Here is a 60948-nt window from a genome sequence, read left to right as displayed (position 1 = left end):
TAAACTCGATCTCCGCGGGGCTTACAACTTGATCCGTGTCAAGGCCGGAGATGAGTGGAAGACCGCTTTCCGTACCCGATTCGGACACTTTGAGTATTTGGTGATGCCCTTCGGTTTGTGTAATGCCCCCGCTACCTTCCAATACTTTATCAATGATGTGCTCCGGGACTTTCTGGACTTATTCGCTGTCGTTTACTTAGATGATATTTTAATTTTTTCTTCCTCCCTTGAAGCCCATCGCAAGCACGTCAAAAGCGTGTTGGGTCGGCTCCGCCAACACGGACTATATGCAAAAGCAGACAAGTGTTTGTTTGAACAGGAAAGTATACCATTCTTGGGGCTGATCATTTCTAGTAAGGGTATAAAAATGGACCCCCAGAAGATCGCTGCGATTTTGGACTGGCCAACTCCTGTAGACAGGAAAGGAATCCAACGTTTTATTGGATTCGCCAACTTCTATCGCAAATTTATTAAGGGGTTCTCGGCTATTGTCACACCCATCACACAACTAACCAGACAAGGAACCCGTTTTCATTGGACTTCTGAAGCTCAAGAAGCATTCGAGACTCTCAAGGGACTTTTCACCTCCGCTCCTATTTTAAGACATCCAGATTCCTCCCTGCCATTTGTTTTAGAAGTGGATGCATCCGAAATCGCCGTAGGAGCTATATTATCCCAAAGACAAGGAACCAAGGCCCTGCTCCATCCTGTGGCTTTCTTTTCGCGTAAACTATCAGCAGCCGAGAAAAATTACGATGTTGGAGACCGGAAGCTATTGGCAATTAAATCTGCATTAGAGGAATGGCGCTACTTTTTGGAAGGAGCTCCTCATCCAATTTTAATATTTACCAATCACAAAAACCTGGAGTACTTAAGATCTGCAAAAAGACTAAAACCAAGACAAGCCAGGTGGGCACTCTTTTTCTCCCGGTTCTCTTTTCATGTGACGTATCGCTCAGGGTCTAAGAATATAAAACCAGATGCCTTGTCACGGATGTTCCACAAGTCCCAGGAAATTTCTCCTCCAGATACCATTCTCACTCCTGGGAATTTCCTTCTGCTTCAGGAAGATCTTCTCTCCCGGCTTAGACAAGCCTCCATGGGACAAAGACCTTTTTCAGAACCAGAACTACAAACCAGAGGTGGGTTACTGTGGTATAAAGACAAGATCTACATCCCCAAAACTCTGCGGGTATCTATCCTTGAGCTGTGTCATGACCACGCACTCGCCGGACATTTTGGTATCACTAGAACTATTGATTTTGTACAGCGTACTTTTTGGTGGCCTCAGTTACGGGAGGATTGCAAGAAATACGTGAACACCTGCACTACGTGAATTAGAAGTAAGAACTGTAAAACTAAGGCCTGGGGCCTCCTTAAACCGTTGTCTGTTCCGGACAGGCCATGGAAAATGCTGTCTCTAGACTTCATTGTTGAATTGCCTCCGGCAGACGATCATACCACTATCTTTGTGGTGGTCGATCGTCTGTCAAAGATGGCACATTTTATTCCCATGAAGGGTACCCCTTCAGCCTCTGAATCTGCACAAGTGTTTAACAAGGAAATCATTAGGCTCCATGGGGTACCAGCCAATATAGTTTCGGATCGAGGAGTACATTTCACCTCTCGATTCTGGAAGTCCCTCTGCAAGGCCTTGAATATTGAGCTATCTTTCTCATCCGCCTATCATCCTCAGTCCAATGGGCAGAGGGCAGACTGAGAGGACGAACCAAACTCTCGAACAATATTTACGCTGTTTTTCCTCTTTTGCACAAGATGATTGGATCTCCCTGCTTCCAGTAGCTGAATTCGCGTATAATAATTCCTTCCATTCCGCCACCAAACAGACACCCTTTTTTGACAATTATGGCTTCCACCCTTCATTTCTACCCAACTCCCTTCCTGAATGTTCAGTACCAGCAGTCCAGGAAAAGATGAACTTTTTCTCAACCAACAACAAACTTCTGCAAGAAACAATGACTAGAACTCAAGAGCACAACAAGGCAACCTTTGACAAGAAGAGACGAGGGGAGTTAGTACTGGTACCTGGTGATTTGATGCGGCTATCCACGGTAAACTTGAAGATGGCGTGTCCTTCAAGGAAACTAGGTCCCAAGTTTTTAGGACCTTTCTCAGTCAAAAGGAAGATTAACGAAGTTGCTTTTGAACTAGAACTTCCAGACTCACTAAAGGTTCATCCGGTATTCCATGTGTCCTTATTGAAACCTTTCACTCCCAATCCATTTCCTAACCGAAAAACCACTCCTCCTGATCCGATCTTGGTTGATGGTGAAGAAGAATTTGAAATAGAAGCCATCCTAAAATTCAGAAGAAGAGGAAACCAGAACCAGTTCTTAATCAAATGGAAAGGATATGGCCCTGAAGAGAACTCCTGGGAGCCCGAGGACAACATTCATGCGAAAAACTTGATTAAATCCTTTAAAAGGGCCCATCCGGAAAAGTTTACCCGAAAGGGCATCCGGAGGCTGCCCCTTGGGAGGGGGCAATGTCATGAAAATCGCATGAAGAGATTGTCCTCCAGGTCTTCTGATTTACGATCGTCGCGGGTACGCACGATCGTACGAATGCCCTTACGTTCGTACACAGGTGCGTGTGCGCGGGCACGTGTGCGGTCGCGTGTGTGCGTCCGTGTTGGCACCAAACGGCCTATTTAAACTAGCCTCTTGCCAATAGTCTTTGCTGTCTGCTCTACAGCGTTATACCTGTGAGACCTGATCCGTATTGTTTGTTCCTGTTTGACCCGGCCTGCCTGTGACCCATCTGCTATCTGCTTGCACCCGACCCCGGCTTGTTGTGATGATTCTCCTGCCTGTTCCCTTGTACTTCGTTCCTGTCTGATATCCGATCCGGCTTGCTTTGACCATCCGTCTGCTAAAGGTGAACCTGCTTATACTGAACTGTGTCATCTGCTGCAAGTAACCTGCTTGTATTGAACTGTTCACCTGCTGTAAGTGCCTGCTCATATTGAACTGCTTATCTGCTGCAAGTACCTGCTTATATTGCGCTGTTTGTCTGCTTCAAGCCACTTGTCATATTGCACTGTTCATCTGCTACAAGTTGCCTACTTCCCTGCACTGCTTATCATCAAGTTACCTGCTCCATTGAACTGTGTTATCTGCTATAAACTACCTGCTGATCCATTCACTGTGATTACCTGCTCCACTGAACTTCACCTACCCATCCTACCCATCTGTTGATCCTGCCAGGCACCTGTACCCCTCCTTACTCCTGTGTTCCCTGTTACATTGCCAGGAAACCGGTAGTGGGAGTCGTAAGGGAGGCCTCTCTCCGCAATCCGGGCTTGCTACTAGAAGGTACGTGACAGGCAGAAAAGGTCTCTGGAATAACGAGTTCCAGAGCCTGGGGGGAGATCCCAGTTGTAACATTCAGGTCCTGGAGATCTCTCCCCATCGCCAAGGTGGCTATGAGCCTTTGCTCTGGAGTAATGGCAAGCCGCATACATGTGTCCTGCTTCTTAATATAGAGGGTTAGCAATGCCAAGAGACAATGAAAGCAGGGGTCCATCAATTCCTAAAATCATCAGGATTATCCTCCTGGAGCTCCCACAGCAAAGGCATATGAGAGAATTGGTCACGATTCAGCAACCAATTCTTGGTCCAAGAACTCCTCCTCCTCCTGTTCCTGGACTGGACTTGAGTCAAAGCAATAACTCCAAGCCCAATGATAGCCCAATCTCTCTGACGAGAACACAATATGGCTAGAATGGCCGTTCAGAAACGAACTGACAAGCACAAACTGAAAAGCACCAATTGACACTCGCCAAACTTCTACTAACATGAAATTAGCAGAAGGAGCCCAAAGGGTGGCGCATGACAATTGAACTTCCTTTTTATCGGCTCGTAGTACATATAGTATGTCACTACGTTCGAGATTGTCGGCCAACAATTGTGTGCCGTTTGTATGCAAGACAAGTTTGGGCCAAAGCTCTTCGGACAAAAGTCTGCGGTTTTGTCGGAGGAAAATCCGATCGTGTGTATGAGGCTTTAGGCTGTCAAAGGACATTCAGTTCCAGAATGCTGCTTAGGGCTCCATGAAATTCTTTGCTCTGACTTCTTGGAAGATTTATATCAATGGATTAGTGAAAGTGACCAGGTGGCTAGGTTCATACACATGCCTGATTAATGTTTCTGGCCAGCAGATGTTTACCTGCCACCACTGGCATTAGAGGATTTTCTAATCTGGCAAAAAAACTGTGGATTGAGTGCCTGTTATCTAATGTCTATAAGCTGCACTACTCTGAGTCTTTAAGAATTCCCAGTGCAGTGTTCCCATGTATGTGCTGCATCATCCTGCCTGTGATTTAGGACAGCTCTGTGACATCTGAGGAAAATTTTTGTATATCTGGTCCCTAGTGCAGCCAGTATGCTTACTCAAGGTTTCTATGTGCAGTGCCCCTGAGTCAGTGGTACAGAACAACCATCTGCATGGGGCGGCACAGTGGTGTAGTTGGTAGCAATAAAAAGGGTCGCTGATTCAAATCCCAACCACTACACTGCCTGCCTGGAGTATGCATGTTATCCCTGTGCCTGCATAAGTTTCCCCCGAGTACCCTGGTTTCCTGCCACACTCCAAAGATATGCTGGTAGGTTAATTGGCTTCTGTCCAAATTTGGGCCTAGTATATGCATGTGGGTTGGGGACCTTGGAATGTGGGCTCTTTGAGGATAGGGACCGATGTGAGTGTGCGATGTATGTGTGGAGCACTGCATAAATTGACTGCACTATATGGGTACCTTAAATAAAATAATGATATAATAGATGAGCCACAATGTGCAGGGATAGGGACAATTGTAGACACTAACTCGGGTTAAACTAGATGGACTGGTGTCTTTATTCAACCTTACTAAATATGTAACTATGTATTAGCACACTTATCCTTTTTTACAAGTAGTGGAAGGGTATTCCACACTGTGCCCAATGTGTGTGAGCACCACCTATCACTCATGCAGTAAAGCTTTATTACAAGTATGCCTGTTATTACCAGATTAGGTCCAAAATAGCCAATTACCAATTGACAAAACATTTTTTTTTTTTTTTTGCTTATCTGAGTTAGACTTTACTTCTACTTAGTTACCTCTACTACAACCAATGTGCTACAGAAAAAGTGCCTCATTGTTCAGAAAGTGTTACAATAACACAAGTATCGTTGGGTGTTGGGTCCCTCCCTAAAGGAGGTGTCAGTTGGGGGTCTGAGGTGGAGTTCGTTTTAAGGATCACTATGCAGACAGTTTGGTCTCTTCTCAATGTGAAAGGAAAGGCTTTAGAGATAGCTCCGTGGTGACAGGTGCAGTCAGGTGGCTGTGTGTGTGTGGGGTAGTGTGAGAGACTACTATCATTCTACACTTTGCCTAAGCCTAGGAGGAGCTGTCCCTCTCTCTATCTCTCTGTCTCTCGTTCTCTTTGTAACAAGATCACAGCTTCAGACCACATTTGACCTAAAAGGGTAAGCTGATCAAATCTACTACTACTTTAAGTTTTTCCAGTTTTTTTTGGGGGGGGGGGGGAATAAGTTTGTGCTTGTATTATTAACTTGTGAAAATAAGTGTCAAATTAGCAGCAGATTGTAACATCCTTGAGAAGAATTTCTAAGAAAAGCTAGGTTGAAAACATAATTGTGTTCTGTAATTTCATGCTGCAATGTTTATTATTTAGGCTCTCTGTTATGTCTTACCATTTCTAAAGAATAAGCATATTAGTTCTGCTATAGTACAATAAATCTTAAGGGGAATAAAATGAAAGATATTCATTGTATCTGTCAGAAATGACTTACAATTTTATTAGTGTTTATTGGTATTATTTGTCCTTGAATCACAACTCATATCAATGTCTAGGACCAAGAATAATGTTTCATGGGGTTATTCATTTTATGAGCATCTAAATGTCACATTACATCTATTTTTTTTTTGATGTCTGAGTTATTAGGCAGCGGAGCAGTTATTAAAAACTTAGAAAGTATAGCAACTGAGAGTCAGTAGAAGTTGAGATAAGCCAGCCTCCTGCAAAACAAACATATTTTTAATAATCAAAAGACTAAAAGAAAAAGTGTTAGTGATTGCTCTCAAAATGAAAGGTGTTTAATGCTTTTAATAACAATAAGGTGTTTGATTATTTTTCAACCCAACATGTTACTAAATAATCTCTATTGTAATAAATGGCTATCACAATTAAATGTAATAAATAAATAAACAGTGGCTTCATTGCAGACTCCTGCTGTACCTCAGAGCACTAGGGAATTTAAAGGAATTTGTCCCAATGGATTGGCATTGACATGGATCCTATCTTTGGATGTACTCTATCTGAGCACTCTAAACTGCTATTTCTGGAACTGACGCTGATCCCTGGTAACAGATGTAGTTAGTGGAATGTGAACCAGAGAGGGTAGAAGCAACATTTGGGAGGTTGGGCAGTATAACACTGAGCAGCTGATCCTCACTTTTGACACGACACTGATAGTCCAAGCACAAATGGGTTGTTTTTATAGAGTGGCCTATAAATAAGACTAGATCGTTCACCTGAGTAACAGACATGATCTATGCTGACTGTTTTTTCTTGCAAAAGATTCATTTTTAGTGTTGACAATTATAATATATATATATATATATATATATATATATATATATATATATATATATATATATATATATATATACATTATATAGTATGCTAATGGGTAAAGAGGTTCAATTATGTCTTGTAAAACAATAAGGCCTCAGCTTTTAGCTGTTTATTGATAAGTGAACAATAACTTCTGTTTACAACTTTTCTTTAGGAATGCATATTTAGAAAATTATAATAAGAGGGATCACTCATGTTTTCTCTAAATGATAGCACGGAACAATGTAGTTACTAATTAAATACTTTCCTTTTTTTCTTTCCTTTTTCATTCATGTAATTTTAGTAATAAAATATAGGCATGCTGGAAAAACTTCCATTTGTTTATTGCAGTGGTCATGCATACCATAAAATATTAAAATACTGTAAAATTAACAGATGTTTAAGGGACCATTAAAACATTTCTGAATTGTATATGTTTTAGTGCCTGCTAGGGTAAATGCACAGGTGAACAAATGATGTCTTTTAGTCACAAAGGCAATAACATTACATTACTGAGATTATATATTATTATAGGTTTTTATATATTATGATACATCATATTTAGGGTCATGTTTTTTTTTTTTTTGTATCTTTTTAGAGCAGGGTTTCTCAACCAGGGTTCCTCAAAAGGTTGCTAGGGGCTCCTTGAGCAATGAGCAATTTCTGCCCTCAAATAAGTTCCCACTGACACCATTGATCTTTTTAGCTATCTGTAAGGGGGTAATTCTATGCAATGACCGCAAGAGTAATGCTAGGTACACACTATCAGTTTTATTTTATTCAACCCAGTGGGCTGAATGAAAAAAAAAGCTAAAGAGCTCCAATGCTAGTAGAGCAATCTTCCCCCTGAGCTTTTATCTTCTGACAAGGGAATGGCCCCCCTCCACCAAAACACATCAGTCAGCACTCGCAGCAATTGGCTGGTTATCCACTGATCGGGTGCCGATCGGATGCTGATTTTCAAGCATACCCATTCAACAGAAGCTGGCCATTTGGCCAGCTTCTGTTGGCCAGGCTGGTGTACAAACATGCCCAATTTAAGCCGGTTTCTGTTGAACCGATTGATACCGGCTGATATTCAGCACATGTGTACCAGGCTTAAGGAGCATTCTTTCTTTCTAATGTGTCATGTGTTATAGATATACAGATTTTTAGCAGAGGTTCCCTGAGTTATTGCAAGGTTTCCTCTGTGTTGAAAAGGTTGAGAAAGGCTTTTCTAGACCTACATCTAGACCTACCCCCTTGTAACCAAAATATAATTTGGCCATATACTTCTTTAAAAAATTTTAATCAATTTGTATTGTGATAATGTAGTGAGACTTTGATGCAACTCTGGTTGAATTTTTTATGTGGTTTTCATATTCTAGGGCATAAATTGCACTGTAAATTAAACCAAAGTAGTACAGAAACCTTTTCCATTCCCTTTTCACATAGCGGGATGTCATATTGATGTGAATAGGTGGCACTGAAAATAATGTGATTACTGTTGTCATGCGATTCTGTAGACTCAAGACACATCTGAAATTGCACTAGTGTGAACCAGGTCTAGAGCAGACTTTTTTTTTAAAACAAAACAAAAAAAACACATAACTCCATAGCCTTCCCCCCATCTAAAATGCAAACCCCAGTTCATGGTATTTTTGTCAGGGTAAAGGGCTCTCTAGGAGCCTGGGAAAGGTGAGGATTTTAAATCTCACAAAAATGCACTTCTGCACATTCTCATGAGATTTGTGATACACAGCTTTCCAAGGATCCAATGGAAAGGTAGGAGGGGCCTAAGTGGGCAGACTGCCATAAGTATCTTTTACTTTCTAAGGTATATGTTAGTGATTTTAGATGGGGATGGGGAAATTGGAGTTAATAAATAGGGCTTAGGTGTTTTTAAATAAATCTGTTCTAAATACAACAGATATGAAAATGATTAACCCTTGACAGTCTGGCTGTCCCATAAAATAATGACCCCTTAGGATGTATTCTAAATTGTCTTTCCAGGACACCTGGGCCCGATTACATTATCTGACTACCTTGGTCCCAGAGCCCTCTGCCTCACCCATATTGCCAGGATGTTTTTTGTTTATTTTTTAATACGTTGTTTTTGTGCAGAAAACAAATTGCCTATGCCATTTGCACAGATTTGCATTTGCAACGATTTTGACACTTGGCATGTTTCATAGGTATTTGATACATACACATTTTACTTCTTCATTGGGGCCTGGAGCAGATAAGAGAAGGCTTGATCCTAACCCCCTCCTAAACACACACAGACTGTACTTCTCCAATATATCTCTGCAACAACATTTTCTGATGATGACTGGATTTATATCATCAATATGTTCTGTGAAGCCAGTAGCATAAACCACGGTTTTCTAGAGCAGCTTTCTTGTTCTTCCCATATTTATTTTCTGGGGGCAAAATTAATTGCTTTAATATTTTAAAAAAAATTACAAAAAGTGTTTCCACCTAGGGGCAATGATTGTTTCACAAAACACCAAAACATTAGTATTTGCTGTATTTCCTCATTCTCATCTTCATTTTTATTTTTCTCAAAAGAAGAAATTTGCCTTCTTTTTTAGGTGTTTTTGTTAGTGTTTACTTTTATTTCTTTACAAGCAGTATGCTGCAGAGTCATATAGTTCTCCCAGTGGGGACCCATTGTATTTGGGGAATGCTTAAAGTCAATCTTGACAGCCCATAATTTTTACGCCTGGTATGCGACTGTGATTAGCAAGGAAAATGGGTGGTCTGTTTTTTATAGCAGTTTTGGACAATAATAATGATGAGACCAGAGACATTATTTTTCAGAGATTTAGCTCACACACACACACACCATAATAATTGCATGCATAGACAGGGTTTATTGAGAAATTAGATTTCTTTGATAGGATACAACCAAAATCTGATTGGATAACAATCCAACCTGGAAAATCATGTGTAGCTCTTAGGCTGGGTTCACATTAGTGCGAATTGGTTTCCCTGCATCCAATTCTAATGACAGGAGAGCCAGTTCATACATCTCCATGGCAGTTGTGGAACGCATTGCACAAGGGTCCTGTGCTTTTTTGGTTCAGTTTCAGGTCCGAATTCCGGCAAAAATTCGGGCCTGACTCATCCCTGAAATGGAGAACACGGATGCACCGGACCCCTGCTGTAAAGCTGCAACCCAGCCTGACTCCTGCTGATTGTTAGCAAATTAGATCTAAAGCCGGTACACACTAGTAGTTTAAATGTAAAAAAAACTGACAGCTCCGGTGTTCTGAGCTATTGTGTTCTGACAGGGAGATGGAGCCAGTCGGCCGCTGGTTTTCCAGCATACTCATTCTGTCGGACCAGCTGACATACACACAGGCTGAATGTCGGACGGTTTTTATTGAACCAGCCGATGTCTCCCAGCATTCGGTCCATGTGTATGGGGCTTAAGTTGACCTTTTTGGAGGTAATTAGCACTTTCATGAATTCCTATAGACAGTGGAAAATTGCTAAGTATTATAGGGATGATAGCTTTCATACACAGGTTAGCATGAGTTAAGAGCACAAGTATTTATTTAAAACAATATTAAATGAATATGTGCTTCACTTGTTCCACCCACTTCTGAATATACAAACATTCCAATTAAACATACCAACAGCATTAAGTACCAGATGGGAATTTCAAGGTACCCATAGACAAATATTGTATTCTGCTAATATTCAAGATGATTTTATGGGTGAACAGGCAACAACTTCCAAAAGTTGTATTATCGTAGGTACAGCATTTATCCTCCTGGATACATAGTTCATGAAAGAAATTGAGATGTTATTATCTGTCCAACCGTGACATCTTGGATCAATGGCAATTATGTTATACAAGGACAAAAACTGATTTATGTGTTCTGTGATGGACAAAGAGGGAGGATTTCTTTCTGCATAGGCACTGGGAATAAGCCATTACACAGATAGCCTTTTATATGTTTTAATAGATATTTTATTTAAATCTGCTAGAATTTTAACAGAATACAATAGCTTTGTATGTGCATCCTCAAAGTCCCAAATGATGATTTGTGTTGTTGATATATTTCTTAAAAGATATATAAGTCAGGTGCTTGTGTAAATCATCATAAATGTGAATCAGCCTGGCAGTCAAGCAGTTAAGTGTATTCAAAAGGACCGTTCAAAAATAGTAGCCTACATTTTTGCTCAGGGCAGGTTCCCTTTCAGGCAAAGCAAGTGCAATGATAATGTGAAATGTGCAGTTACCTATAACAACACAATTTTATGGTTATGGTTTTCGCAGTGACTTAAAAACAAAAAAAACTAGGGACAGCTCCAAAATGAACTCGCCCAAACGCTACCGCTATATATAAAATAGGAGAGCAGAAGGCTCGTGCTCAGGCTGGGCTGTTCACTGCAAGTCCATAGAGATAAAGCTGGCAACTCGGTAGCTTCTTCATTTAAATGTTTTATTTACGCACAATAGCATGTACATATTCCATAAATGCTAATTAACAACAAATAAAGCATTTATATAAAGAAGCTATTGAGTTTCTGGCTTTATATCTATGGACCTATAAAAGGAGACCAATACATATTTCCCAGTGTACAAAAATGTTTACTCACAGAAAAACCTTACAAAATGTTAAATAGTTGCATCTAATAGCTTCACACAGGGCAACAGGTCAGGCTTTTACTGATTTTGTAGCCTCTTAAAGTGGTGTCCCGGCTGAAATTTTTCTCTTTAGATAAAAATACCCCTTTAATACTCATGCTTAGTGTATTCCAGTAAAGCTATGCTGTATACTAAGGTCTGTTTAGTATTTTTACAGTATTGTTTTCTTACTTTTGGAAGTCTCAGCAGACCGTGGCCATCTCCTGTGTGGGCATCTGAAGCTGGAGAGTATCTCTTCCTGTATTCCGTGCATGCTGGATACCCATCATGCACTCGCCAATCTTGCGCATGTGCAATGCGGCGCGGGCAGTATAATAGCTTATAGGTCAGCTTTGCCTATTGCCTCCTGGGAATGATGACACACATCTCCCAGGAAACAGTGCTGGATTGCGAGGAGTAGAAAATGTGGGTGGAACTTCGCTTTAAGCGATCTAGAGAATAAATGCCTATTGAATCCCTTTAAATTTTATTCTTATTCTCCAAAAATAATCCATATACATCCACTACCTAAAAAGGTACTAAACCCGAAAAGAAAAATTAAATATATGGCAGCTTACCCATTTTGAGATGTGGTGACCACATTAGTGTTCTTTTTTTCAGGCTTCCTTTCTTTTATTTTCACCTGGTGATCCTGCCAGTGATACACTTTATGTCTTAAGGTGTCTGCATTCGGGATGAAGTAGTAAAGCAGACATCTTTGGACATCAGCATTGTCAGTCTGGGGGGAGGATAGTGTTATGCCCTGTACACGATAGGATTTTCCGACAACAAAACCGTGGATTTTTTTCCCGAAGGATGTTGGCTCAAACTTGTCTTGCATACACACGGTCACACAAATGTTGTTGGAAATTCCGAACATTAAGAACGCAGTGATGTACAACATGTATTACAAGCCGAGAAAAATTAAGTTCAATAGCCAGTGCGGCTCTTCTGCTTGGTTCCGAGCATGCGTGGACTTTTGTGCATCGGACTTATGTACACACGATCGGAATTTCCGACAAGTTTTGTTGTCGGAAAATTTGAGCACCTGCTCTCAAATATTTGTTGGCAGAAATTCCTACAACAAATGTCCTATGGAGAATGCACATGGTCGGACTTTCGGACAACAATCTCACATCCAACATTTGTTGTCAGAAAATCCTATCGTGTGTACAGGGCATTAGCGTAGCAGATTTGGAAAGACTTGGCTTACAAATGAAAGCTGAACTCCTGCTAACACCTTTTAAGCAGTTACAGCAAACTGTTTTTTTTTCCTTTTGGGATAAAAGTTTTTACATAAAAGCTGGTCATTGTAAGTACCCCTATCAGTGGTAAATGGTTTGTCCCAACCCTTTAACGACTACTTTTGTCTGGACCTCTTTTTCTGCTAAAGTTGAAAAATTACTAGTAATAATAAGGCCTAATGGCTGAGTCACCAGGTGAAATAAAAAATAAAAAATAAATGCAGCAATCACATTTAGGAATCGGTAAGTTTGCATTTTAATCAATTTTGTTTTTGAGTTTAATACTATTTTAATGGCCCTTTAATCTGTTTTCTATTAAATTATTCCTTACTTGGTTTTTCTGCCTCCTTCTAATGTCCCCTCTGAGCTCTTAAACCTGTCCTTTTTCTTCACAGTTCAATTTGTTTAGACCGAAAAAAAAGGCTATGTTAGTTGCGGTCATGTGTGCTGCTCTGTGCACACTACTAATCCCATAGTCCTTAGTTCATCTTGGGAGTGAGCAAGAGAAAGGCGGCTGGTGGTTCTTCTTTTGAGGGGGTGGCAAACAGACACCCCCCCCCCCCATGGATGGTACAGCACTTACCCGCTCATGTGGCTGTGGTGTCCTCTCCTCCTCTCCGGGAGTTCAGTGATGGCTCCATTGTCCGCTCCTCAAGCTTCCTCCGCCGTGTGTCTCCTCTTCCGCCAATGCGCTAGGCATTTAATAGGATCATCTGACACTTTGGCCAATCGGGAGACAGGTTCAAGACCTGCCATCTGATTGGCAGGGAGGACCTTTAGCGTGAAAATAGCGCAGTGGTGTAGTGGGTAGCACTCTCACCTAGCAGAAAAAGGGTCGCTGGTTTGAATCCCAACACGACACAACCTACCTGGAGTTTGCATGTTCTGAATGTGCCTGTGTGTATTTCCTCCAGGTACCCAGTTTCCTCCCATATTCCAAAGTCATGCTGGTAGGTTAATTGGCTTCTGTCTAAATTGGCCCTATTATATGATTATGAGTTAGGGACCTTAGATTGTAAACTCCTTGAGGGTAGGGACTAAGGTGAATGTACAATGTATATGTAAAGCACTGCGTAAATTAATGGCGCTATATAAGTACCATAATAATAGTAATATTCAGGGGCTTCAAAAAAAACACCCCCACATTGGAATCCATGGTCCAGAGCTCTGATATGTAGGACCACCACTGGTCCTACATACAGCATGGCCATGGAGAACAAACATAGCTACCCTCTAACGAGAAGTCAGATTACAGGACCAAGAAGAGAATTTGAAGATTCGGAGGAGGATGAGAGCAATAGAAGGTGCTTTTTTGAGTTAGGGAAAACACACTTGAATAGAATTATTTTTTAAACCAGAGTTTAGTGTCACTTTAAGTACCTTAATTTTTATTTTTTGTTATTTATTAGACTATGAACATGGCATTCTATAAACTGTAGAAAATGATATGTAAATCTAGAATAGGCTACATTAAGGTTACATCATCCATAAATAACTTATCTAAAAAAGAGAATTAGGACCATGCAGACTTTACTGGTACCAGAGAGGAATGGTCAGACATTATTAGATAAAAAACTAAATGTGTATTATAAAAGTAATGAGGTCCTGAGGAAGCAGTTAGTTGTAAAACACATTGAAATCTAGGAATATATAGCAAAGACTTACTCTTGCAGCTTGAATATATGCCTATATCATCCACTCTACTCATATTTGTATAACTATCTAAAAAGTCAGCTGTCAGTATTCAATATGTGTAAATATACAAACACAAAAAGTACATAAAAAATAAATAAAAAATCAGTGCTGTATGAATAATGTTGATCCTCTTCAACAAGTATACAAATGTGCATAAACAAAATTACGTTTTAAATTAAATAAAATAGATCACAATAAAGCGAATAAAAGTCCATCTTTCCAATGAACTAGTTCCAGTGTTATTACTCCACAATTTCAGAAATAGGGCGGCACAGTGGTGTAGTGGTTAGCACTCTCACCTTGCAGTAAGAAGGGTCACTGGTTCAAATCCCAACCATGACACTACCTGCCTGGAGTTTGCATGTTCTCCCTGTGCCTGCGTGGGTTTCCTCTGGGTACTCCAGTTTCCTCCCACATTTCCAAAGACATGCAGGTAGGTAAATTGGCTTCTGTTCAAAATTGGCCCTAGGATATGAATGGGGACCTTGGATTGTGGGCTCCTTGAGGGTAGGGACCAACATGAGTGTGCAATGTACAGGGATGGGGACAATTGTAGACACTCACTCAGGTTGAACTGGATGGACTGGTGTCTTTATTCAACTTAACTAACTATGAAACTATGAAACACTAGAACTATTTCATTTACACTCATGGACTTTTATTCACCTTATTGTGATCTATTTTATTTCATTTAAAACTTAGTTTTGCTTATGCACATTTGTATACTTGTTGAAGAGTATCAACATTATTCATACAGCACTGATTTTTAATTTTTTATGTACTTTTTGTGTTTGTATATTTACACATGTTGAATGCTAACAGCTGACTTTTTTAGATTGTTATAAAAACATGTATCACCATTATTCATATAGCGCTGATTTTTTATTGTTTTTCTTTTTTTTATGACTTTTTTTAACTACGGTACTTTTCTAATAAACATTCAATTTTTTATCTATTAATGTCTGGCCATTCCTCTCTGGTACCAGTAAAGTTTGCATAGTTTACTAATTCTCTTTTTTGGTTATACTGTAAAATATTAAATAATATTATGAAACAGTTTAATCAGACACAAGTAATTGAAGCTATGCGCCTGCACATTCATTTACAGGTCTATTCTCTTCTCTTTCATATTCAAGCTGCCAAATGACTTTCAATATTTACCTTGCCCATTACCCATGAGATACTGAGGGATCAACACAAGACACAACATTAATTAAACAATATACACCAAGCTCTGCAGTAAAAGTTTATACCTGATAGGAGGTAGGAGTTAAAAACATCAGTTTAAAAACGTCAGTTTAAAAACATCAGTTTAAAGCATTCTTTCTACTTCGGCGGTGACAACTAGTTTGTACATAGTGCCACCTACAGCGTTATAGATTGTTTTCTGGCAATTATTTGTGATTTATAGCTGTGCTACAGCAAATAAAAATGTCCAGAAATGTTTTTTTCTGATTTAAGGGAGCCTGCTGTCTTGCATCCCTACAAAATGTCCTTACAAACGTTTTTATTTTTTTCATTGTACACAGTATTATTATCAGCGTAAACTATTTTATATATTGAGAGGAAGGGTTAGATTTAATCTCTGGCTGCTCATATATATTCTGACCTCACTACACAGTTATGGGTTATGGATTTCTTGAGCATTGCCCGCTGTGGCATATAAAAGGTAATATTACATGGAAGATGACAGCTGGAGTTTACAGTTACACCTCTTGCTGAAACTGCAGCCAGGAAAGGCACTTTAATCTGCTTAAGACACACCTCGATAAAAAGTAGCTTATTAAACTTACATCAGCTAAGTGACCTGACATTTCTTCTTTTTACATTTAAAGAGACAGTATAACTAAGAAATGATGTACCCTGATCTACAACATTCCTTGGATAGATTAAAATTCATTATTTTGCATAGATGAGAACTTTTGACTATAAATCTATATTTAAAGTCTGGTACTAATTTACAAAGTGTGTGTTCTAATTAAACTTTAGCAAGCTTTTGTCTCCCAAGCCAATTATGGCTTAAAAAGGTTGGCGCCATCTACTTTCAAAGCATTAATCTCCATTCTTATGGTGGGTACACACGGGTCGCAAATCGGCTGAAAATAGTCGGTTTGGCAGGAACCAGCTCACTTTGGGCCCATGTATTGCTTACTGTCGAACGGGCATGCTGGAAAACCGGTGTCCAATCAGCAATGGCAGCCAATGGCTGACTGGTGTGTTCTGGCGGGGCAGTGGTCCCCTTGTCAAAACTCAATAGCAAAGCAGGGGAGATCGCTGTACTAACATTACTTGCTTTATTACAGAGATCTGTCTGGGTTTTTTTTTTTGTTCAGCCCCCTGGGTTGAACAAAAAAAAAATGTATAGTATGTACCCAGCTTTATTTAGAGGGTATCACCATTTACATATTAACTCTTTCACAGCTTCTTTTCACACACAGGGTGATAAAACAAAACAAGTGATAATGGTCATTCGCACCTCTACTCTACTATATTAGTGTAGAGTGATGCCAATGGCAGGAGTGAAAGTGTGACCATTAGGGATGAGCCGAACACCCCCCGGTTCGGTTCGCACCAGAACTTTCGAACGGACCCCAAATTTGTACAAACTTTAGAACCCCATTGAAGTCTATGGGACTTGAATGTTCGAAATTAAAAGTGCTAATTTTAATTGCTAATATGCAAGATACTGTCCTAAAAAGGGTTTGGGGATCTGGCTCCTGCCCCAGGGGACATGGGTCAATGCCTAAAATGTTTTTAAAAATTGCCGTTTTGGTGGGAGCACTGATTTTAATGACAATTAAAGTGAAAAAAAAGTGAAATATTCCTTTAAATATCATGCCTGGGGGGTGTCTGTAGTATGCCTGTGAAGTGCCACGTGTTTCCCATGTTTAGAACAGTCCCTGCACAAAATGACATTAAACGGAAATAACATCATTTAAAACTGCTTGTGGTTTTAATGTTATATCTGGTTCCTGCAATATGGCTATTAATCATTGAGAAAAATGGCATGGGTAGCCCTCCCTGCCCATTACCAGCCCCTTTGGGTCTTGTACGTATATTAAGGGGAACCCCGTACCCATATTAAAAAAAGGAAATGCGTGTGGCCCCCAGGCCCTATATAATATAATTTGTTTTGTCGTACATCTTTTTTCATCTCACTTGCTGTTGTCTCCTTCCGTTTGCAAGTAGGAGATGTTTGTAAGTTGGATGTTTGAAAGTAGGGGCCTGCCCTATATGCTCTTCAGAAATGGCGGAACAAGGTGTTGGTTTTGCCACAACATTGTAAGCCCTCAAAGTGACTCTTGGTGGGCGCTGCAGCGCCCTGCTGTGAACGATTATATCAAGAATTGTAATTACATGCCATTGTTGAACAGTGGTAGAAAATTTGACCTTTGGCGGTTGTGGTGCTGGTGCCACAACACTATAAGTCCTCACAGTTACTCTGGGTGGGCACAGGAACGGGCCCTCCTGTGAAATATTATATCAAAAATTGTAATTAAATGCCCCTGTTAAACAGGGGCAGAAAAATTGGGCCTTAGGCACTGGTGCTGGTGCCACGACACTGCAACCTCTCCCATATACTCTAGTTTTATTGCAGGAATTAGCCCTGCTGCAAAGCATTGCATCAAAAATTGTAATTAAACGCCCCTGTTAAACAGGGGCAGAAAAATTGGGCTGGTGGCATCACCCAGAACCAGAAATGTTCTTCCAACATATCAGCGGAGGAGGAAGAGGATAGACAATCAACATAACAGGACAGTCACTCAGCATCAGCATAGGCAGTCTTGAAGGGATGTGATATTTAAAAAAAAATTATTCGGTTACATCAGCTTCAGGTGCTTGGTAGCTGTAGGTTATCCAAGACTGATTCATCTTGATGAAGGTCAGTCGATCAACTGATTCGGTGGACAGGCGTACCCTGTGATCGGTAACAAAGCCACCAGCAGCACTGTAGGTGCGTTCCGAAAGAACGCTGGATGCAGGACAGGCCAGTAGCTCAATTGCATACTGTGCAAGCTCTGGCCAGTGATCCATCCTCAAGACCCAGTAAGCCAGAGGATATTTGGTGGGAAAGGTGTCCAAGTCTGACCTTGCCCCTAGGTATTCCTGCACCATGTAAATCAGACGCTGGCGATGGTTGCTGGAACCGATCATACCTTGGGGCTGCAGACTAAAAAATTGTCTGAAAGCATCAGTCAGACGGCCACCTTCTCCACCGCTCCTTCTGACCGATGCCTCAGCAACACGTTGTCCAGGACCAGGAGTTTGTAACCTCCCAGTCTCTGGGAACGCGTTGCACAGACCTTTCTGCAAGGCCTCCCGGAGATGTCTCATCCTCTGCTCCCTCTGCGATGGCAAGATAAGGTCGGCAACCTTACCCTTGTACCGTGGATCAAGGATAGTGGCCAGCCAGTAATGGTCCCTCTCCTTGATCCAAAGAATACGAGGATCCTTCCGCAGGCTTTGCAGGATCAGGGAGGCCATGCAGCGTAGGTTAGCTGAGGCATTCGATCCGGAGACCTCTGGGTCACTAAGGACAACATGATACGCAGCTACCTCCTCCCAGCCACGTACAAGTCCACAGGTTTCTTGGAACTGTAAATCATCCCTACAAGACTGCTGCTGCTGCTGATGCTGAGTGCCAGCCTCCACCTCCATGCTGACACAATCATCCTCCTCCTCCTCTTCCTCCTCCTCATCCTCTTCCTGTGTGATGGGTGGCACAGCAGGAACACTGTCTGGATAAAGGGGGCCTTGAGAGGCAAGGAAGTTCTCCTCTTCCTGCCTCTGTTCTGCCTCAAGTGCCCTATCCATTATTCCAAGCAGCATATGCTCCAAGAGGTGGACAAGAGGTACAGTGTCACTGATGCATGCACTGTCACTGCTCACCATCCTTGTGGCCTCCTCAAACGGTGACAGGACAGTGCATGCATCCCTGATCATGCCCCACTGGCGTGGTGAGAAAAAACCAAGCTCCCCTGACCCTGGTGCCGTAGTCGCACAGGTACTCATTGATGGCCCTCTGCTGCGTGTGCAGCCGCTGCAGCATGGCCAACGTTGAGTTCCACCTGGTGGGCATGTCACATATAAGGCGGTTCTTGGGCAGGTTCAACTCCTTTTGGAGCTCAGCCAGCCGAGCACAGGCATTAAATGATCAGCGGAAATGCACACAGACTTTCCTGGCCTGCTTCAGGACATCCTGTAAGCCTGGGTACCTGCCCAAGAACCGCTGCACCACCAGGTTAAGGACGTGAGCTACACAGGGCACATGGGTCAGTTGTCCCTGTCGGAGGGCGGAGAGGAGGTTGGTGCCATTGTCGCAAACCACCATTCCTGGCTTAAACTGGCGTGGCGTCAACCACCTCTCGGCCTGCCCCTGCAGAGCTGACAAAACATCCGCCCCAGTGTGGCTCCTGTCCCCCAAACAAACCAGCGCAAGCACGGTATGGCATCGTTTTGTCTGTGTACTTGCGTAGCCCCTGGAACGCCTACGGAGCAGCGCTGGTTCTGAGGACCGAGCACTGGAAGAGGCCATGGAGGAAGAAGAAGAGGAGGGGCTGGAGGAGAGAGGTGTGTCACAAACAATAGTAGCATTTTGGAGGCGTGGTGGTGGAACAACCTCCAACACTACTGCACCTTGTCCTGCATCCTTCCCAGCTGACAGAAGAATGACCCAATGGGCCGTGAAAGACAGGTAACGTCCCTGTCCATGCCTGCTGGACCATGAGTCAGCGATAATATGCACTTTACCACTGACCGCCCTGTCCAGCGAGGCAAGGACATTGCCTTCCACATGCCGGTAGAGAGCCGGGATCGCCTACAGTGAGAAAAAGTGGCATTTGGGGACCTGCCACTGAGGAACCGCACATTGTACAAACTCACGGAAGGGGGCAGAGTCTACCAACTGAAAAGGCAGCAGTTGAAGTGCTAGCAATTTAGCCAAGCTAGCATTCAACCGCTGGGCATGTGGATGGCTGGGAGTGAACTTCTTTCGCCGGTCCAGCAGCTGGGGCAGGGACATTTGCCTGCTATAATCGGACGTGGGTGTACTGCTAGCAGAGTGCCCGGAAGCACTTTGCTGTGACACACCTAATTCTACACCTTCATTCCTCTCAGAGCAGGTTTCAGAGAGGACTGAAGGTCTAGTGGGGTTGGAGATGCCAGCTGATGAGGAGCAAGGAGAGGTCCGCTTTGTTCTTTGGTGTGGGTCTTTGAGGTACGCTTGCCAACGAGCTGCATGGCAGGTCAACATATGTCTGATCAAGCATGTGGTGCCCAAGCGGCTGATGTTTTGGCCACGCGAGATACGCTTGAGACATATGTTGCAAATAGCAGCGGTGCGATCTGATGCACTTGTCTCAAAAAAGGCCCACACCAAAGAACTTTTAGAATAACGCGCAGAGGCAGCGCCCTGCACAGGCGGAGCTCTGCGGTGTGATTCAGTCGGTGTGCTGCCCCTACGCTGGCCCCCGGATGGCATCCTGCCTCGTTGGACATGTGCCTCCTCCTCCTCCTCCTCTCTCCTACCAGGCACCCACGTGGAGTCAGTGCCCTCATCATCCCCTCCCTCTTCATCGCTGTAGCAAACCTGGCAGTATGCTGCAGCTTGTGGAACATGACTGCCAGATTGCTGTCCTTCTTGAGCATCCCCTCTCTCTGCATTCACGCTACTGCCTTCCTCTAGCTGAGTGTCATCATCAGAGCCTACAAAACACTGGGCATTCTCCTGGAGCATGTACCCAACACTGTGCTCAAAGAGTTCAGGAGACTCCTCAGGAGGACGTGGTGGGTCTAGGGAAGGAGTCACTGATGATGACATTGAGACGAGGGAAGACGATGCGTTGGCAGCTGCTTTGCTAGTACCCTGAGACTGGGTGAGAGAGGATGACGAGGATGAAGAGGGCTTGGTCATCCACTTTACCAAGTCGTTGGCATGTTGCGGCTCAACATGTCCAGCTGCCGAAAAGAAGGACAAGCGTGTCCCATGGCCACGTGCTGATGACGATGCACCGCGTCCACGATCAGCACTGTTGTCTCTAGACACAGAGCCTGCTTGCCCTCTTTTATCGGCTCGCGCCTGTCTGCCTCTCCTTGCTGGCCTTCCAGACATTGTAATGGCCCGAAGGGAGTTTGGTAAAACAGCAATTGGGTAGTGTATATTGTGCTGGAGGCACACAACACCCACTAACTCCTGCAGATGCCTTTATTATAGAACACCAGCAATAAAGGGGTATACTGTACTGGAGGCACACAACACCCACTAAGCCCTGCAGATGGCTCTATTAGAGAACAGCAATAAAGGGTAGATACAGGTGTATATTGTGCTGGAGGCACACAACACCCACTAACTCCTGCAGATGCCTTTATTATAGAACACTAGCAATAAAGGGTAAATACAGATGTATACTGTGCTGTGCTGGAGGCACACACAACTTCCAATAACTCCTGCAGAATGCAGATGGCTCAAATAGAGAAGAGCTATGTAGGTGGATATAGCGGTGTGTACTGGGTACAGAGCACGCAGACAGCACGCACAAGCTCCTAACACTGACTGCAAGCTCTATTATAAAAGATAGATATATCGCTAGCTATATAGGTGAATATAGCGGTGTATACTGCGGTCAGGGTACGCAGACAACAACCACTACAGAAGAGCAAGATCTAAAAATCGGCCGATAACGATCGGTGTATACTGTGTTGAAGGTACACAGAACACCCACTAACTGCTTCAGACGCCAACACACTACACAAGGCCGCAGCGCTATCGGCCTTATATAGTGTGGGGCATGTACTACACAGCCATCCTGCCTGTGGCTAATCATGGCTCTCCTCGCTACCGGCGCTGTGATTGGCCAAGCATGCGGGGTCACAGTGCATGCTTGGCCAATCATGAGCCAGCAATGCACTGCGCCATTGCAGTGCATTGTGGGTCGTGAGCGCCACACGAATTTGGAGCGAACGGCCCATAATGTTCGGAATTCGCCGAACGGGCGAACAGCCGATGTTCGAGTCGAACACGAAGCTCATCCCTAGTGACCATCTGATCACTTCTACATGGTGCCACGCAAGCCAGCATACTCATCCTATGGCAGGAGCTACTTTGACTATCTCAAACCTTTTACTTTTAGCTTAGTTGTTCTAAGTATGGTATCAATGAGTCTCCAAGTGACTGTAGATTTATATCCCTGTCTCTGTTCCATTCCAGAAAGTTTTCTTCCCTTCCTGTTCCAGAGACACAACAGGACGCTTTTGGGAGTCTCTTTAAAGCGAAAGGGAAATCCCACTGTTGACAACTATCATCGAATTAGGTGTTATTATTGCAAGGTATACTCATACTTTCTTTTTGCCTGGCAAATGGTATGAGGACAATTATTGTGGGAAAATCTCTCCAGTAAGGGCTCAGATGGCAATAAGTACCTGATAATCTGGCTAGAGTCTTTTTATACAGGCATCATCTGTTCAGTTACAATTTTGCTAAGAAAAGACAGATTCAGTTTCTACATTCGTCTTCTGTTCAGTTTACATCAGATTGCACTTCAGTTCAGTTCATATCATTCTGCATCCATTTTTGCAGCCGTTCTTGCATAAACCAATCATAGGTGACAAAAGTATAAACAAAAATGTTTTTTGCATAAAAACAGACATAAGTGGAAGGTATATAAGCAGATAGCATCTGTTTACATCCACTTACATCCATTCCAGGTCTGTCTACATGCAAAAAGGACACAACAGTGGTGGCCAGTCCATGAGGGGCACTCGGGCACCGCCCCCTCTCTCCAGGCCACCCCTTTATATGCAATGGATAGATTCATGCATAGCATGAATCTATCCACGGCTGCCAATGCCACCCCTGATTTATGCATCCAGCCTCTTAGAGCCAGATGCTCTAATAGGCTTCAAAACAGGATGGGCTCAAGTCGCTGAGAATGCGATAGGAGCCCACCCAGGTGTGTTAGAACAGCAAAAGAATATTCGCTGTTGAAACACCACTGAGCCTCAATCCGGCTAATCAGAAGTTGGTGTGAGACCTGTTTTCCGATCGGCCAAAAAGTAAAGACTCCTGATTGGCCACCGAGGGGGAGAGAGGAAACAGAAGCTGCTGCTGCCGTCGCCATGATGACCAGTGGAGAGCAGAACAGGAGGCCGCCAAGCAGGGGAAGCCGCCAGTGATGGGGTAAGTGCTACCAAACGGGGGGTGGCATACTTTTTGCTGCCCCCCCAAAAAATAAATTTCCACTGGCCGCCACTGGGACATAGCCTTGTTCTGTTTACGAAAACTGACCTAAACGGTTACAGCTATAGATGGATGTAAACGGATGATCATCTGTTTATATCTGCCCGCCCAAAGACATGCATTTTGGTCCATCTGAAAAACTGACAGATAGCTCTAGACTAGGGGTGGATAATTCATTTTCTCAAAGGGGCCACTGGGACTGTTGTGGAGAGTCAAACTTAGTTCTGCTCAATATTAATGTAGGACATGTGAAGGCCTATAAGTATGTAATATATAGAAAACAAACACCTGGCACTAGGAATAATAGGTACAACTGCTCATGCAAAGGATCTCTTACAGATGGACGGTCAGGAGGTGTTAAAAAAAAGGTGGCTGAGCCATGGTTTTACCACCCCCTGGCTGCTCACCTGAACAGTAGAATGACAGCCAAACAGGATTTTTCATATGCCACAGTATTTTTAACTTGGGCTGCAGCGTTTCACAAGCACCACTGATTGTCAAACTCACCACCTGAGTTCAATAGGGCAGTGCTGAGCCTGTCAGCTTGCTCACTAAGGAAGTTCAGGGAAGCATGCTGGAGAGTGGAGGTACCAAGGGCTGGATAAGGACAGCCAAAGGGCCGGGTGTGGCCCTGAGGCCACAATTTGCCCAGGACTAATCTTCTACACTGTATGCCCATGTAAAAGGGTCTCTACACTTTAACCACTATGCAGCATCATATATTTTGATGAACAGCTGCTGTCAAAAACAATTTAATCTAATAATAAAATCTAATGGTTCTCACTGCTTCCTGGCAGATGCTCAAAAGACCAATGCATGCCCAAGAGTAAAACGTAGTTAAGATTCCAAAGAAATCTTTAGCTGTTGGAGATTTGCGGTCTGCTGTCTCATGTCTATATATTTGGCATTAGCTGCAAATAGAGATACAGTACAGGATCTGAAATGTATAGCCACTGTATTATTGGATTATAGGCTATAAAGTCATCGGGTGAAACACCTGTCAAAACTTTTTTCTTTACTTTTACATAGGATTGGGAAGGGATAGCTTATTTTTTGCTCTTAATAGCTAGATTTATCCTATTTTTTGTCTCATTTACACCCAGGGCATTAATGTGTGCTGAACTCAATATTTCCCTAGTCTGCAGTGCATTCTGCATATATTCCTATGGACAACTTGCTGGAAGCCAGACACATACAGGACCACCAGCCCATTTCTATAGGAATAAATGAAGAATTAACTCTAGCCAAGTGGAAGAAATAAAGAAGGGGAAATAAACCCATCGAGAGTGATATAGAAAGCAATAAGAAACCCAGTTAGAGGGACTGCTTTAACCAAAAACCAAGAAAAAAACTGGACGTAGTTCCATTTAAGACCACATTAATGGCCAATATATGTAAATTGTTTATATAGAACCAGTGAACCCTTATAAATATCAGTGAGGATCCTTACCTTAATATAAATAAACAAAAGAAAAAACTCTTAAAGCGGGAGTCCGCCGGGAGTGCGCCGTTTTTTTTTTATTAAAAGCCAGCAGCTACAAATACTGCAGCTGCTGACTTTTAAAATAATGACACTTACCCGCCCAGTGCGCCCGCGATGTCGGCACCCGAAGCCGATCTCTCGATCGTCTCTCGGGTGCTGCCGCCGCCATCTTGGGTATGGGAATCAGGAAGTGGAGCCTTTCAGCTTAATTTCCTGGTTCCCTACTGCGCATGCGCGAGTCGTGCTGCGCAATAAGGATGGTGCCCGCTGCCTCTGGGATCCGTGTGTTTCCCAGCAGGCAGCGGGGGACCTTCGGAAAGGGGCGTAGATTCTGCGGAAAGGGGCGTACCTTCTGCAAAATCTACGCCGGAAGTGGGTGCAGATACCTGTACTGTACAGGTACCTGCACCCCCCTCCCCCCTGAAAGGTGCCAATTGTGGCGCCAGAGGGGGGAGGGTTCCAATGAGCGGAAGGTCCACTTTAGGGTGGACCTCCGCTTTAATTATAATGGACTCAGAGTTTTTTTTTTCATTCTTTTTTTTTTTGGAACTGATTACCAATAGCATAAACAAACAAAGCATCAATAAATAATTTAATCAATATTTTTTTTTTTTTTTATTTATTTTGGCCTGTTAAAAATATTGTTATAAAAGTCTTGTATGAAAATACATAATATTGTAAAACATAACAAAGCAAAATCAAGCTACCCTATACAGTGCTGTTTTTAAAGTGGAAGTAAACCCATCAATTTAAACAGTTAAAAAAAAGGCATGCCGGGAATGCTAACTGCACATTGGCTGTGCTCTCAGATGGCAGCTTCCTTGTCTGAAAACGATAGGGGAGTTTACTTCCAATTTAGTCAGGAAATTTGTAGCACCTAATAATCCAATGTCGTGCACAAATCTTATTTTCAAAAATGCATATACAGTAAAACCTTGGATTGCGAGTAACTTGGTGACCAAGTGTTTTACAAGACGAGACACATTTTTAAATACATTTTAGCTTGATAAATGAGCCAGGTCTTGCAATACGAGTAGCATCATGTCACAACTGAGTATAAAAGCGGAAAGAGGCGCCTCTAATTGTGATAAAACACGCTTATGCTCAAAAAGCTCAAAGTAGCTCAATTAAAATGTGCAGAAGAGCACAAAAAAAGCACAAGCTTCTTCAAGCTGAAATAAAAGCTTAAATGCCTGTAAAAGCTGAGCTGCAGTGTACACAAACCCTAATGCCGCATACATACGACTGGACTTTCCGGCAGACTAGGTCCAACGGAATCAGCCCATTGGACAATCCGATCGTGTGTGGGCTAATCCGATTTTCATTTAAAAAATCAGACGGACCTAGAAATAGAATATGTTTCAAATCTGTCCGACGGACTCAATTCCTATCGGGAAAACCGTTCGTCTGTATGCTGGTCCGAAGGACCAAATACAACGCAAGGGAAGCTATTGAGCTACTGGCTATTGAACTTCCTTTTTTAGTCCTGTCTTACATCATCACATTCTAAACTAAGGGACTTTCGAACAGACTTAGTCCATTCGTATGTAGCCAAGTCCGTTCGTTCCTAAAGTCCGTCGGAACTCAGCCGAAAGTCCATTGAGAAGAACGTTGGACCTAGTCTGCCGGAAAGTCCGGTCGTGTGTACACGGCATTAGTGTAGCAATATGGTTACATTTAATGAAGGTACAACATTTAGTAACTCACATGGTTAAAGATTAAAAATGGTACATCTAAGTATGCAGCCATCTGGGGTAAAGTTGTCCACTTGGACCATCCTCTGCAACGCCACCGCCGTCGACATCATGCTTTCCACACTGCGCTCAACGAGTGCTTCAAGCCTCGCTTTCAGATCGCAGACTGACAGCGATGATAGCCAGTGGTGCAGAGGATGGTCTATGTGGACAGCTTTACCACAGATGCCTGCCTACTTAGATGTGCCTCTTTTAATCATCAACCATGTGAGTTTCTAAATGTTTTACCTTCATTAAATATAACCATATTTCTACTCTTAGGCTCTGTTCTTAAAGACGTTCTTGGCGAAAAGCGGCAAAATTGTGCCGTGATCGGAGTGCCATTGAAAGTGACAAGGGTCACACGAGCATCCCGCGATTTTCTGCTATTTCGACAAAGGCAGAATCGCGGCGATTCCGCAAATGGTTGGTAATGCCAAGATGTAAACAGTGCCTTAGAGAAGCCTCTCTTCTCTTTTATACTCTGTAGTTCCTGCTGGATTTTGCTTTGTGGAGGCTTCCATTTGTGGATGGACATTTTATGGTTACACAACCTGGTCACATTGCTATAATCTTTTTATATGAAGAATAAACTGAAGGACCTATGAATAAATAGTTATTTCCTATGGGGAAATTTGCTTTGATATACGAGTGCTTTGGATTACAAGCACGTTTCCGGAATTAATTATGCTTGCTGTCCAAGGTTTCACTGTACTAAAATTTTGTCAACAATCCGCTTTATAGTGAATATAATGTATATACAATAAAGGAAAGATGGTAAAATATATGTAATTTCACACAAAATGTCCAGCCATACTGAAAAAGCAGCAAAACACATTAGCATGGAAAATAGCTAATGAAAGAGATTTTCAAAAGTATATTGTGAGCAGGGTCCAACTGAAATGTACACACACTGTAAAACAAGATATAGCTTAGAGCAGTGTTTCTCAAACTTTTTCCAGTTGTGGCGCCCTTGAAAAGTATTTTCAGTCTTGAGGTACCCCTGTCCAAGGCTTAATACATGTTACTGTGTGTCGCAGAACATGCGTAAAATTGCGCAAGTGGAGCTTGCGGGCGGCGTGCAGGAACGAAGATACCCCGCACAAGCTGAGGCAATTCTGGGACTCCAATTCTCTTGGGAGGTTGAGGTATGGGCAAATTAGGCGACTGTGAGGCCCCTGGGAGTGTGAGTCCTTAGGCGACAACCTAATTTGCCTAATTAGAGAGCCGCCTCTGGATCTGAACATGGATTTTCAGAGGAGCAGCAGTCCTTTCTGCTATCACAAACAAGCCCTACAAAAGGAGTTCTGATGGTACAGGTATAGGGAGGTCAGGATTAAAAGTAACATACATACACACATACATAGTATAGTATTCACTACAGTTTTCTGTCCTACGAAAACAAAACTGTAAGTCATTGGACTGCAAAGACATACTCAATATATAGCAGAGTTAATAAAGTATTCTTCAATCATTTGTATATTTAAAAAAATGCTGTTCATGGTTCATATACTGTATGTCACACAAACAAACAATAGTTCAGTAAAAGTCATCTATAGCCATGCTGGTCTTGTACACTTATGGAGGACATTTATTGACGTATTGTTAAAATATATGACATATATACAGTTGTCCATGGACAACAGGGGGAAGAGGATGGGCCAGAGAGAGAGTGATCAGTGCAACAGAGAGAGGGGGTTAGGCATAGCTCCCAACTGTCCCTCATTTGGAGGGACTGTCCCTGATTTGGAGGGACTGTCCCTGATTTGGAGCAATGCCCTTTTGTCCTTCATTCCACCTCATTTGTCCCTCATTTTGATTTGATCTATATAGTTGTATATAAAATGCCCTTTTTATCTTTCAAAAAGTGTTTCCCAGTGCTAAACCTTTCATCCAATTTCTAAATTGCTGCAATTGCACATTTTAAAAGCCAATATAAAGGAATAGTAGTGGTAAAAAAAAGTCCTTGTGGATTTAATTAACTTTTTTTGGTTAATTCTCCTTTAAGGGGGAGTGACGGGGGCATGTCATATGCCTACATACATTTGTTAGTAGATGTCCCTCACTCCGATCTCAAAATGTTGGTAGGTATGGGTTAGGTGCAATTACAGAAACCGATCATCTGTATGGCTCTTTGTGCAGCAACTGAAAGCAGCGGAGGAAAAGCAGGAGAAACTGCTGTAGGTCGAGCCATACAGGGGATCAGATTGCCCCCACCCCTGGCAAAATCCAATTTCTTCTGTGTTGTCACATGAAAAGATATAATAAATTATTTACAAAAATGTGAGGGGTGTACTCACTTTTGTGAGATACTGTGTGTGTAAAGCACTGTGTAAATTGATGGCACTATATAAGAACGTGTAGTAAATTCAATTCCTTTTCATAATTAACAAAGAGCCAACGTAACAACCACTTGGATCTTCACTATACAGCATGATATTATGTTGATGGATTAAATTTTGTATAACTAACTATTTTTGGAACTGAAAAGTCATAAATGTCACTTTTGACTAATATTCATGGCAGTTTTTGCTGACATATTTTGACAGAAGAGAATGTTTTGATTGAGCTTTTCTCATCGAAGCTTAAGGCCTCATGCACACGGACGTTTTTACAGCCGCTTTTTTGAGCTTTTTTTGCAGCTTAAAAAGGCCTGTCCATGTTAGTCTATGGCTTCATGCCCACCTAGGCGTTTTTGAGCTGCAAGTGGCATAGGCGTTTTTAAGCTGTAAAAAAAACCCAGGACCAGTGGGTTCCGTTTCTTGGAGCTAGAGCTGTAAAAACGCGAATCGTGCAAAAACGCGCAAAAACGCGCATAAACGCGCAAAAACGTGCAACATATTTTCTTTGTTTTCTGAGTGCTATAGCCAAGAGATGTGTTTCTTAAAAAACGCTACTTAACGCTAACGCTAAAAAACGCGCAAAAACGCGCAAAAACGCCAATGCAAAATGCGGTAAAAATCACGTTTTTTAATGACGATTTTTCCAGGCATCGGAGCTAGCTTTGCAGCCAGTTTTTTAAAACGTCCGTGTGCATGAGGGCTAAACATCTTCCACCTTCATTTGTTTCCTTTAAAAACAAACACTTGTGGTTGGCAGGTAATTCTACACATCTGCAAAACTACAGTCGTGTGGATCAAATTTATGGACAGCTGGATCACGCTTGAGTATTACTTTATTTATGTTTCACATTGATGCTGCATAGGTTGCCAATATTGAGGGTCATAACAAGTAGCAGACCACTTTACTTGTTTACACAAGTAGCAGACCCCTTTCACACTGAGGCAGTTTTCAGGCATTTTAGAACTAAAAATATCGCCTGTAAAGCGCCTGAAAACTGCCTCTAATACCTCCCCAGTGTGAAAGCCTGAATGCTTTTACACTGGGGCAGTGCACTTGTAGGATGGGGAAAAAAGTCCTGCAAGCAGCATCTTTGGGGCGGCTTGGGAGTGGTGTATACAGCGCTCCTACAGCGCCTCTGCCCCCTGGAATGAATGGGCAGCGGCGGTAAAGCACTTCAGAAGCGCCGCAACAGGGGCGGTTTTAACCCAGTGGGGGTTAAAAGCTCCCCGCTAGCAGTCAAAAAGTGCTGCTAAAATTACAGTAAAGTGCTGCTAAACTAGCGGCGCTTTACCACTAACGGACCCGCCGCCCCAGTGTGAAAGGGCTTTAAGTGTAGAAAATTATCACAATTTCAGGCCATTCTCTGCAATGAAAAGATCATCTTCAATGTTTTGAACAAACCACAGATCAAATCCTGATTCCTTTTCTTATTTATAACAGGAAAGATTTGATAAGAAGTGGACATTCTTAAAGAGGAACTTAAAGTGATTGTAAACGATCACCCAGTGAGTTTAAAATAGAAATAAAAGGCAAAACATTTTTGTATAGATATTAAAAAAAACATTATAAGTACCCTTTTTCTCTTTTTAGAAATGAGTATTTTCCCTCTGTTCTCAGTTGCATAAGAGCTGGGGGGAAGAGAAGCAGCAGTACACTGATCTTCCCAGGGAAAGGCTGTGCAGGTTCTGGGGCGTGTCAGAACAAGTCTGATCATTGGAGGAGAGCAAGCTGACTTCCTAGCACAGCTAGAGAACTGACCATGGAATGCTCTCCTGCTTAGTGTGGTCAGTTTTTAATAGGAAAGCAGGAAAACTAGCAGGAACACATGAAAAAAGCTTGGTGGGTCATTTGGTCTAATGGTCCCCTTGCACCATTAGAATCCAGCGGTCCTAGAGACAACTTGTCTTCGATTTTGTCTTTACATGTCTTTACATGCATGTATACAACATACATTTGTGAATATTATGTACATCTTCTATTATCTTTTAATACATTTTTTAATGGAATTGCACAAGGTCTCTTACCCATGGTCCTGAGAGGGCAGCAAGACTGTGCTTTGACAATAAGGATTAGTCACACTTCGTTCCCTTGAGCTTTACATCTGAGCACAGGAGAGTTAGAGTCCATTCACACAGGGGCAACAGGACTTCCAGAGTGACTTTGGGAGGCAACTTGGACACTTGAGTATGAACCACAGCGCAACTTTGGCAACTTACAACACAACTTGAAGTTGCCTCCAGGACAGGGGACTTTGCCAGTGGCCAATCACATAATAATCAGCTCTGTGGGAGGGAGGGGTTTGCCTAGGAAACAATTTTTACTTCCTGGAAAGTTGCTTCAGTTAAGACAGGGGATCCGAATTGGAGGCAACTTCCATTGAAATCAATGGTACAAGTTGCCTAGAAGTCGGATTGAAGTAGTACAGGAACCTTTTCTGAAGTCGGAGCGACTTCAGTAGTGTACATTTAGACGGCCCTCATTCACTTACATTGATTTTATCATGTCGCTCAAATTGAGGCGACTTGGGGCGACTTCATTTTGGATCCAAAGTTGCCCCTGTGTGAATGGACTCTTACTTTCTTGGACGAGCAGGAACACCTGGCATTTCACACACAGGAAGCAATACAAACTGAACAGGATACTTTCTCATACAAGTACAGTGGTACAGCAGGCATATATCAGGAATATGAAATGTTGGTGTATTAAATGAGCTACATTAGCAAAAGTTACTAGTAGGTAGATTTTTTTTTATGACAGAAGAGATTCTATATGTCTCTTTTGCCATAAAACCTCTTTTCTAGCAAATTTTCTAATTGTACACTGACACCCATGCCTGTGTAGCTCAGTTTACATTTCCCATACAATCTAAGGGCCCATTTACACACACAGTTGAGAGACTCAAAGTCAACCAAATGGGAGTCTACACAAGCAAACGGGGCAAAATCTATACTTCCTGCTGTGCTTGGCAGGGAGTACCTATGGCATACCTATGGCATACCTAAAACATTTAAGTGAAAATACCTGTCTGACCCCACATGCAATGCACACAGTTGCAGCATAGTGGTGCAGCATTTACAGGGTTTTAACAGGGGGTGAGGAGGCATCATATCACCTTCTCACAGCCTGTCAAATGTCTCTGAAAAGCAGCCAACTGTGGACCACATTTCAGAGGACCAGCAAAGTCTGCCACACATCTAAACTTAGCCTAATAGATGCCAGAAATAAGTATCAGGTAACGAGACTTCTGTATGTTTGTGTGGGATTTAGGTCAATCATTGCTGACCAATGGGAAAGACAGAAGAGCAGGAGAATATGGCAGCAACAGGGATGAAACGTTGAAGGAAAGAGCAGAGATATCATCGCTGGAGTAGCTCACTTGGGACTAGTGTGCCATAATATACAGACTTGCACATTATTGCAAGAGCTCTGGGGGACAAAAATAACTGGAGTTCTGCTTTAAAGGGAACCTGAACTAAGGAAAATGTGCAGGCTTTAATTGCTGACCTTCAGAGAGGAATGCTGGTTGCCTGCCTATTTCTGGCTTTAGTACTGGAAACAAGTATGCAAGTGAAGCCAGAACTTTTCTACATGCTGCTTCCAGGTAGATAACTCAGATTATTAAAGTCATTGAATAATTATGACAGCCTGGTAACTAGCCTTTCAGAAAGATGATTGAACTGTTTACAGCACAGGTCAAATGTTTCACTTTATTTTTTTTTTAAAAAGAAGGGATGGTTAAAGTCTTTTTCAGTTTACTTCTTTCTTTGGGAATGGGAAAGACACAATTTTTTTTAGGAGAGTGGAGAGGGTAAACTTCTACCAATATTTTTATTGTCATCTATGCTTTCCTTATAACCCCCCGTATTTCTTGTATGGGTATAGCGGGCACAGAAAGTAAAAAATATGATTCCCCAATGAGAACAAAGGCAGAAACAAAAACTTAATAGAACTTTAAGGCTCAGTTCACACTGCTGCGACTTGGGGGGTCCGACTTGTGAGACCCCATGTCGCGTGAAATGTGAAATCCCATGTTAGTCAATGAGAGCTGTCTTAATTAGCACTACTGAAGCCGCTCCAACTTTAGAAAAGTTTCCTGTACTACTTCAAGGTGACTTCTATAAGACTTGTGCCTCAAAGTAGTAGTCGAGTTGCCAGGAAGTCACCTGGCAAAATCTCATCGTAGTTTGCACGACTTTCAGGTCGCTGCACTGTGAAATAAGCCTAATTCTTTCCCATACTATGTAAAACAGAACAAAAACATTTTGGCTGCAGCTAAGATTTAAATAGATATGAAACTACCGTCCACTTTTTTAGCCACAATGTAAGATTATTGAGTGCCAAAATAGAACACAACATTGAACACAACATAGCACAAAAAGTCAATGTGGAATACATTACAAAAAGCATATCTTATAATAACATACCATAAAATAGAATATAAGTTGCAGATTTTGCCTAGAAAACAGATCAACATAATGATCTAAAATGTAGTCCTATCTGAAAACCTGCTATTGTTAGTAGTAATATGAGTAATTTATCAAAACTGAAGCAGACAGAATCTGGAGTAGCTATGCATAGCAATTCAGCTTCAATCTTCAACTTGTATAGTTAATTTAGTTATGAACAAATTGAAGTTTGGTTGGTTCAAGTAGCAGACCCCTTGTATATGGCCATCCCTGTTTGACAGATGGTGATTGTTAGATGTCAAGAGAACAAGCTGGAAAACTTTTGCCGATCAGCAGCTGATCATTGTATTCTGACAGTGGAGAGTCCTTCTGTCAGAATATAATGTCCTGGCGAGGGAGTCCTCCATCAACCTCGTTTGTGTGGATAGAGCAACGTGTTTCTTTCTTCTTTTTTTTTTTTTCATTTAGTCTGCTGGCTGAATGAAAAAAAAAAAACAATCTAAGGCCAGTTTTAAATATTGAAAATTAATAGATGCTGAATAGTTGCTATATACTGTACAGCTGCACATTTTGTGTATTCTGCACCCTTTTTTCCTGAAGGATAATCTAAAAACCTTCACCCCAAAACTTTTTCAATACACTGAAAAGATGTGGGGCTTTTAAACCTAGAATATCCCTTGAAGTTTGTTATTGAGATATGGCTTTATATAGCCTACATATTGAACATGTCATGTAGTACTAAGGAAAAAATACATTTTAGGTATCACAAGTTACATATTGACTGATATGGTTAACCTTATCATTAACTACTCATTAAAATTATCATTATCACTACAAACAGTGTTCTCTCTCTCCCTTGTGGTGATTCTAGTGAGTTTGGGAGATCTAATCCACACGAGTTGAGTTGTGTCATTAGCAGCCCTCTTACTAAGAAAGGAAGGAGAGGTGGTAAATCCCTTTTTACAAATTAAAACTGTCCACCCATTTTTATGATAACCAACAAACTCAGATATTAGTCGTGCTGTGCTTCCTGAATTGCCCCGCCATCTTCTAGGACCTGTGTGTGTCCCAGAAGGCTGTGGGGAGAAGGAGGTGGCACTGGAAATGTTGTAGATCGCTGATTGGTGATCTTACTCGGAAGTGGGAGCGGTTACTTGTCAAAACTAGGTACCCGCTCCCTCCACAAAAAAATGCCAATGTGGCAGTGGAGGGGAGGGAGTAGGGGGAGGTTGCGAACAAGAGGAGCTTCTCTTTCTTGAAACATTAAAAAGGCAAACAGGCATAATGGGGTACTATAATATACTTTTAGATCAACTGTGTCCTTACAGAATGCTCCCACATCTCTCTGAAGTGAACTTCCTAGTTTTGGAAGCATAATCATATCCCTTAAAATAGTGATCAGCATCTGTGCAACCTATTAAGAGACATATGAACTGTCACGGGGAAGGCAAAGGTGGGGGGGGGGGGGGGTCATACTTATGATTAGACTTTCATGAAGGTGGTGTTTCCATAGGACCTTCCAAGGCTCAGCTCCATAGGACCTTCCAAGGCTCAGCTAGGATTCACAATCAAAATATAGGTATAGGTAATTAAAATTTCAATTTGTGGGAATATAATATTTTTTCAGCTCTAAAATGTTATTAGTAGTATCAGTAAATAGTTTATTTTAATATTAAAATTTCATCTCAGACATAAAAGCACCAAAATAAAGCAATTATGTATTTTTTTAAATAATTTAAAAAAATATTATGCCACCAGCAACCAGGTCAGGGGGGGGAGGCTTGCATAGAAAGCCAATAGTAAGCTAACTAATAAGCTATTCTGCTGACAGGGAACATGCAGACAGGATGAAAAAGTGGAATGAGGGCAGGCCTCATCAGTGTGCTGATTTTGCTTCAATGTTTAATCTGTAGGCTGGGTGAGTATTTGGATCCAGTGCTCTTGACTGCGCTATGCTGCTGTTGCAATGAGGGTCAAGGATCTTTAATGCTGCCTGGCAGGGTTACTGGATCACAAGACTAACTGCCCAGAATTTCAAATCATTTGGCAAGTAAAACAGTTCCCCTTAAAGAACATGTTATCCCAATATTTCATATTCCTGATATGTGCCTGCTGTAGCATGTACTTGTATGAAAAAGTATCCTATTCTCTATGTATTGCTTCCTTTGTGTGGAATCCCTGCTGTTCCTGCCAGTCCCTCTACTTTTCTATTAGAAACTCACAACACTAAGCAGGAGAACATGTCATGGTCAGTTGTCAGTTCTCTAGCTATGCTGGGAACTAAGCCCGCTCTTCTCCAATAATCAGGCTTGTCCCAACACCCCCCCCCCCCATACAGCCTTTCACTGAGAAGATCAGTGTGCTGCTGCTTCTCCAGCTCCTGAGCAGCTGACAACAGAGGGAATATGATCACTTATACAAAAGGGGAAAAAATTATGTTTTTTTTATATCTATACACAAATGGTTTGCCTTTCATTTCTACTTTAAGCTGAAGGGGTTGTTTTACAAGGTGAGGTTTTATATTCGCTTTAGGCCTATTTCAAATGTGTATTTAGCCACTTACTGTGATTTAGTTTTAGGAAAATGTTTATTGGGCTATAGTGACAGTGATGTGTTTTGTCTGAATGCCTAACTTTAGCATTATTATTATTATTATTATTCAGGATTTATATAGCGCCAACAGTTTGCGCAGCGCTTTACAATATGAGGGCAGACAGTACACTTACAATACAAATCAATACAGGAAGGATCAGAGGGCCCTGCTCGTTAGAGCTTACAATCTAGATTTAACATATGTTATGGCCTTAGGTAAGTGAGCAAAATATATTGAAGTACTTAGGAAGAGAGACACTATTATCATGATTTTGCAGCTTTTGGTGGCTTAATATTTATCAATAATTTGTCTGAAATGCTCTGACTCTCCTACTGGTGTTTCTGTGCATCAAATGGCTTATGTTATATTCTGCTACTGGTGACAGTAACTGTTTATGAATAGCAGATGATGCTGTTAATGGATCTCCAGTACTGTATACTTGGCCTTGCATGCCAACTTAAAAATAGTGTGTGTAATGTGAGTGCCGGAGACTCCCCACTGTTGGAAGAATTTAGAGGTCAGACCATCATTTTGTTAGCATGAAATCATTACACAACCATTATACAACACCATTTTAAAATTCATAGCTGAAAGTAACTTTCAAACTCAAAATGTTAGGGTTTTATTTTTTAATTTCAAAGATTTTAAAGGTCAAAATGTGTGTAATTACTTCCAAAGTGAACATCCAATGGCAAAATATTTTGCCAACCATCTCTAACCTGTTTCTGCTGTCTGTCAGGATTAGGCGCCATCCCACAGCCTTCAGTTAGGAGTCCTCTGACACGACAAGCAAAAACACTGATAATGGAATGGGATGGAGATTTTTATGTGAAATCTACAATTATACATTTGCATAATGGGGCTTTACAGATTAGCTACATTTTCAAGAGAATCTATCTGCCACTTCCCAGCCAAAAGAAACTAGTAAATGTTGGATGAAGATTTGTTTTAAAACACAGGGACTGTGGTTAATAATCGTATTACTGGCAAAAATATTATTTCTAGACTATGTCTTCTAATTAAACAAAAAAATTTCAAGCCTGGAATTAGAAATATGTATGGCTCATGTGTTTATTAATATTTCTTTTTCCATTTTACAGAAAGGTCTTGGCTGTGATTTCATTATTGCAGTCATGGCACCAAAAAAGAAGAATGTCAAGAAAAACAAGTCAGACATCAATGAGATGACCATTATTGTAGAAGATGGCCCTCTTAGCAAGCTAAATGGTATCAGTGGTCTTATTGATGGGGGAAATGGTTTCAGCTATATCTCCACAGAAGTTTCCGACTCCTCATATGGCACCAACCTCATGGAAGGCCTTAGCAGAATGAGACAGGATAACTTCTTGTGTGACCTCACCATTGGTACTAAAACAAAATCTTTTACGGTCCATAAAGCAGTCATGGCTTCTTGCAGTGAATACTTCTACAATATCCTAAAGAAGGACCCCTCCACTCAGCGAGTTGACTTAAATGATGTATCTCCTTTAGGTTTAGCAACAGTCATAACCTATGCCTACACTGGTAAAATCACTCTCTCGTTGTACACAATAGGTAGCACCATATCTTCAGCTATCTACCTTCAAATCAACACTCTTGTCAACATGTGCTGTGACTTTCTAATGCAAGAAATCAATGTTGAAAACTGCATGTATGTTGCTAACATTGCTGAAACCTATGGACTTAGAAGCACAAAGGAAGCAGCACAAAAGTTCATTCGAGACAACTTCATTGAGTTTTCAGAAACAGATCAGTTCCTGAAGTTAACATTTGATCAGATAAATGAACTTCTTATTGATGATGATTTGCAGTTACCCTCTGAGATTGTTGCCTTCCAGATCTCAATGAAATGGTTGGATTATGATGAAAAGAGAATTAAGTATGCCTCTGGTCTTTTGAGCAATATTCGATTTGGCACTATTTCAGCTCAAGATCTTGTTAACTATGTCCAGTCAGTGCCCAGAATGATGCAGGATTCTGAGTGTCACAGACTTCTTGTTGAAGCTATGAATTATCATCTGCTACCATATCATCAGAACACCTTACAGTCTAGAAGAACAAAAATACGTGGTGGTTCAAGGGTCCTCGTAACAGTTGGGGGCCGACCTGCTTTAACAGAAAAATCTCTTAGCAGAGAGATTCTGTACAGGGATCCTGAAAGTGGATGGAAAAGACTGGCTGAACTTCCAGCTAAGAGCTTTAACCAGTGTGTGACCGTGATGGACGGCTTCCTTTACATTGCGGGAGGTGAAGACCAAAATGATGCCAGGAATCAGGCAAAGCATGCAGTCAGCAATTTCTGCAGGTATGTGTACATGTACATCCTTGGAAATACTTATGTATTATTATTTTGTGTACTGCCAGAGCAAGCCTATAACTATTTATCACATGATTTGATTATTATTAGATGTAAAATAACCATGTATATGAAAAACAGAGCAGACAACCTTGGTATACCACCATATGATGAAAGGTATCTTGGAAGTTTTGTCAGTTTTAGCTGGGAAGTTGATCACTTTTGCTATCTCTTCCTTAATCCTCTAGTTACCGAAAGGTTTTGTCCATTTTATCTGAGGATGGATAACTTTGTCAACTCTTCTTTGGTCCTCTAGTTACTGATTGGTACAATGGTTCATGGCCCATGAACTGTATTAAATGAAAACTTGCAAAGTGACTTCCTTATGCATCTAAAAATTCTTTCTATAAACGAAGACATGCCAAACAGTGTCCACTAACACTTAACAAGTCTGCCTCCTCACAGCTGGTGCAATACTGTTATTTAGAAAGCACTGTGAGCCTAATGCTACTCATGTTATGCTCCATTTACTTTTTTTTTTTTTAATAAACTCCCCTTAATTTACTCTAACTGAAAAAGGAAGCAAATATTTGTTAAGCTTTGATTTTATCAAGACAACAATCGTTATAATTATATTATATAATATATAATATAGTTATAATCTCAATTTGAATCAAAGATAGTGGGGTCTATGTACAGTTGAGACATTTAAAATTATTCTAAAGGAAATTCTTTCGACATTAGACTAAAAGCGGTTATAATTACCTACTCTGTGCAATGATATTGCATAGAGCAGTCCCTTACCTCTTCTTTGGTGGTCCCCTGCTGGCACTGTCCTCTCCTTCTTCCTGCAGTAGAGGTGCACATCTTCACTGGTCTCATGATTCGATTACAATTATCTGGTCAACAATTTGATTTGATTAGATTCCGTGATGTATCACAATGCATCACGATTATTGACAATTAGTGATTAGCCGAACACTCCCCGGTTTGGTTCGCACCAGAACATATCAAACAGGCAAAAAATTCAAAAGAACACATGAACACCATTAAAGTCTATGGGACGCAAACATGAAAAATCAAAAGTGCTCATTTTAAATGCTCATATGCAAGTTATTGTCATAAAACGTGTTTGAGGACCCGGGTCCTGCCCAGGGGACATGTATCAATGCAATTTTTTTTTTTTTTAAACTACAGTGTTTTCGGGAGCAGTGCTTATTTTAATGATTAAAGTCAAACAATAAAAATGAAATACTCCTTTAAATGCCTGGGGTGTCTATAGTATGCCTGTAAAGTGGCACATTTTTAGAACAGTATCACAGCAAAATTAAATTTCTAAAAACTGTAATTTAAAACTGAATTGTCAGGTCTCGGCAATATATCATTGGTCCAAAACCCCAGTCCATTACCAGGCTCTTTAGATCTGGTATAAATATTAAGGGGAACCCCAAACCAAAATGTAAAAAAAAATGCGTGTGGGTTTTCCTAAAATCCATACCAGGCCCTTCAGGTCTGATATGAAAATTAAGGGGAACCCTGCACCAAATTTTTGACATGGGGTCCCCCCAAAATCCATACCAAACCCTTATCCGAGCACGCAACCTGGCAGCCTGCAGGAAAAGAGGGGGAATGAGAGAGTGCCCTCCCCCTCCTGAATCATACCAGGCCACATGCCCTCAACATGGGGAGGGTGCTTTGGGGTAGCCCCCCAAGGCACCTTGTCCCTATGTTGAAGGGGTAAGCGGGCAGGGGGCTTATCAGAATCTGGAATCCCCCTTTAACAAGGGGACCCCCAGATCCTGGCCCCCCCATGTGAATTGGTAACGGTTACATTGTACCTCTACCATTTCACAAAAAAGTATCAATGATGGTATAAAAGACAAGAGACAGCTTGGGACAAGTCCTTTATCAAAAAATAAATGAATCAAATGTCCCGCCATGTAAATCCACACCACCCGACGGCCCGAAAAAAAAAAGCTGCAACCGTTCCACCTCCATGGGAGGCTCCCGCCATGGGAGGGGCAGTTAGTGGGGCTTTTTTTTACCTTAATGCAGGAGATACATTAAAATAAAAAACAGCTAGACTTCAGAGCCACTTTAACTAATACGTATGCCTTGATAGTTACATTTCTCTGTGCTTACTACTTTATCACATTTGTCTTATATGAGCTATTCTGGAACTTATGGCTTCAAATAGTACTTCAGACTTTCATGTATACTGTACTAAAAAACCTACATTCTCAGTGCTGTTTATGTGTAATTACTGCAAAGAAAGCTGCTTCTTGTCACAATGTAAATCCATTTAGATGGCAGTTGATTGTGCTCAGTTTTTTGTCAACAAGAAACAAATGCAAAGGTTTACATTAGGACTGGAATTGTACAGCATCTCACAAAAGTGAGTACACCCCTCACATTTTTGTAAATATTTTATTATATCTTTTCATGTGACAACATTGAACAAATGACACTTTGCTACAATGTAAAGTAGTGAGTGTACAGGTTGTATAACAGTGTAAATTCGCTGTCCCCTCAAAATAACTAAACACACAGCCATTAATGTCTAAACTGCTGGCAACAATAGTGAGTACATCCCTAAGTGAAAATGTCCAAATTGGGCCCAATTAGCTATTTTCCCTCCCCCGTGTCATGTGACTCATCAGTGTTACAAGGTCTCAGGTGTAAATGGGGAGCAGGTGTGTTAAATTTGGTGTTATCGCTCTCACTCTCTCATACTGGTCAATGGAAGTTAAACATGGCACCCCATGGCAAAGAACTCTCTGAGGATCTGAAAAAAAGAAATGTTGCTCTACATAAAGATGGACTAGGTTATTAGAATTGCCAAGACCCTGAAACTGAGCTGCAGCATGGTGGCCAAGACCATACAGTGGTTTAACGGCACAGGTTCCACTCAGAACAGGCCTCGCTATGGTCAACCAAAGATGTTGAGTGCACATGCTCAGGGTCATATACAGAGGTTGTCTTTGGGAAATAGACATATGAGTTCTGCCAGCATTCCTGCAGAGGTTGAAGGGGTTGGGGGTCAGCCTGTCAATGTATGCTCAGACCATACGTCGCACACTGCATCCAATTAGTCTGCATGGCTGTTGTCCCAGAAGGAAGCCTCTTCTAAAGATAATGCACAAGAAAGCCCACAAACAGTTTGCTGAAGACAAGTAGTCTAAGGACATGGATTACTGGAACCATGCCCTGTGGTCTGACGAGACCAAGATAAACTTATTTGGCTCTGATGGGGTCAAGCATGTGTGGCAGAAACCAGGTGAGTAGTACAAAGACAATTGTGTCTTGCCTACAGTCAAGCATGGTGGTGGGAGTGTCATGGTCTGGGGCTGCATAAGTGCTGACAGCACTGGGGAGCTATAGTTCATTGAGGGAACCATGAATGCCAACATATACCGTGACATACTGAAGCAGAGCATGATCCCTTCCCTTTGGAGACTGGGCTGCAGGGCAGTATTCTAATATGATAATGAACCTAAACACACCTCCAAGACGACCACTGCCTTGCTAAAGAAGCTGAGGGTAAAGATGATGGACTAGCCAAGCATGTCTCCAGACCTAAACCCCATTGATCATCTGTGGGGCATCCTCAAACGAAAGGTGGAGGAGCGCAAGGTCTCTAACATCCACCAGCTCGTGATGTCGTCATGGAGGAGAAGTGGAAGAGGACTCCGGTGACAACCTGTGAAGCTCCGATGAACTCCATGTCCAAGAGGGTTAAGACAGTGCTGGAAAATAATTGGTGGCCACACAAAATATTGACACTTTGGTCTCAATTTGGACATTTTCAATTAGGGGTGTTCTCACTTTTAGCTTTTGGCTATGTGTTAAGTTATTTTGAGGGGACAGAAAATTTATACTGTTATACAAGCTGTACGCTCACTACTTTACATTGTAGCAAAGTGTCATTTCTTCAGTGTTACCACATAAAAAGATATAATAACATATTTACAAAAATGTGAGGGGTGTACTCACTTTTGTGAGATATTGTATGTATGGTTCACAGACACAGGCTGTAGTTATGGACATACAGTGATATTTCTTTTTACACTTTCTGTATTATCTGCTTCCCCTGAACAAATCTTGTCATCTTCCAGCAGCTGATTTTATACTGCTCCTGCACCCTTTTGAAGCTAAACAGTAAAATGCATATTTCTTTGGCACCGTTAGAAGTCTTGTTTAAAGTATTTTCAATAAAAACACAAGCAGTGGCTGGTTCAACATAATCGTTTTGTGTGAAAATAGTCATGACATGTAAAATTGTATCACTGATACTTTTCTCCATGGCATCGTATATGATAGTTGTAGGACAATCATACTCTGCTTGCAGATTGGCACATTGGAACAATATTTTCCTTGTAAATGAATAGCTCATGTGCAATATTTCTTATAGACCAGTGGCTCATGAGACACAGGTAGATACAGTATCTGTACACCTTGCTGCTTCTGAATCATCACAGGGTGTTCAGTACCTATTTGTGTGCTTTTCCATAACCATAAAACCAAGTAGGGTCTTACATTATTTCGGCCGTTCATAATTTTCACTGATAACATTTTCTTTACCTTTTTTCCTAGTAAGAATCTTAATATCAGGCTTCATGCTCTTAACCCTAAATTATTTCTTTTTTTACTATTACAGATATGACCCACGTTTTAACACCTGGATTCATCTTGCCAACATGATTCAGAAACGCACCCACTTTAGCTTAAATGTTTTCAATGGCCTTCTTTATGCAGTAGGTGGTCGCAATTCTGAAGGGTGCCTGGCATCAGTTGAGTGTTATGTGCCTTCAACTAACCAGTGGCAAATGAAATCCCCACTAGAGGTTGCAAGATGCTGCCATTCCAGTTCAGTCATTGATGGTAAAATCTTGGTTGTTGGCGGATACATAAATAATTCATACTCCCGCTCTGTGTGCATGTATGACCCATCTACTGACAGCTGGCAAGATAAGGCAAGCCTCGGTACACCCAGAGGGTGGCATTGTTCTGTTACACTTGGTGACAGAGTGTACGTGATGGGTGGCAGTCAACTTGGTGGCCGTGGTGAGAGGATTGATGTCCTCCCTGTTGAATGCTTTAACCCTCACACTGGTCAGTGGAGCTACGTTGCTCCTCTTCAGAATGGAGTGAGCACAGCAGGTGCTTCAACACTCAATGGAAAAATCTACCTGGCTGGTGGCTGGAATGAAATAGAAAAGAAATACAAGAAGTGCATCCAATGCTACAACCCTGATCTTAATGAATGGACTGAGGAAGATGAATTGCCGGAAGCAACTGTAGGAGTGTCATGTTGTACCATTAGTATGCCCAATTTTAAAACATGGGAATCTAGGGCAAGTTCAGTGTCATCGGTACCAGTTAGTATATAAAAATATAATGTTGGGAAGAAACCACTACTACTTTAGCACATTTACATCTCAGATACAAGGCCAAAATGACAAAAAACATAAAAAAAACTGCTGTAATTACATTATTTTACACATTGTCTTAGCTAAATAATTTTTGTTACTAGGGAGGAAGACATAATCAAAGAGAACATACTTTAACAATTTGTTTAATATAGTAATGATCGAAGAAGTTGTTTAATGACACATCGCTAAATTGAACTACTACAACAAAAAATATTGCTTTGGAAATTGTAGGCTTGTGTAAAGCAGTAGCTTTCCCATAAGGCATCATTATAACGTATCATGGAATCACTGACGCCAAACCTATATTTTTTGATAATGAAAACTACCAGGAAAAGCAATATTTAAAAGAGATTATGGAGGACCCCTCTGGTGTGAATATGTGATTGTTTACTTGTATATTAGCAGCATTAGGTAGCGTTTAGACATGTATGCTGTGAGTGGATGATTTATCGTGTTAATATTTTATTATAGAAAAGATTTGTTGCAATTGGTTTGTGACTGCCCAGTAAACAAAATAAGTGGACACCTTATGAGCATATAATTTGTTATATGTATAATATGCTTTGAAGGATTATTTTAGACAAAATGTTTCAGCATAATAACAAATAGTAAAAATATAACCCCTATCCAGTATTACTTTTAGATAAAATGTTCCAGCACAGTAATACTGTAGCACAATAATGTACTGGTTGGAAGTAAAAAGCCCCTACCCTTATTATAATACAACTATTAAGTATTAGAAAAAATATATATTTTCTTCACAGTCAGTAAGCCCATTTTTCCTTCTAGGCCAACCCAGTGGTTTTTAATACCCAAAGCATCAAGCAGCCAATGTACTGATTTGATAACTTCTGAGGCTGTTAAAATTTGCTTTTGTGATCATCAATCAGCAACATCCAGTTATTCAGCTGAACGTACCAACTCAACAACAGGCAATAAATAGAACCCCCCCCCCAGTCCAAATAGTAATAAGGATTTAAATATAAATACATTTATTATAGGTTTTATGGCTCATCCCTTTCCATGTCAATGAAGTAACCAATAATTTGCAAAGCAATATAACCGTATTTTCCAGGAAAAGCAACATAAGATAAATACTGATACACAATCATACACAATATTATTTTATAGTAAATACTTTATTGTAATAACATTTAAAGGAAGCCTGGACTGGAGTCTACCACAACCGACCTTTCTGAATGCTAGTTGGCTGTAGTGCTAATCCACTGGCTTTAATACCTTCAGATTGAACAATTGTGCAATTGAGGAGCCCAGATGTTCTAATCTGCATACTTGCTAATCTGCAAACTGCATACTTGCTCTGGGTCAGTGATTCAATGGGGTGTATTTATAAAAGGTAAATCCACTTTGGAAGTGCAGTCGCTGTAGATTAGAGGGGAAGATCTGAAATGAGGGGAAGCTCTGCTGATTTCTATCATCCAATCACGTAGAAACAAAAATGCTATTTTTTATTTTCCTTGCATGTCCCCCTCGGGTCTACAGCGACTGAACTTCCAAGTGCACTTGTAGTGGATTTGCCTTTAGTAAATCAACCCCAATAAGTATTAAAGCCATTTCTCTCAGTATAGGTTTCCTTTAGGGGATGAATTCATCCAGGCCAGCGTGCTTGTGTTCAAGAAGCTAGTCAGGTTAAAGAGAAACTAAAAAAAAAATGTATCTAGGTGTGTCAGTCAGGCTAAATTTCATATTTTGTGATTATTAACATCTCCAAAACAAGCATCATTAGGAAAGATGTTATTTACACAAAGGTGATCAGAACAATCTAGTGATATTCTAAATAGAAAACTTTTAGTTAAAATTTTTAGGTGGACCATGCAAGATCAGCATAATAAATAGCCCCCCCCCCCCCCCATATAGAATAGCCATATAAAACACCATAAAATAAATATCTGTGGATTTGAATAAGTGTGCCTAGGTGAAGGTGATCTTACAATTCTTCCTGGGAATACTGCACATCACAGATCTCACGAGAAGGTCCTTCAAAAGCTGGAAGGATCGTAACTGCCCTTTAAAAGCTGTTATTTTGTAACATTTCTCCACAAGTATTGTTTTTCTAAAAGTGTAATTTGGCACTTCTACATGGCACAGTGGGGGGCACTGTGTATTACCTGGTCCCTTCACTTTGGTGCTAGGTCCAGTGTTCTCATAGCCACAAATGTGTTATTTTATGTATTAAATCAAATGTAGTCAGAAAACAATTGAGTACTGCCGATAATACTTTTTTATTTGCACTAACATACAATTTTTCAGGACAATATTTTGGGGTATGTCCCCTTCTTCAAGATACTAGAAATACTAGTTTCCAAAGCTTTAGCAGAATGTTAAAAAAAAAGACAATCTCTGAGGGAGAAATAAAAGAAACAAAAAAAAACAAATGTACCCAGCAATGCTAATTAACATTTAAATGGTTGGTGAGACATGACAGAGAGAAAGCCATAGACTGGGGGGAGTGGCAGTCACAGAGGGGGTTGTAAACTGTTGGATAATGAGTGAGGAAATCTAAGTATAAAATTAGGGTGTTATCTTTTGTGTCAAATAGAACTATCATTCTTAATTCATAAATTTTCCTTTATTGAAAACGTTTGAACTAAGAATGATAGTTCTAGTTAATGCAAAAGATAACAGCCTAAATTTAGTTATTGGTTTTCTTACTCATTATCCAACAGTTTTATGACCCCCTCTGTAACTGTCACTCCCCCTTGGTCTATAGCTTTCTCTGTGTCTTATCTCACTAATCATTCTAGTTTAATTACCATTACTGTGTACATTTGTTTTTGTTTTGTTTTTTGTTTTTTTTCTCCCTCAGAGATTGTTTTTTTTTTGTTTTCTTTTTAGATTCTGCAAAAATTTTGTGAATTAGTACTGCTCGGACCTTGAAGAAGGGGGCATACCCCGAAAGCTAGTCCTGAAAAATTGTATTTTAGTGCAAATAAAAGAAGTATCACTATCAGTAATTGTTTCTGTTGCAAGTGAACTAATACGGCTGCAATCACCTCAAACAAATGCAGTAGAATAGAGAGACAGCTAGTTGGTATTCATTTTTTTTTAAATAAAGCTGAAGGAAAGGTATAATATAATTATTATATTGCTAGAAAATATATCATTACTAAAGAACATTAGGCTGTGAACAAATGAGTTGTGCTTTGCTTATCCAAGTGACAAGTAGGTAAATCTGATCTTTATATTTCCAAATTGTATGATTTGGCCTTGACTGATGTGGCTTTTTGTGTTAAGTAGTTTTTTTTTCGACACGGCACATAGTTAATTATCCCACAACAATGTGAATAATATTATGATGCTATAACGATAGTGTCAACCATAAAAAGCCCTAAATCCACACATATTTATTCAGTAGAAATGGTTATGATGTTATTACCTGTCTGAGTTTTCTTTAATTCCCTGTTCTTACAGGTGATGAGGGGTAAGAAGGTTTAAATGGACTGAAGTGAATCTGTTTCACTAGGAAATTTTAGCAGTGTTGAATTGTAAGGATTTTAGGAGTTTGGCATTAGACACGTGGTTAAAAAAACAAAAAACAAAAAAAACATACAGATACGGCTTTAGGTGTGGTACCTGCAATGAAAAAAGTGAATTTGGACTCTGTCTACAGATGGGGCTGCCCGAGTACCCAAGCCACTGCAAGTAATTCTAATGACTATCTGTGTAAAAATAATGCTGCAGTCAAATTATTTCCTGTAGTGGAGCCTGGAAATTTGAAATGGAAAGCTATAGTTTCATAAACAGGTGGGCAGCAAGATGGGCTATTGCAATATTCAGTTGTTGGTGATTGTCAAGTGAAGTATATAATCATTAAAGTTATTTGAATCAAACTGGGATTTAAAGAAGCTTTTATTAATCATAAAGTTCAGATCTTAAGGCCACTTTCACGCTGCTATCTTATTTACAGTAGGCCTATGGCACAGACATTGGCTAGTATTATTTATAGCAGTGTTTTCCTGACATTAGTTGGCCATATCCCACTACCATCTGCTTTACCATGTCACTTTTAACTATGCCATGTTTAATTCAGAGCCTTGCAGGCTACATGTACCACCTACCTAGACTACACACTGTATTATCTTTCCAACTTTACCTACTAACCCAGCCACTTGCATCTCTGCACAGTCTAATGTTCTGTCCCTCTGGGTCTCTACTGTTGCATATACACTTACTCTCCAAGAAATGTGGTCTAAAATTAAGAAGTTTCTCTCAAAGTGGTCACTGTTTCCTCCATTAGTAAACACACCTGGACTACATTTTAAAATGTTGTACACCCTGCAGTGGCTGCTAATTCTCACCAGAGTGAACATGTTTGCTCACAAAAAATGTTCCCATACGTGTGGTGCTCACGAGGCAAGAACACGAAGCACATATACTTGAATTGCAAGCCACATTAATACTTTCTAGTAGATATTTATATTTGGGGCCATTTCAGAGTAAGAACAGCATCACATTATCCACTAAGCTAAGCTTTAGTAAATCAACCTCAAAGTGTGAACCTAATCTTATGATTCTGAACTTGTGGCTAATAAAATTAATTTCCAAATGCAAACAAACTGTGAAAATCACTGTATTCGAATTTTAGACACCGTAGATGCTGAAGCCGAACAGGATTTGGGGCTAACCATTGTAAATTGTACTGTGTTGGAAATACATTTGTATATTTCTCCAGAAAATTTTTGAAATTAATACATAATTAGATTTTATTTATTAGCTTTGACCACAAGGGAACATAAGCCTTTATATTCTTGAATAATTTAACATTTCTTTTTTTTTCTTTTTTTTTTACAGAAGATATTATTTGTAACTTGGCACTAAACATTATCCAGTATTAATTATAATTTGTAGAGAGTCAAGCTTCACAATTAGTAACATAATTGAACAAGAGTATATAAAAAAGACGCAAAGAAGATTACTGCAACTCCAAATTTTTGATTAAAAAGCATTCATATTTTTTCTTTGGGGGTACAATTAAAGCCTTTAAAACCCTTGTAAGGGTTTAGTAGTCAGTAATTATTATAAAGCATTTGTACCAATGAATAATGTTTTGTGGTGACAATATTCTGTTGCCATGATAGTGCTGCAAAGAAAAAAGGTCAACTGTAATCTACAGGAACCAAATATTGTGTTTTAATTCCGCAGTCCTCTCAGTAAGGAAAGCTGAATTATAAGTGGTCACTGTGGGTTTAAGTACTGCTTAATAAATAAATGTCATTATTGAATATTATTGCTAAGTAATAATTTTGTGTAACTGTATTAATTATAACACTGGTAAGTTTAAAGATGAAAAGTCCATACAAACCTGTATTGCTATAAAATTATTACTCAACAGGTACAGTATATATTAAGCAACCTAAATGATACATATTATTCAAATAAAGATTTTCAGATAAAAACTCTTTTTTTTTATATATATATATATAATAATGTTATTATGATAAACAATTCTCAAATCTACACACATTCCACAGAAATGACACTCATTAAAAACTATTTCATGGATGATCATCTTATCAAAAAACAGCAAAAGAAAGGTATACCTTGCAAAATGTTCAGCTTTCTATAATAATTATTATATGGATTGTAATCAACACAGTATCTTGTCAAGAATAGCTGGGTTCCAGGGCTACCACAGTAAGTTATTTTTTTGGGACCTCCTTGCCTACCTGCCTCCACCAATATGTTATATGAACTTTCTCTATGGGAGCGCAGGCTGCATACCCTCCTCCCCCAAATTCTTTACCAATAATTACAACAATCAAAAAAGACCAAAACACCACAAAATTGGCATGAAAATGGCAGCGGCACTTTATTGGTATACCTTAAATAATATCACATATCATAAATATCATGAAATGAAATTCTCATTTTATTGAATAAGCAAACATACTTCCAGTAACAGAACACCACCTAAAGTTTCCTGACGGGGGGGGGGGGGGGGGGGGGGGTGGTTCTCTTGGAATAGGAATGTGAATAAGGTGTAATGCCGCAGATCCTTTTATGCCCTCTATTGTTTTCCTGAGCTCATAACGTCATAACTTTCCCCAAATTCCAAATGATAGGAAGTCTCCAACAGCAACTGTCTAAAATTTTTAAAGGGGCAGCGCCCTTAAATTACCAAACCTGAATGGGCAAATATTGCTGTCTTGAGCTGTCAGGATAGAAATCCACCTACCTTTCCCTATTTGATCAGTCTTAGCTTAGACTTAGAAGTAAACAGTTTTAACACTGTATTGTCTAATAAAACATGCTCAAACATTAAACCAGATAAACATTTTTTATTAGGTGGGATCAATTCAGATATCCTTAATGCTCCAAAAAAGGATATCATGAAAGCCATTTTGAAGAATAAAGCCTCATATGAGGAACAAATGTAAGAAGTGGCACAATTGAAGCAAAACCTTCTTAGATATGGGTCTCCTACCATATTGAAGAAAATGTGCTTTCGTATATCCTTCTAAAGGGTAACTTCACTTTCACGGGGGGGAAATAGCACATAAAAAATAATATAGCATATGCAATTTCGACACAAGTCATATTGTAATTGAATGTTATTAAAAATGTCCTTTCCTTTTCAAACTGCAGCTACTCTAATTTTCTGTAAATGCAATGCAATATGGCTACCTGGAGATGATCTGTACACAGAATGTGTACAGAACGCCCCTCAGAAACAAAATTTCCTGCTTGTGTGATTGGCTCACTGATTTTCCCAGAAGTCTACACTAAGTTACAAGTCAGATTTTTAGCATCCCCTGCAACAAAAATGTAATTTTTGGTAGGTTACTCCCAATAGGAAATCACATGTAAAGGGATGCAGACCCAGCAGTTTCCTCATTAGAGCTCTACAGCTGCAGCAGCTGGTTGATAATTATGAAACCACTCCCATTAGACTCACTTGGTACATGGACACAGACAAAGAAACAGTGATTTCTTCAGAATAACAAAAGGTAGGAATCTTCAACAAAGTTTGTTAAAATCCTTGCAATATATATAGATCACCAAGAGGGGAATGTTTTCTTCTCAACAAAAGTGGAGTTACACTTTAAAGCCTGTTTGAAAGTAAAGAAACTTGTGCAGGTCAGGAGTTTCCTTAACCGAAAGTAAAAAGAAATTCCCGCCAAAGTCCTAACTTTGTGACTATATGAAAAGTGCATCTACATCAACAAAGGTAGGAATGATAAAATGGCACATTCTGAGGGATCCGCAGGAGAAAAGCCTTGATATTTCGCAAAGGATACCCATTTTTTTGAAGAAGAAGAATATTCAGCCCATGTGTGTGGGGATAGTGAATTCTCAATAACTTGCAAAGCCACCTTCAAATCAGGTCCCATAAATGTGCTGGACAGTCATGAGCCTCTTTGTCTGCTGAAGAAAGGAGTTGACAAAAATTGAGTCATTTGAAAATGAGTTAGCAAGGGTATTAGATTTACCAGGACCAGCTTTCGTTTTAGCCAGACATTATACCGTATACAAAGTAAAACCAAGTGTCTTAAAAAGGAATTACAAATAAAGACTTTGATGACAAACAATTCACCACAAATAATACACCTTTGTTATCTGTGTGTACTATAATAAAGTGTGGAACCCATACAGTAGTTCTAAAGCCACTATAACTGGGAAAAGCTCAAGCAGAACAATGCTTTTTGTGGCTTTCTTAAAATGATTGTAAAGGCAGAAGGTTTTTTATCTTAATGCATTCTATGCATTAAGATAAAAACCTTCTGTGTGCAGCAGCCCCCCCCCCCCCCATCCCCTCTTAGCCCCCCTAATACTTACCTGAGAACCATCTCTATCCAGCGATATGCACAAGTGCCTCTCCCTCCTGATTGGCTGAGACACAGCAGCAGCACCATTGGCTCCCACTGCTGTCAATTAAAGTCAGTTAGCCAATTAGGAGAGAGAGGAATTGGTTAGCCAATCAGGAGAACCGTGGCTCCATGTTTGAATAAACACACAGAGCTGCAGCTCAGCTCAGGTGCCCCCATAGCAAGCTGCTTGCTGTGAGGACACTCAACAGCTGCATCCATAACTAAATTGAAAGCATCAGAATTAATAAATGGTCCTAAAAAAATTATCTACCATAGAAAACTTCCAAGAATTTTGCCCACATCATTAAGTCTTCTTTAAGTGAACTTGAAGGGCGAATATGTAAATTATGCCATTTTAGACTGAAAGTAGCAATGTACATACATCTGGAGAATAAGCTGCCAATCGGCATGACTCTGCAAAGGCTAAAAGGCCCAAGGGAGATTGCATTTCTTTCAACAATACATTTTTCCGCCTTAAAAAGAAAACTATCAATAACTTTATGCTCTCAAGTTTTTCAAAAGGTCATTGAAATTCCATCAAAGATTTATCAATAAGAATTCCCAAAAGTTCCAACTATACTGAAGGAAGAACTGTTTTTTCCTCTGCTAAAGGGACACCAAAAAACTTTGAAATATCATAAAATAGCTGAAGTAATTCTGAACAAATATTAGTAATGTAATAGTCCCTCAAGGCCGGACTGAAAACATACAACCTAGTTACTAAATGACAAAAAGGCTTCAAAATATACACAAGAGACAAAACAGCCCATTGGAAGGCTTTTGTAAAAAAAAAAATAAAACCCGTCAAAGTAGAAACCTAACTAATTGAACGCCTAGTTAGTGTTACTTCTTCCTGTCTGGATATAGGTCCAACCAGGGGCGCATTCTTTAAAAGCCTTGCTGATATGCAGGATTTTTTTTTAAAATATTACCTTGTGAACTTTGAGTTGAATTATTAATTTTCTTATAACACAAAACGAACACTCGTGTCTATACCAGCAAGCAGTGTTCCACTTACACTGCGATTCATTATAAGCAAAGCGGACACCTTTCCAATATGCTGACACAGCTGTTGGATTAGGAGCAGCTAATCTGTTGACCGGTGGCTTTGTGGCAGGATTAAATTAAGCCACAACCGACATTCCCTATTTTAAAGATTGTTGGACAGATTGTTTTTGATGGAAGGATTCATGGTAATTGAACCATTCGGAAACCAACAGCATTCTTGTATGCTTCTAAAACAATGCCAACGTGCTGAAAAAGCCCAGCACATAATTCAGGGTGTTTTTCTGCCATTACACTGGAAAGGATGCAAAAGGTTTGCAACCAGTTGAAAAATTACCTATTAATCGGTCTACACTGTTCATCATGCGATTTGTCCTTCATCAGATCTGGATGCAAAGTCTTTTGCTGAAGGTAGAATAGACAGTAAATCTATGAAATCTCTTCATGTTTTTTTCTTTAATTGCAACCAATAAATGAAAGCCAAGTGGGGAAACCTTTCATTAAAGGACCTCTTTAAGACAGGTTTCAGGTACTGGTACTGTATTAGTAACTAAATTACTTTGTGGCAAATCAGGTTGTGTAATGTACTGCTATTACTGTTATGGATAGACTGCAATATTTTGTTAAGGAATCTACTAAGTCCGAAAGAACTAACAGCTGAATAACTGTATGCTGCAGTCCAGGAGCTTGTATATTACTGCCTCACTGCACTTCCCAGTAGACATGTCTTCATGAAGCTGCCAGTCAAAACTCTCATGTAGCTGGAATTGAAGGGTCATTGCCATCCTGTAGTCTGATGTCTGCAGGAGATGTGGTTGCAGGCATCACCCACAGACCCTGTCAGCTCCACCAGACTGGCCTTTTGTGAGTCCTGGGACATTTCTAGCTGGTGAAGACGAGAATGCCCGCCTATTTTTTCTACACCTCCATCAGGAGACTTCCTCCATGGCCATATCTTCGGGCTCCACAACTGGCATGTGCAGCGCCACCTTCCAGCTTGCCTCTTGAACCACCCTGCTCTCTGGAGTGTGGCTTCTGCGGTGTTGGCGATGGTTCCCATGCCCTTCACTTGAGTGCACCTCTGCCTGCTGACTTTTTGGTAAGGAGGCATCCAGAACTCTGTTCTCACTGCTGAAAGATGTGTAATCTTGTACCTCAGATAGAGCTAAGCCACTCAACAACCGCCCTGAGCCCTTTCAAGAACCTGTCTCAGGAGTATCTTCATGACAGCAGCAGGGGATTTCTCTTGGGATATTTGGCAGGAATGTGAAAAGGGTGCTTTCCCACAGATCCTTTTATACCCTCCATATCTTCAAGAACTTTCCCTGAATTTCTATTGGTTGAAAATCTCCCACATCAACTGCAAGAGAATAGAGTTGTATTTGTTGTGACTGTAGTGGATTAGACAGAGCTGAGATAAAGTAAACTGAGTGCACAGCCCCCACCTTCACAAATCTCAGGAAATTATTCTGATGTTTACTGATTTCCCAAGGCCTGGATATTGCCCCCCAATTGTCCTATGACCAAGTGGCCAATAAGAAACAGGGCCTCCTGCTTTTGGGATGCCTAATCCTCCAAGACTGATCAGTAGCATGCATAGATCCTCTAAATCAGCAGTCTCTAAACTGCAGTCTGGGGGGGCCAGATTCAGACCTTTGTTTACCTTTATCTATCCCCTGGGGCACTATTCCATCCAGTGAAAGCAACAATGGGGCATTAATTGTGGGGAAGTGTGGCTATGGGGTTCGTTTCAGATATGGCACCTCATCCCCAAATATTTAGAGACAAAAAAGGTAGTTGGAGGGGAAGGGGATTATTACGGTGCCTAGATTCATCGAAGACAAATAAATATATTTAAAAAGAACAAATTTAATACATAATAAAACAAAATACAAAAGTCACAATGGTATCAAAAGGTTTTGTACAATCATAAATAAACAAAAGCACATCCAATGAGGTAGGGCCAAGAGGATATAGGCCTGGGTGTGGGGATGGGTCAAAATCCTCCCTACATGTTTTGCCGTACAAACGGCTTCATCAGGGGAAATGGAGTGGGACCACCATATGAAGACAAATTCTAAAATAAAGAAAAAAAGGGAGAAAACAATTTAATAAAAAATTATAAGCCCCAGTAAGTACTGCATCAATCAAAGGAATCCCAACAGTGCTATAAACCGCCAAATGTCCCACAGTTTCCATCCTAGATGGATAATACATGTAACCTATAGGGGGCAAGTACATACCTCCAGAGCCAGTGCAGAAGTGACAAACCCGGCGCGGAACCAGCGCACGAGCCCCCAAGTGGCAGGACCACCTAGGTGCAACTGCAGGGGGTAGTCTAAAACAAAACAAAACAAATAAGGTAATTTTATCAATACTCAAATATACCCTTGTGGGGTATATAAATCAAGAAGCAAAAACCCAAAGTGGGATATACTCAAATACAGCAAGAGGCCACCAGGGCCTTCTAAGTTTACCTACCCTATTAAAAGCAAAGATGAATATGAGATACGGAGGCGCCAATAGGAAGGTGAACAGCAGTAAAGTTGAAATCTAGAATGCTAAGTAATACATTTAAAAAAAAAATGTTATTTATATAATTCAATAAAAATAAAAAAAAGGGGGGGGGACCTTACCCGAACTTTAAGTTTCACAGACAAGCCTAATAAGGGCAGTTGGAAATATATATATCCCCTAAATGGGACAACACTGTTGCAGATAAACCAAATGAGGGTAATGGAGAAAGAGCTTCAGTGCTCGGCATCCAACCTAATGAACACAGAAAGGATCAAGGAAAATGTGAATCAGAGTGTGATCATTAGTATAAAAAAAAACTCTGAAGGAAAGACCAAGCATCATCTTAAATATTACTGACCTAGTCATTGACAAACTGACAGAGAGGCACCTCCATGGAACCGGCAATGGACAACCTGCTCCACTTCCTGATATACCCCCCACCAGTGACGTAATCACGTCAAAAGGGTGGGGGGTATATCAGGAAGTGGAGCAGGTTGTCCATTGCCGGTTGCACGGAGGCGTCTCTCTGTCAGTTCGTCCATGACTAGGTCAGTAATATTTAAGATGATGCTTGGTCTTTCCTTTAGAGTTTTTTTTTTTTTTAATTTAGGACTTAGCATTCTGGATTTCAACTTTAGTGCTGTTCACCTTCTTATTGGCACCTCCGTATCTCATATTCGTCTTTGCTTTTAATAGGGTAGGTAAACTTAGAAGGCCCTGGTGGCCTCTTGCTGTATTTGAGTATATCCCGCTTTGGGTTTTTGCTTCTTAATTTATATACCCCACAAGGGTCTATTTGAGTATTGATAAAATTACCTTATTTGTTTGTTTTAGACTACTCCCTGCAGTTGCACCTAGGTGGTCCTGCCACTTGGGGGCTTGTGCGCTGGTTCCGCGCCGGGTTTGTCTCTTCTGCACTGGCTCTGGAGGTATGTACTTGGCCCCTATAGGTTACATGTATTATCCATCTAGGATGGAAACTGTGGGACATTTGGCAGTTTATAGCACTGTTGGGATTCCTTTGAATATGGAAACTGTCTCCAAAGTGGGAGCCCTGAGATATCCTCGGGCTAGAGTATATAATGACTCTGTACACCTGTGTACTCATACCGGCTGCCAACACCCAGTAAAATCCAGACAGTTAATCCCACCTAAGACCCACCTTATACTCACCTGCTCAATGCAGTGGTTTTGCACAGAGCAGCCCTGATCCTGTCAGGGCTAGGCTCAGCCCTTCCTTCTCAAAGCTGGTCGCTCAGCTGTCGGCTAATTGTCAGCTCATTTCTCTCCACGGTGACTCACCTGTTGATGATATCCTGCTCGTCAGTCCTGCCTATTTAAGCCGTCCAGCCCAGATGATCTCTGCCTTCACCTTGTTCACATCTCCAGAGACGCTCTCGTGTGTTCCTGTTAAAGACTTGCTTGGCTGACATTCCTTCTGGCTCCAAATCCTGCTTGCTGTTCCACTACGCTCATCTCTGGCTCCCTGACATTTTGGCTTGTCTGACTATCCATTCCTGTTCCTGAACTCTGGCTATGTTTTGACTACGTTGACGCTGTTTACCTTTTTATTATTATTATTAAACAAGTGTGATTTAACTGTACTTCTGTCTCAGTCTGATTCATGGTTTCTGACAGATCCTCCCCTTCTTGGGTCCCTGACACTACTGGCTCCCCCCTCCTGCCAAGTTCCCACACAGCAAACAGCTTGCTTTGGGGGCACACCAGCAGGCTCACTCCTGAGCCGATGTTCTCTCTGTCCATTCAGACACGGGGCCCAGTTTGGCCCCCCGTCCGTCTCTTGGCTCACTGGCTGTGATTGACAGTAGGGGGAGCCAATGCCTCTGCTGCTGTCTCAGCCAATGAGGAGGAAGAGTCCCGAGACTTTCCTGCACATCGCTGGATTGGGTAAATATTCGGGGGGCTGAGGGGACTGCTGTACACAGTAGCTTTTCCACAAAGGTAAAACACCTTGAGCCTTTAGAACAGGGGTGTCCAACCTGTGGCCCTCCAGCTGTGGCGGAACTACAAGTCCCATCGTGCTTCTACCTTTGGGAGTCATGCTTGTAACTGTCAACCTTGCAATCCCTCATGGGAAATTTAGCAGCTGGAGGGCCGCAAGTTGGACACCCATGCTTTAGAACCACTTTTGCGATCTCTGTGTCATTTTGTCCTAAATTCCCACAATGTCAGGGCCGCAAAACTGTCACACCACAAATAATTACCAAATGTCAATTCATTTAAATAGTGCTCGTTAACTCTTTTCAGAATCAGTGTGTGCTAAGTAGAATCATTTCCATGTATGTTCTGCTACTAGAAAACCGATAAAAAAAAACTTTTGCAATAAAAAAATATTTTTTGCCCAAACTGTCCCTGTTTTATCATGATTATTTTTAGAAATTAGCCACATCCATTAAAACATATCCAAATGCTTTGATTAAGTGACACCCATTTTTACTGCATTGCAAAAAGCATGACACGTAGGTGTCCCTTGTTCCCATTTCAGAAAAGGAAGGTAATGGGAGCTGCTGCTGCTCGCTTCCTGAAAACTTTATTTTCCTGGCTGTGACTTGAAGCAGAGCTATAACTAGTAACTTGTAGTTTTTAATAAAGCCATTTATTATTGTAAAAAGCAAATGCTCTCCATGTCCTGCAGCAATTCTGTTTGCTCAAGCCTGTGCATGCACATTGTACTTGTAAAATACATTGCCAAAAGCACATCTATCATAGAATGTTCTTCTGAAGCCATCACCTCAGCATTTACCTGAGTGCATCAGTTGCATTACAAAATGAAGAGCTCACAAAACTTTAGCTTCTTCAAGCTCCTTTGAGCTTTTTTGAGCATAACCATTTTTTTTTTTCACAAACCCTCCTAGATAGTATTTTCTTAATCACTGTATAAACAAAACAAAAATCTGGAATATTTTCACTCATTTTCAAGCTTCTTTGAGCTCTTTGGGACACTAGCTTCTTTCAAAAATGCAAGTTTGGTGCAGGGTTTTTCTGCCTGTAGGAGCATATGCCTGAAAACACCTGAAAAAGCCATAGGGGCTTATTTACTAAAGGCAAATCCACTTTGCACTGCAAGTACACGTGAAAGTGCACTCAAAAAAACACTTGGAAGTAAAGTCGCTGTAGATCCGAGGGGGACATGCAAGGAAAATAAAAAACAGCATTTTAGCTTGCACATGATTGGATGATAAAATCAGCAGAGCTTCCAATCATTTCAGATCTACCCCTTAGATTTAGAGTGACTGCACTTCCAAGTGCACTTGCAGTGCAAAGTGGATTTGCCTTTTGTAAATAATCCCCATAGTGTACATGGACATATTGGCTAATATGGAGTGCAGTTTCCAGGCAGAAAAAATAAGAGCTCAAAAGCCCGTAGGAGCCAATTCTTTGAGCTTCTTTGAGCTGCACTGTGCATAAGCCCTATGATAATAAAATAAAGTCAGTAACTGCAGCCTGAGCATCAGAATGACAGCCAAGGAAATAACATTCTCAAAAGAAGAATCCAACCTACATAATTCATTGGTGTCAAAGTTCCTTTAAAGATGAACTCTAGTCAGACAAAAATTATACATATTAATGCATCTCTAAATTAATTAATATTTTCTTCGATTTATTCATTTTTATAAATGCAAACATTTTAAGTACTTAATTAGATTAGTTAGCCTCTTGCAGTCCTTGTACAACAAAGATCAAGGAAGGGGGTAAGAAAAAGTTGCGGGTTAATAAAAAAAAAAAAGAAAAAAAAGTAGGGCATAATAGTAGCCAATTCTGTCAAAAAATCGGAAACCCCTTCTTGCATGCTGATTCTAAGTGCCAGGTCCTATTTTTTAAAATATTTTTGCTGTTATTTTAATATTGATATTTTATGTATTCTTCATCCAACATGCTTCACAATGTTGTAACAATTTTGTAACATATACAGTAAAAATACATCAAACAGAATATCATATACAGCTATAAATATTTTTTTTCCCCTTAAACATTTACAGATACTCGTCCCTGTTTACTTACTTATAACCACCAGATGTCACTGTTTGCCAAATAAAGACTAACATTTGTTTTAATGTATGCTGTATACACTACAGGGCCATGAACATAGGCATGGAAAAAAAAAAAAAAAAAAAAAAAAAAAAAAAAAATTATATATATATATATATATAAAGTATTTCGTACAGTCAAAAAACAACCTACTTACATCTTTCCTGGCTTTGCCTCTACTGGTTATATGTTTTTAGTCTCATATGTATGTCTATCAATTTACATGAGCCTACACTTGATGTGAGTAAACATTTAGTTAGCTGGAACTTTGCTATTTAACCCTTTCATGACTAAGCCTATTTTTGACATTTGGTGTTTACAAGTTAAAATCCATATTTTTTGCTAGAAAATTACTTGGAACCCCCAAACATTATATATATATATATATATATATATATATATATATATTTTTAGCAGAGACTCTAGAGAATAAAATGGCGATTGTTGCAATATTTTATGCCACACGGTATTTGCGCAAACAGTAAAATTAGCCCAATTTTTTTGCATAATGTGAAAGATAATGTTACGAGTAAATAGATACCAAACATGTCACACTTTATAATTGCACGCACTCGTGGAATGACGACAAACTACGGTACCTAAAAATCTCAATAGGCGACACTTAAAAAATTTTTTTACGGTTACAAGGTTAGCGTTACAGAGGAGGTCTAGTGCTAGAATTATTGCTCTTGCTCTGACGATCACGGCGATACCTCACATGTGTGATTTGAACACCGTTTACATATGCGGGCACGACTTCTGTATGCGTTTTCTTTGCTTCGTGAGGTCGCGGGGACGGTGGGCGCTTTAAAAAATATTTTTTTTTATTGATTTTATTTATTTTAAAATGAATAAATTGTTTAAAAAAAAAAAAATTATCACTTTTATTGCTGTCACAAGGAATGTAAACACCCCTTGTGACAGTAATAGGTGGTGACAGGTACTCTTTATAGAGGGACCCCCGATCCCTCCTTTACACTTCAAAGAATTCAGATTGCCGAAAACTGTGATTCTGAATACTGTATATTTTTTTTAAACCGGCGCCATTGGCAGCCGAGTAAACGGGAAGTGACGTCATGACGTTGCTTCCGTGTTTACTATTAGGAGACTGGAACAAAGCCGATTACAGCTTCATTCCAGTTCCTCCCCAGCAGCCGGAGGCATTGGATTGGGAATCGGTGCTCCCCATTAAGCGGGAGCACCGGTAACAGCGGCGGGAGGGGTGGACGTCCTCCCGCTCCTCCGGCATAACAGCCGAGCGGCTTTTAGCCGCTTCGGTTGTTATGGCTGGATAGCCAATCACCTGCTGTAAAAGACAGTACTGGGATGATGCCTGCAGGTGCGGGCATCATCCCGGTATACCCCCCGGAAGCCAAGTACGCACATCTGCATACGTTCGGCGGGAAGGGGTTAAAGTGTTTGTATAGTCATTTTTAGTAGGTAAGGGTATAAAATTGGTGGATCTCTTCTAGAGTGAGAGGACTTCCCCTCTTAGACAGTTCTCTTTGAAACAGGCCTCCTCATTGAAAGATTTTCCCTTACTTCTTGTTCTGGGGATAACTGTAAAATTCTTAGCTGTCCCCTCATTTTCTTTCTTATTAACTATGGTCACCAGTACAAACAAATGGGCAAATCTCCCAAATAATGATAAAAAATATTTTGCATAGAGATACCCTTTAAAATAATAATGGTAATTTAATATAACAACAACATACTCACTGTAGGTGCCTATAATCACTTCAGCCCTGGAAGAATTTACCCCCTTCCTTACCAGAGCACTTTTTGCGATTCGGCACTGCGCCACTTTAACTGACAATTGCGTGGTCGCGCG

The 60948-nt window shown here is 40.7% G+C and overlaps 1 protein-coding gene across 1 annotated transcript; it reads left to right on the top strand.

Moving 5' to 3' along the window:
* Positions 1-5267: 5267 nt before the first annotated feature.
* KLHL31 (kelch like family member 31) lies at positions 5268-49133 on the top strand. Its single transcript, XM_077487809.1, has 3 exons — positions 5268-5484; positions 37089-38293; positions 42942-49133. The coding sequence occupies exons 2-3, from the start codon at positions 37122-37124 to the stop codon at positions 43672-43674; spliced, it is 1905 nt and encodes a 634-aa protein (XP_077343935.1). The 5' UTR covers positions 5268-5484; positions 37089-37121; the 3' UTR covers positions 43675-49133.
* The last annotated feature ends 11815 nt before the right edge of the window (positions 49134-60948 follow it).

Source organism: Lithobates pipiens, unplaced genomic scaffold (genome assembly GCF_037356315.1).
Source record: "Lithobates pipiens isolate NorthernLeopardFrog02 unplaced genomic scaffold, aLitPip1_a1.2 Scaffold_18, whole genome shotgun sequence".
Classification (NCBI taxonomy): Eukaryota; Metazoa; Chordata; class Amphibia; order Anura; family Ranidae; genus Lithobates; species Lithobates pipiens.
This window is presented reverse-complemented; position numbering and strand designations above follow the sequence as displayed.

Coding starts and splice junctions, on each gene's coding strand:
- KLHL31 (XM_077487809.1), top strand. CDS start 37,122: ATGGCACCAAAAAAGAAGAATGTCAAGAAAAACAAGTCAGACATCAAT. Junction 38,294..42,941: donor GCAGTCAGCAATTTCTGCAG/GTATGTGTACAT, acceptor TTACTATTACAG/ATATGACCCACGTTTTAACA.